The sequence below is a fragment of the Pogona vitticeps genome, chromosome 2, assembly GCF_051106095.1.
Source record: "Pogona vitticeps strain Pit_001003342236 chromosome 2, PviZW2.1, whole genome shotgun sequence".
NCBI classification, from domain to species: domain Eukaryota; kingdom Metazoa; phylum Chordata; class Lepidosauria; order Squamata; family Agamidae; genus Pogona; species Pogona vitticeps.
The window spans coordinates 195,407,467-195,472,186 of NC_135784.1; the positions used below are offsets into that span (position 1 = coordinate 195,407,467).

General features: G+C 44.8%; 3 protein-coding genes across 9 annotated transcripts in view; 2 read left to right on the top strand and 1 right to left on the bottom strand.

Annotated features, from left to right (window-relative positions):
- Positions 1-5,996, top strand: part of LOC144586481 (C-type lectin domain family 5 member A-like) — a 15,685-nt gene extending 9,689 nt beyond the window's left edge. For 2 of the 3 annotated variants that reach the window (XM_078384780.1, XM_078384781.1), the window contains one exon: positions 5,685-5,996. In XM_078384780.1, the coding sequence (XP_078240906.1) occupies positions 5,685-5,886 (202 nt within the window). In that variant the 3' untranslated portion in view covers positions 5,887-5,996. Of the gene's footprint in view, positions 1,820-5,684 lie in introns of those variants that run through there. The other variant, XM_078384782.1, reaches the window with a different exon arrangement.
- Positions 5,997-24,872: 18,876 nt separating this feature from the next.
- LOC110071272 (C-type lectin domain family 5 member A) lies at positions 24,873-54,010 on the top strand. 5 transcript variants are annotated; one of them, XR_012084190.2, is made up of 7 exons: positions 24,878-25,145; positions 26,453-26,602; positions 36,503-36,553; positions 36,652-36,788; positions 37,535-37,647; positions 38,515-38,811; positions 39,460-40,329. XR_012084190.2 is itself a non-coding variant. In XM_072991841.2 (6 exons), exons 2-6 carry the CDS (start codon positions 26,524-26,526, stop codon positions 52,720-52,722), a joined length of 582 nt encoding a protein of 193 aa, XP_072847942.2. In that variant the 5' UTR covers positions 24,991-25,145; positions 26,453-26,523; the 3' UTR covers positions 52,723-54,010. The 5 variants fall into 5 exon arrangements, 2 of the variants coding, with proteins under 2 accessions (XP_072847942.2, XP_072847943.2); XR_012084188.2 differs by having other exon boundaries at positions 24,873-25,145; positions 38,515-40,329; XM_072991841.2 differs by lacking the exons at positions 38,515-38,811; positions 39,460-40,329 and adding an exon at positions 52,521-54,010 and having other exon boundaries at positions 24,991-25,145.
- Positions 52,520-59,688, bottom strand: C2H2orf78 (chromosome 2 C2orf78 homolog). Its single transcript, XM_078384079.1, has 4 exons — positions 59,682-59,688; positions 56,943-57,110; positions 56,000-56,392; positions 52,520-55,861 (listed from the first exon to the last, which is right to left on the bottom strand). The coding sequence occupies exons 1-4, from the start codon at positions 59,686-59,688 to the stop codon at positions 54,228-54,230; spliced, it is 2,202 nt and encodes a 733-aa protein (XP_078240205.1). The 3' UTR covers positions 52,520-54,227.
- Between the last annotated feature and the right edge of the window lie 5,032 nt (positions 59,689-64,720).

The following is a 64,720-nucleotide window of genomic DNA, read 5'->3' on the forward strand; positions in this document are numbered from 1 at the left end:
GATTGTGGTGTGGTTGGGTTGAACACCCTAAGCTCAATGTCATGTTCTGTAACAAACTACTGGATTTGTGAGGAAATATAGGAACGTGCCTATGAACCAGAAATCCTCAGAACCTCAGTCATCTAGAATTAGAACACATTGCTCTGCGAAGAAAGTTTGGCTCTGAAGATGCGTCTTTTCCTTCGTACAACAAGTTGCATCAAGTTGTCGCCTTGACGCCCATCTGACTTTGGGCACTTTCAGCAGCTCATTGCCACCAGATGAGCCACAGGTAGAGTAGCCACGTCAGCCCTTTCCCATTCCCGGAGATTTCAGGACCACAAACGGAGACCAGCAGATTGGACCTTATGAGGTCATGAGGGCAGGCTCTTGTTTTACGATTGCAAAAATAACATGTGTGTGCAACCACGCATGTGTGTGACAATATACGGGAGATGGTGCTGATTTCTTGTACTACTCTCTCCTATACGTGTAAAAAACAGATAAGCAATTTTGCTATCAACCTGTGGGTCCTGCCACCAGCTGGAAGTGGAGGAAGGTGGCCAACCCACTCGTTAAAGCCTCTTTGATAAATAAATTCAAACAAAGATGTGGAAAGAGAATCATAAAATGATTAAGCCAGTGAACATTAGAGAAAATATCCTTAAAATGTTTCATAGATGGCATTTCACCCCTGTAAGATTGGCAAAAATATCAGAAGGTAACAGCAACCTGTGTTGGAAGTGTAAAAGAAAACCCAGGGACTTACCATCATACGTGGTCATGTGAAAAAGCAAAAAAAATGGATACAGGTTTGGAATATGGCAAAAGAAACCGTTCAACAAAAAATTAATTTTAAACCTGAAATGTTATTATCGAATATAATGCCAGAAATTAATAAGAATTTAAAACATAGTCTACTGTATATATTTACAGCAGCTAGGTTACTCTGGGCCCAAAAGTGGAAGAATGAAGAAACACCAACAATGGAAGAACTTTTAAAGAAGCTGCTGGACGTTGCAGAACTAGACACGCTTTCAGAGGCGCTAGAAGAACAACCAAGAGATTTTGTAAAGCAAAGTTGGAAGCTGATATACATTTGGGCCCAGAAAAAGACAGGAACTTAGGGGGAAATTGAGTATACAGTGGTGCCTCGCAAGACAAATTTAATTTGTTCTGTGGTTAATGTTGTCTTGCGAAAAACTTGTCTTGCGAAATGCATTTTCCCATAGGAATGCGTTGAAATCTAATTAATGCATTGAATGCATTGAAATCTAATTAATGCATTCCTATGGGCAAAAAAAGTCAGAACAAAGTCAAATTTCGTTTACAAAGGGTTTATTAAGTGCTCTTTAAATCCATACACCTTGTGCAGATGATTTTTAAAAATTCAATCAAAAAACTAACCTTTTAAACATCACAGAAATTTAAAAATCAGCAAACATGAGGCATGAACAAAAAACAGAAAACATTTGTTTTGCGAAGCACGGCCATAGGAACATTTGTCTTGCAAGTCATCCACCCCCCATTGCCAAAACCATTTGTCTTGCGAGTTTTTTGTCCTGCGAGGCGTTTGTCTTGCGAGGCACCGCTGTATAGCAAAGTCAGTGCCCACCAGAATCCTCTTGAGGATATTTGAGGTCCAGATGACGATGAAATCTTCTGATCCATAAGGGTAGGAAGGATGGTTTGGGTTAGCAGTTTTTCCCTGGTTGTTTGTTTAGTAGTTTTTATATTTTATCTTTTTGTCTTGTTGATTATATGTTAGATTGTTAATATTTTTGAGTTTGTATGTTATAATTTTTAAAAAGTGCAAAAATAAATAAATAAATTCAAACCAGCTTTTCCATCAATGTCACTCAACTGAAGGTTTGACTCCCCACCTGAAGAAGGATACCAAAGCCACAAGACTTCGAGTCACTGCCCCAAGACTTGGTAACTCTGTGCGTGCCTGTTTGTGCCCTCAGAGCTTATTTCTTAGACACTGGATGGAAGCTCTGCTTCTGCTTGGAGGTCACCAGTGCCCATCCCAACCAGGTTTAACAAAAGTAGTTGGTATGAGGGGAAGCCTTTCGGCTTTCATGGGAAATAACTAGTGTTTTCCTTTTTCCCCCTAGGCTTGGAGACGTGGAATGTATTTTTTTCAGTTGTATATTATCTGTTCTGGGAGTGGCTTGGGATTGAGATGCAAATGTTTTAAATAAACAATTAAATTAAAAAATGTTGACAGTTGAGCTTCCTTTGGCTTTGAACAGCTCTCCCCTGATCTATATATCATATAGAAAAGAAAGGTACTGTATTTTTAATACAAACAGGGATTCTAACTCAGGGAGGTTTTCAACATTTACAAGATAAAACTGTGGGAAACAATAATTGTTCTCTGTGTGAAAAGAAGTGATCATCCATCACTTGTAAAATCAGCAGCAGTCCTGGAGGAGAGCAGCTGATGGGGTCATTGGGTAATATAGACTTCCTTCTCCACATGCTTTCTTTCCTGTCTGCCCTAGCCCCCAAATGGGGTATGTATCAGAGGAGTTTGAGTATCCTCAGAATCTATAAATCCTTCATTTCTGAGACACCCCTCCCACCCAAAGGCTGAAGACAGGTAGACTGATTAGTCCCTAATCTGAAATTTACTTTCAAACTTTTCAGTTAAAGCAATTAGTTCAGATAACTGGAGAGACTAATTCAACATCATGAGTCAACATGGAGAGTGGAGATCCAAATCAGACACAATATTCTCCCTCACCATTAAAATCTCAGATTTTTCACATTATTAAATTGGAAAATCCTTTCCTAGGTGCTACATATAATGCACAGAAGCACCCGGTCAAACTATTGGCCTCCTCCTCTCTTTGTCCATTCCTGAATCATCCACAATTCTATTCTGAAGAGAAGATCAACCAATACAAAACCTGGAGACCTAGTGTCTTTAGAACGTGAGCTATTTTTGAAAATAGATCACCAATCTGTAGTGATGCCCTCCAGATACACTTCAAGGTGGCAATTCTATTTGGTGTCTACAGTTCAAGGTGCAAAGTTTTCTGAAGCAAGTTATGCACATCTGGGGACCACTAAGGCCACTAATGCCATATGAAGAACTTTGTGTTTCATCTGCCAATACAACTAGGGGACAGGCATTACAAAATATATGAATGGCTATTGGAATACATGCATAGAGAAATAAAGGGATTAAAAATGATGTGGGAAAAGGATCTTAATTCTTCAGTCTTGGATTCTGATTGGGAAAATATTTGGTCAGTGTTCCCTTTTCAATCAGCTTCTGCCTAGTTCTGTGAAAATGCATTAAAGATAATAAACCAGTGGTATTTAACCCCTGTTAAATTACGCAGATTTAATAGTACTCGGCCAGCAACATGCTGGAGAGGATGTGGGTGGTGTGGCTCATTTAATCATCTATGGTTGGAGTGGCTTTTTAGAATCCAGCTTGAACATCAGGCATTTTTCGAACCATATAAGGTAGAAGGTAAAAGCCTTTGTTGCAACACCTTGAGCATCTCTTTGTTTGCATGGGAAATTAGAGCAATGGTTCTGTAGTTACTGAACTCCTTGGCATTTCCATTCTAGGGGACTGGAATGTGTATTCAACGTTTCCAGTCTTTAGGGCATTGTTTTGTTTTTCATATTTTGTTGGCATATTCTTGATAGGATTTTCCAGTTTCAGTCTCTGTGGCTAGAAGTAGTTCTATTGGTATCTCATCTACTCCTGCTGATTTATTTCTTCCCAGTGCTTTCAGAGCAGCTATCACTTCACTTTCTAGAACAGCAGGGTTTTCTTCTTCTTTTATTCATATCAGAGTGTTGCACTATTTAATGAACACACTGTCTGAATTGATGCAAAAGAATTCAATTGCAAAAAAAGTAAAAGTACAAGTAGCAGAGGAAAAAAAGTATGGATTGGGGAGTGTGTGTGCTGAGCTGATTCCCACTGGCTTATATACAATATGAATCTAACTATCCCAGTCCTGGACCATTTCCCATATTATTCGTCAAACTACATGGTTTAACATAGTACAAAGTACAACGGAAACCAAAGGTCTGTAACCAGAGGGAGCCAACTTATCAGTAAGGGTTAACACCAGGGACCTTTTTCCTAGGCTGTCTCTGGCAGACTAACAGTCCATTTTTCGTTGCCACACAATTCCATGTCCCACAAGAGCCTTACAAGGTACCACAGAGAGAAACTGCAACTTCACATTATTCTAGGGGCAAATTAGATATAGTGAGAACAAAGCTTGCTGTTCATAAACATTACCATTTTCTTATTTTGTTTCCCTCATTATACTCCTTCACTACAAAGGTTTTTCTTCCTAGGCTAGAAAAAGTTTTTTTAGTGGTAACTGGGCTGGAATTCAATTATAGAAGACAAAGGGAAGTATTCCATCTCCATATCATTTATATATATACAAAATGATCATCTGGACCTTATGCAGGAACTGCAGTTGCCCTGTTAGAGTCCAGTTTGTCCCCTCACCCCGTGTGGTCTTCATTTTGGTGGAACCAGTCTTTGCACACTCAGATCTCTTTCGCCGCATTTGGGGCGATCAAGAAATGAGAAACGGACACATAGCTGGTCTAACAGGATTTTTGCTCTCGCTGTGGTCAACGTCTCACCCTCATCCACGTTATATAATGTGATGAACTTCTTGTTCACAACCTAGTAAGCTTTTGTGCCTCTACTGGCAGCTGCAATTAACCATGATGGACGGGTGGGTGGGGAGACTTCTAAGGCAGGTTTCTAAGCAGCGAGCAAGTAATTCAGCCAGGAGGTGAGTGGGAACTAAACACTAGGTCCTGACTTTATTTTTAATTATTATTTTTATTATTTGGATAACTTTGGTTGGAGTATGGGATACAGAAGGTAAAAGGGAAGAGGATTTCTTGCATGCAAGAATGCAAGAAGTTACTTTTTCAGCATTACGAATAACAACAGTGGATTACTTCAAATAGTGGAACACTTTTAGACAGCAATGTTCCCCTTGCTCCGCCCCCCCCCCTCAGCCATTGTTTTGAGGACTTCACAACTCTCTGCAATCTTTTGGGGGAGTGGGTGTGATGGAAAGTGTTGGGTTGAGAATTTACAGTGATTGCCTTTCTGTCTTCCATCAATGGATTCCTCATTATCTCACAAACATCCTACAAATTGGAAGAGGCCGTCTGTGCATGAAAGTCTTATGCTGGATTATTTGTCCGCCCCCTCTTTCAATCTGCAGTGCAGAAGAATGAAGTGGTAGAGTCCCGAGGGGATAAGACTGGCTTGTACCACTTTAAGCTATGCAGAGTGGATCACATTTTCCATTTTAAAAAGGAGGAACCTCTTCTTGCACACAGAAAAAAAGCTACAGGGATCAGTGGACATGACAAGAACCTTTCTGCCTAATATGCTGGCTTTGTTTACTTCCAGGAGGTTTTCTTTTTTTAAAGGTGGCTATTCAAAAACCACCTGCCCACTTTCAGTTGAAGTTGGTACAGTCCACCTTGCACACATATACCCACTCTCCTCAGGTATTCCTTGACCTGATTCTGCAGCATCCCACACCTCACTTTCTCCCCGCCCCCCCCTCCCCGTGCATGTAGCCTTCTCAGCAACTCCCCCTTGGTGACGTTTGTCTGCCCTTGTGTGCATTGTGCCAGGCGACTCAGTTTCTCCCTATCCACCTGCTGGTTTCTTCTTTCTGTCCCAGAAATGGTTCAAGAAGCGCCTGGCTGAACGGAGGAAATCAGAAGGACTCCCTTCGGAGAGCGGGTCGGTCAGAGACTGAGGCCTTGAACTTTCCTTCTGGAAACAGCCCTGGAAAACTGGCAGACGCTCAGAGATTGCTTCTGCTGTGGAACACCATGAGAATTCGTTCTTTTTCCTGCTATTTAACCTGCTGCCTTATTTAACCTGCTGTACATAACCTGAGAGGAAAATTTACTGTATCAAACCATATGTGCCATTTAATGTATTATATGATAGAAATGATAAAAGAGAAGCAATGCGTCTCACTGGTTACAACTGCTCTGGAGTGGTTCATATAGCAACAGTCCCATTAATTCCTGAGGAACCTAATCAGAATGGGCAGACTGAGTGAATAAACTTTTCTTCCTCTGTGGTCTGAAAAAATGAGCTCACCAGCACAGTGCAGAAGAAGAACACCCTCCAGAAAACTGAATGCAATAATGTCTAAGAAGAATGAATATTGCAGCACAGGGGGCAGCTTCCTCTCTCCTGAATGTTAAGAAACATTGCCGCCTCCTAGTGACTGAAGATGGTATTGCAGTCTATCGGCAGATATTAAATTAATACACCTAGGTTTCCAAAACCAAATTAAGACTGACTGGCAAGCTCCAAAGTATTCTTACTCCTCCTCCACTCTTCAGGTGACCAGTTATCCCAGTTTTGGTGCTGTGGTAGAGATAGACATAAACAGTTGTATGGTTATAGCTAGCCCACTATAGAGAGACTCCTCGCACCAGTTTCTGAATGCTTGTCCTCCTCACCTCTGCCAGGCACAGAAAAATTAACAGACCTGGTAATGTATATGTCACCAGTGTTGTATGGAACCATATATATAAGAAGTAACAGGTCACTTCCCTTTGCAAACTTTGAATTTAAATTTAGAAAGGAGGCAACCCAGAAGAATGGGATGGGAAGAGTCCAGAATAAAAACACTGAATGTGAACAAATGATCATCAAATTTATTTCAACTAGAAATTGAGACTAAAACTTTAAACTTGAATATGGATAGAAGAGGTTGCCATTGAAAATTAACACATATGACTGATGGACGTTCGTGTGATCAGAGACATAGAGACCTTGATGCAAGCAGCCAGGAGTAAAAGAAGTCTTCAGACCAATGGATTCAATGGTCCTCTTTGATCTTTATGAATGTGAAATTAGACCTTTCAAAGAAGCATCTGAAGTTTGCAATGATAGTTTTTTGAATACTGGAAGCAGGTTTTTGTATTATTCTAGATGGTTCTTCAGATTTAGCTTATTTCATGAACCATCACAGTTCCAGGAGAGTCAGGCTGATGGTTGCCTAGCTGCAGGGGTTTCTTGCCCCATTGGCACAGGGATGGTTTAGGATAAATACAAACAAGGTGGGTGCAGGTTGCAGGTTGGAATTGTAGACACCGCTAGACGACCCAAGGAGAGGGTGGCCAGCCCAGTGTCTTAAAGCACAAACCATTTATGTCAAGAACAATTAAAAAATCTAAATGATCAACTCGCGGACACACCCTAAGATCGTATCACTGCCTGCCAGTTAGAATTCCTCTGTTTCTTGAGAGAGCACGCCAGCCCATCAGCAATAACGGACCACGGTTTGGACTGTCAGTCCTGGCCTTCCCCCAGACAAAGTGTATTTTGGCAATTACTTTCCAGGCTCCTGAACTTGCCCGGCTTCTTATGAGCGCCATGGGTACCCATAGGCGATAGAGAGGTCCATTTCTTTTTCCCGCTCCACAAAGTACTTCGACCGCCCCACTGCGGTCCAGTTGGCGGCCTCCTCCCTCTCCCGCTGGGCCCGAAGTTTCATCATTTCCCGAATGGGTCGTTGCTCTTCCGTGATGGGCTTTGATTCTTCCAGGTCAGGAGGGGGCGTTCTCCACGGGATGAAAGTGTCCCCTTTGAATGTGGAAGAATCAGGGGGCTCCGTGGGACGCCGCACAACGACCAAGGGTGCCTGGGTGTTGGTGGCCATCCTCCAGTGACTTTGCCCAGACATGGGGGGATGAGGACGGGGAGCGCTGGTCTTCATGGAGGTGTTGGCCGACATGGGGGGATGAGGAAGGGGAGCGCTGGTCTTCATGGAGGTGATTGCCGACATGGGGGGATGAGGAAGGGGAGCGCTGGGCTTCATGGAGGTGTTGGCCGACATGGGGTGATGAGGAAGGGGAGCGCTGGTCTTCATGGAGGTCCTGGCCGACATGGGGGGATGAGGAAGGGGAGCGCTGGTCTTCATGGAGGTGTTGGCCGACATGGGGTGATGAGGAAGGGGAGCGCTGGTCTTCATGGAGGTGTTGGCCGATGTGGGGTGATGAGGAAGGGGAGCGCTGGTCTTCATGGAGGTGCTCGCCGGCCGTCTCCACCCAGGGGGCTCGTATAGGTGGGATGATGAGGACTTTGGTTTGAAGGGGTGGGATAAGATTGCAGGCTTGGCCACTGCTCTGTGGGCTACAGCCGGAATGGAGGATGCCACAGATTTTGATGGTGGCTGTGAGAGTGGCTGAGGGCCTGAGTGGGATGCCGAAATTTTGGGGATCCTTGGCAGGGAAGGCAGGGGTCTTGCCCATCCTCCTGCCGATGGGAATGGCTTTTCTGGAGCGGAGGGAGCCAGAGGGAGCTGTTTCTTCACTGGCGCCAGCTGGGGTTTGCCCTTGCCCAGTGGGTAGAGGACATTCAGGGACTCCATCATCTGCATGACCAGATGGCTCCTAGGAACAGGCTTCGGGGGCTCCTGAATGGACACTTGCTTAGGTCCCACCCCTGCTGTCACTGAGGTTGTCGCGTTCTTTTTCGCGGCTTTCGATGCCTTGCTCGGGGCAAGATCTTTTGCAGACTCTGCACTCTGCTTCGTGAGACTGACCTCTCGTTTTGCAGGGCCCTTTTCTGCCTTTCTTGGTGCATCTCTGTCACCTTTTTTACCACTGGCAAGGGAACTGCAAGGCTTCTTATGTGCTCCCAAAGTCATTCCTTCCTCAGAAGCATTTGGAGCTGTGGTGGGATCTGAGCTTTTCTTTGTTTTCCTCACCTTCTTGCTTGGTTCCCCTTCACTTGCTGGGCTTTTTGTCCTCTTTGTCTTGGTGTCAAGTTTAGGCTTGTTGGGTGCCTCGGATGGTTTCCCTTGGGTGGGTCTTGGGATGGGCACATCTTTCTTCGCTTGGGGCTCCTGAGACTTGACTCCAATGTCGTCAAAAGAGGTGGCACCTCCACCACCTTTTTTGCCACTGACGAGGGAACTGCAAGCCTTCTTATGTGCCCCCAAAGCCGTTCCCTCCCCAGAAACATTTGGAGCTGTGGTGGAATCTGAGGTTTTCTTTGTCTTTTTCACTTTCTTGCTCGGTTCCCCTTCACTTGCTGGGCTTCTTGCCCTCTTTGCCTTGGTGTCGAGCTTAGGCTTGTTGGGTGCCTCAGATGGTTTCCCTTGGGAGGGTCTTGGGATGGCCACGTCTTTCTTGGTTTGGGGCTCCTGAGACTTGACTCCAATGTCATCACAGGGCCGAGGAGGGGTTGCCAACAGTTCCTGGGCCCGCCCGGAGTCCCTGGGCTCTGTTGGATCCAGAGAAGGAAAGATGCTGTCCGGAAGGAGGGGCTCCATGGAAGAGACGAGGTCCTCAAAATCTGGGAACTCGGTGAGGAGATTCTCCGGCAGCTGGATATCATCTCTGGAGCTCATGAGGAGACTTCCCTCTTGGGCAGGAGGCAGCAGCTGAGACTCCAACATTGGGTTTATTTGACCATCCCCTCCTGGAAGAGATGGAACAAAACCAGGACCCTCAGTTAGAAGGCACGGACTCTTCCCTTGATTGCCAGGACAACGCCTGAGCAGCTTTATGGATCCAACCCTGGGGGTGGAGCTCCTTCACACACACACCCAATCCAGTGGAGCTGCCCGCTTAACAGAAAGAGAAAAGCAGGAGTCTCCCTTTCCTACCACTTCCTTGCGTTTCTCCAGAGAAACCCTGGTACACCACCTGCCCTCTGCTGCAACCTGGGCTTAGCCGGGTCTGAGGTTTGCCAGTAACATCTGCTTGCCGGCCTTGGTGGCACTTGGGAAATGCTAGTCCTTCATGTTTCCAGGGAAGGATGTGGGACGTGCTGTATGTAAGTGACTGGCTCTCTCCTTTTTGGGCTGAATGGGCAAAGCGAGAAAGTGAAGGTGGATTGGCCCACATCTAATAAAGACGTTCCAGCTCCCGGGACAGCTTCCTTGGGAGGACAGAACAAAAACCAAGTCGCCTCTACGGGTTACGTATGCGCTTGTTTCCCTTCTGCACTCACCGTGGGATCCTTCATGGAGTGTCTTGATATTCTCCGCAGATGTTGTGGCAGAGGAAACGGAGGGGCAGGCAGAAGAGGACTGGGAGCAGATGCTGCTCCGGCTGTTGGTCTCCACAGGGTCTCCCGGAGGGTTGGTGAGTCCTTTGGCAAGAGAGGAGGCGCTTGATCCTGAAAGAGAGAAGAGAGGACACCTGAGCCTCTGTTCTAAGCTCGCCTGGTCCTGCCCTCTGGTAGAAGGAAGTCCCTGGGCCAACGTTGGGGGACCTTCTCCACTGGAAGTCCCATGAAGAAGTCTGGAGCTGGATGGGGAACAGGCATAGCCTCCAGAAGCAGGGCTGCGAGAGACGCCTAGAACAGACAGCTGTGGATCTCAGCATGCCTTTCCGAGTCCTGCCTGCACCCCCTCTCCCAATGGATGGAAGCCAGGGCCCTTGTGCAGGTCAGCCACCTAGTGCCGATCTTACCCGTGTCTCCTTGGTTACTTTGTGTGTTTTTTGTTTCTTAACTCTTGTCCTAAAGGGATGTCACAAAACATACAATCATCGAAAGGCCCCTCAAACCAACCTGGTTTCATTTCTAAAGCCCCGGCTTTTGGACCGGTTGCAGAAGGCCTGCTGGTGGGAGCAGATGCCCTGACGCTTGGATGGTCAATTTCTTTGAGAACCAAAACCATGGGGTTTCCTGAGGCTCCCGGTCCTGGAATGGCTTGTGCCGTGGCACCGCTTCCGGCCAACTGGATGGGGGCCAAAGAACCATGGCTGTAGAACTGGAGGCGGGTCCCCTGCTGGAAGGGGAGCTGAGGCCTTTGGCCTGGAACAGGCGGACAGAGCTGTACCAGATGTAACCCAGCCACCGCTGGTGAGGGCAGGTTTCCGTACATTTGTCCCATAGTTGGAAGAGGAAGCCTTCCATAAGGCAAGGCCATAGCTGTGGGTAGAGGAGGCCGATGGCCACGTCCCTCTCCAGGGAGGGAATAGGGAACTGTAGAGTGGAATGACAGCATCCGGCCTCGGTTTCTGAAGACCCCGTGTGAATCTGTTGTTACTGGGATCAGGTGGACTACGGGGACGATGGGCTGCGTGGAGTGACAGGCGTTTGGAGGGACTGGCCAAGATGACGCCTGAGATGGCGTGACCGTCACTGCTGGGTTGCTGCTTTGCGGAAGCGCTAGGCCTTCTCTTGGATGTGCTTCGTGTGGCGGGTCTGTAAGAGAAATGAATGAGAAAGGGCGATAAATGCTGCTCAGCCTTACTAGTATCAACCAGCTTCAGCCCAATGCTATTATAAAAGGTACAATTTTACTCAGTTTCAGAAGCAGGAAGCCTGGATATGTTCTTTTGTTTCTCTCTTGCAGCCTTTCTGCATTCCTGCTGCCTTTTTGTTTTTCCTCTTATTCTGCAACATCTCATAAAAAAAGGGGGGGGAGAACTCTTCCCTTTCTTCACCTCAACCTGTAGCAGGTCTATATTTTTGGAGTTTTTAAAAAAAATTTTTTTTTTAAATTTTCCGTTTCTATATTCTCTGTATCTGTAGGACCTGATTATCTGAGGTTTAATAACCTTCTGTCCCATCCCCTATAATAAAAGAAAAAAAAGGTCCCCTGGAGTCGGGACCTTCTTCTTCCCACAGAGCTCTCCCATTGAGCTCCATCCCTCCAGGTGGGGGTGTGGGAGGGGTTTGCTTCTGAAAGCAATCACATGCCCTCAAGGACTAACAGACCAGGCTAGCCCTCAATGGTGCTTGAAGCTGTTGAGTCCCAGATCAGCCTGCAGAGAATTTGCACTGCCAAACACAGCTTTTGGGGGGAACTAGTTCTGAGGGGTTGGCTTAAAGTTAAGCTGCAGGGAAGGGGGAACGTTTGGGACCAGGAGTGTAGGAGCAGGCTTGCTGCTGTTGCCTCGGGAACCCCGGAATTCTGAGTGTGTTTGGGTCCGAAAGGGATTCTAGAATGGAGGGCAGTTGGCTTGAGCTGGGAGGCTGAGTGTCCGTTAAGAGCCAACGCCTAAGTCCAACCGAAACAAGCAAACCAAAATAATCGACAAGGGCTTATTTTGGTTTCCTTGTTTCGGTTGGACTTAGGCGAATTGTACAATCATCTGCCGGGTGAAGCGTCCTCCAAAGTCAAGATTATTCTGAAGGTTTGGTGCAGAGGCAAGCACTGGCCTGACGGAGCCCTAAGCCATGGGTCAGACCCTTTAAGGGGGTCAGGACTCCCTTTAGGACCTTCAGAGGCCTCTTCGTCCCCTTCCCTCTCCCAGAACGAAGCTCACGGACCCGCACAGAGCATGTAGACCTCCCTGTAGGCAGGCCTGACCGGGAAGCGGTGCCTCTCCTTCCCCTCCCCCTTTTCAGAGGTGTTACTTCCTTTCAGTCCCTTGCCCAGGGCCTTCTGGCTCAAACCCAAGTCCCATGGAGGGTCAGGTAACAGGCCTTAGGCTTGGCCCACCTAAACCCCATTAGCATGACTGGGAAGTTCCCATGTAACTGAAGTGGCTGGCTTGTGCCTTGTGCCTGTGCAGCTGTAAAGTCCTTTCCCTTCCTGCCAAGTCATCCCTCTCTGTTTCCATCTCCACTTTCATGTGTTCTACCTAGTCTAATCTAACATAAGGCCCTTTGCTTTTTCTAGCTAAGCATCCATATCTTCATGGTTGGCTTTTCTGGGAGCGTCTTGGGAAAACCTAGAAAGAAAATAAAATAAAAGATCCATTTGAACCTTGAAATGACATCATGACCTACCTGCCATGGTGAAGAAGCTGATTGGGGAAGTATATTTTCCTAATCACAGGAGACCACTTCCAACACTCCTAACGGATGAAGCGTCCGGTACGGAGTAGGCAGTGGAATGGTGATGATGCAGAATTGTTTATGGCTGTTCCTATGGTAACCTGGGGGCAGGGGCAGGGAGCATAACCGCCATAGAATATGATGATGTCAGATGATGTCATTACCCAAGATCAACCAGGGCAACCAGGAAGAGCTAAGGCAGGAAGGAAAGACATGGACCCATTCATGTTTCTGATGAACAAGCCATCTTCACAAGTTTCTTATCCCTGTTAGTCTTTTTCTCCATCCATCTATCCATCCATTCCCCATCATCTTGGCCTTGACTTTGGCAAGGGAGACTTAGCATTAGATGGCAACCTTCATCAAACATAGGTGATTGTGACAAATTCACTTTGTGATTTCTTTTGATGGGAGACCAACACACCATGCTTTCTACTTTCCTAAAAGCCATGATGATGTACGTATGTGAATGACAGGTACAGGCTACTGCACAATCAAGTCTTCTTGCTGATACTCTTTCTGTCTTTTGCTTCATGAAGTTACAGCCGCTTGATGGAGCCATTGGCGTGACAGTGTGCAGGCAAGGAAGTGCCTTAAACTGGAATGTTCCAGTGTCCCAAGTGGAAGCCATTTGTTCCAGTTGAGCACGCTTTCCAAAACATTATGGAGGTGAAATTGAAGAAGAGGTAGGAGGCCTGGCAAGGTCAAGGAGCCTGCAGTCCCTTCCATCTTTCGATTTCTGCCATGCCTGAACTTGGATGGTACCCTCTGGAGAACTGGTATGCTGTCACGGAGGTGCCATGAATTGGAAACCTGCATGTTGAAAGGTCCTAATTTCGCCACAGGTTCATTTCCATCCCCGTCCATACCATGGGTTTTCTCATTCTGACCTCCCAAAGTAGATCTAACTGCAGAGAAGAATGGCCTTCGTCTGGTTTCAATAGTCTTCTCCTCCCAGAAATAAATAGTGGTGGATTTAGCCCCCCACCTTGCCCACCAGTATTTGTGGATTGTACAACTCTGTCTCTTTGTCCTTCACTTACTAAAAGCAGATCGTCTCTGTTTGCATCTTTTATCTGAATTGAGAATGCACAGCAGAAAATCTGGGATGGAACTATGGTTTTCCAACGTCCTCCTTTACGTAGGACAAGTTTGGTGGATCTAATCCTGGAGGGTGTTACAAAAGGAAAAATGTGGGGAAATGGGCATAGGGGTTCCTTCTGTGTTTATTTTAACTCTAGCTCAACACACATCAGCCTCTAACACAAACACTCAGGGACCCTCACCTGTTTACAGCACAGCGTGGACGAAGCATGGTTGCCCCTTTGCCTATGTGGGCTGCTCTCACCTCTGATCCTCTAGCGAATATTTTGAGAGGAGATCCATACTTACAATGTGATGTAATAAAAGGACAGAATTGTATTGTTGAACTTCTATGCCATTGGTCGTGATGTTGCACTGTAACTGCTTCTAACCCTACATCGTTCATAGCTTCCAGCTGTTGACTGTATGCCATCCATGAATTGGCAAAACAAGACAAATACAAGAGCAGGCAATGCCTTTATTTTAAAAAATCAATCAAACAGGTAGTAATGATTTATAATTCATTGTAAGGTTATAATTTCTTTAAAAAAACATTCACAAGGTAACATGGGAAGTCAATTTCAGTAAGGAAATACGTATCAACATGTAGACTTCTGTATTTAGAAGGACATGTTCTACAGTTGGGTTGATATGCCTTTTTATGGTATTAGAAAGCCAAAACTCATAGGTATTTTCAAAACCATTATATTAGAAACTCCCTGTATATAATATGGGAAAAAATAAAAATGAAAATGTACACGAAAATACCAGGATGGGTTTCACCCATAGAAGCATTTGTTCATCCCAACCTTTTGAATGTGAGAAAAATTTTGACTTATACAGATATTTTAGACAAAGATAGGAGATTAAAGCCAAAACAAGATCTTATAGACCAGGGGTTAGATGCATCGTGGTGGTCTATAATGCAAATACAATCAAGATATGAACGGGATCTAAAAATGTATGATTTTTATAAAGAACAGACAACTTTTGACCAAATAATGTTAACATCAAATGATAAATTAATTAGGAAAGTATATAAATACCTTCTAAATTGGAAAATGGAGGATGAACAGGTCAAAGAAACGATGGTTCAATGGGCAAAAAACATTTGGGTACAATATTGACGTAGAAAAATGGCAAGAGCTGTGGTCTAGAAACTATAAGATGACAATGGCAACATCTTATAAAGAGAATCTATATAAAATGTTTTATAGATGGCATTTACCTTCTGATAGATTGGCTAAGATGTACTCTAACAGGTCAAGTAAATGTTGGAAATGTCATAAAAAAACTGGAACCTATTATCATCTCTGGTGGACTTGTGATAAAGCAAAAAATTTTTGGAACAAAATACATACATGGCTTGTTAAAATAATCAAAAAACATGTAGACTTTAGGCCACAGCTCTTTCTGTTAGGTATAATACCAGAAAGTGTTGATAGACAAAATGTATATTTAATACTGCATATTCTAACAGCGGCGAGGATTATTTATGCACAGTACTGGAAAAATGAAGGAACACCTACGGATCAAGAAATAATTAAAAAGATATTGGACTGCGCCGAAATGGACAGACTAACACTGAAAATCAAAGGAAAAGAAGATACAAAATATTATCAAACATGGGACTTATTCTATCAATGGTTAGAAGGATGTTGTATAGATTAGGAGTGTAATGTGTGTAGTAGTTGTTGTACAAATGATTATAAGCTGTACCCTGGTGACACGATGTTAAATCAGTATGGATAGATTCATATAATTAAAAAAAATGTAAAAAAACCATGTAGTATAGTATATGGAGAAAAGGAATTTTAAAATCGGCACAAGTTAGAATTAAAGGCAATAATGTGATTTGGTACCCATGAGTTGTTGGTGTGCATGATTTGGTTTGATGTTATTTGATTTTTAAGGCTACAGGAAGGCCAAAAATATGCATCGGTGACAGACAGGGATGAAAAGAGCCTCTCAACCTGAGAGTCCACCTAGTTTTCCTCTCACTGCATAAAGAAACTAACATCCTAGGCTTGTGCACATCAGTGCGGGGAGAGAGAGAGAAACCGCTCATGTGGCTCATGCTGACTACTCATGAAGGCATCTCAGCCTTCCCCTTGGCTGTGTCAGACTTGCTTATCTCTTGTTCCCACACCACATTTCACAGGAGACGGCTGCTTCCTCCTTTTCCTCAGAGATTTGCCTTTGGGCTCAAAATAGAGGGCCTTCTCCTACCTGCAGTTCTTCACCATTCACAGCATCGGACTATGTTCCTGTCAGTTTGCCTCTTGTGGCCCTCTGCTAAAGACAAAACATCCTGGGCAACACATACAGAGCACTTCAGAAACTGTTTCTAGCCTCCCACTGGGAAGGGATCTGGGATCCTCATGATGCTGTTGTGCTCATGTCCCATTTAGGGGCATCCCATGGAGGCATCTTGTTGACCAACCGAGAGACCTTCCCTTTGATCCAGCAGAGCTCATGTTCTTAAAAGCCACTGGATTCCTCCAAGGCTCCTGGGAAGGTTACAAGGCATTAGGAAGAAGAGGACATGATGATGTCCAAGGAGGAGGATGCCCCAAAGTGCCCTTCCTGTCAGGACTGGTGAATCCTATTCAGTTCCCACACAGTTCTAAAGGAGACCAAGCCTTCCCCAGAAGCTATTAGGAAGTCTCTTCAAGGGACGCCTTTCCGGCCATGCTTTTTTGGGGACCAAGCATCAGACTGTCCTGTCCAGTTTATAGTGGCTGGAGGCAGGGCGGATGGTGGTTGTTTTTTCAGGAGTCATAGCTGGGGAGAGGGCTGTGATTGTTCTGCTTTCAGTCTCAAACCACTTAGACTTGGAGTACAGGGATCGCTGTGCACATAGTGCTCATTACACACACACACACACACACACACACACACACACACACACACACACACACACACACACACACACACACACACACACACACAAGGATCTCTCTGACACACACGACACATGGACATGTAAATACGTCCCATGTTCTGCAGGAGCTACCCTAGTGCTACCAGAAGCCGGTTTTCAGATTATTCTATACTGTTGTTTAAAATTAGTTTATATCATGAAACATCACAGTTCCAGGAGAGTCAGGCTGATGGTCGCCTAGCTGCAGGAGTTCATTACCCCATTGGCACAGGGATGGTTTAGGGTAAAGACAAACATATTGTGATGTCACAGATGTTGCCACAAGGATAATCTTCTTGTCTTGAATGACATCACTGGGAATAACCTCATTTTTTTTTTGCAAGCTGAGACAAGCAGTCAGTCAGACCGAGGCGTCACCTGGTCCAGGTGAGTCTCCCTGAGAGGCCACAAGAAGAGGTCTACAAAGGACAGACAGCCCTACCATCAAGCCAAGTGAGGCCTCTGCCTCTGGCAACAGGGACCAGGGTCAGGAAAGGGCAGCATAATGTTAGTTATTCAATTGATGGTTAGGAGGAGGGGCCTGTGGGACTTTCTGTTTCACGTAGCAAAGTGACTGCAAGTAGAGCAGGCAGTGCCAGGCAGCAGCCTGGAGGAGACCCAGTGCACAATCCCAACTGGGGGAATTCAGCTCCACGGTTTTGTGTGTCTTTCTGGATGGAGCAAAACTGCTGATGGTTGGTTTGCCCTGAGGTTGCTCAAGGCCACCTGGGAGCCTCCAGGGCAGGGAATCTCGCAGCTAGAAGGAGCCCCGCCCCCCGTTCTCCACCACTGCCACTTGTCAAAACAAGGTTAGTTAGGGGTGGCAGGCAGTGGGCAATTGTTTGGGGGGGGTAAGGGGGAGGGGGAAGCGGACAAAAGAGAAAGAGAAAGGAGTGAAAAGAAAAAGAGAGGTCATTGTGAGTGTGGGAATGCTGGGGGGCGAAGGTGACTTGGTGGGCAAGCCAGAAATTGTTTCGAATTTATATTTTCCTTTAAAAGAAATCCCGCTTTCTGGAATTGCACTGTATCAGCAGGAATTCTTTTTAAAAGCATCAGGGGCATTCACCTACGTGGAACTGATTCTTTGGCATTCCAAAGAATCGATTCCACATTCGCCCCAAAATAAACAGACCTCTGGCGAGGGATTCGGCCCTTGGTTTCTGGTGTCGGCAACGTGCGGGATGAGAAGAAAGAAGAAAGAAGCTTAATTTGAAAGGAAACTAAGGATTCAGACTGTGTTTGATAGAAACAAACAGATTCATGGGTCTGCTTCTATCGCATAAGTAATACAGAGGAAGCAAAACCCACCTCCTTACACTGTTACCTGTCTATGTGTCCTAAGCATCAGAAAACGGTCAAAGTCTTGATAAAGAGATGCCAGCTCTCTCTATAGGATTATCACCCTGTACTACTGTTTTCAAATTTTTCATTTCATCTACAGGAGCAGTCAGTACTGGTTCTAAACGCTAAAGCCGCAAACAGCCTGTTGCCTGGCTATCCAAAGGACTCCGAGTTATGAAACTGACTGGATGTTAAAAGTTTCAGGAGAGGTTCTCTTAAGAAGACGAAAAGATACACAGACTTGCGTGATGGGAGAGGGTTTTCTCAGGCTGAGGAATTCACCCCTGCCTGCATTTTCTGCTCTTGCTTTTAGGGAGGATGTGAGAAGACATCTTTTTGAATGGAATTATAATAGTAATAGTAATTTTGTGCTGTCAAGTCATGCCAACTTAGGGTGACCCCTTCTGTGTTTTTCTTGGTAGGAAGTAATCCCAGCTGATTTACCACTCCTTTCTTCTCCTCAGGGTTCTCTGGGACGGTGCAGCTTGTGGAATAGATCCTAGGAACTGCTGTCCCCTGATGTCACAGCCGGATGCTGAACTATGTTATCTAGTCAGCAAGGGTGTATAATATTGTTTAATGAATTAAAAAAGTAGAGATGGGGGTATTCGTATTCATATACAAATATGAATACCCCAGTAAAGGTGGAGATAATGAAGGTCTGGCCCCAGGGGGTTGAACGGTCCACTCACCCTTCTGCTGCTGCTGTAGGCTCTGCACTCCTTTCCTATCGCTCCAGAGCGCCCGGTCTGCAAACCACTCTTTGACCTAGCACAGAGGCTCATCGTCCCGCCTCCTGCCAGGAGTAGCTAATTGACTGCGAGCTCCGGAGCTGTGGAAGGTGAGTGGACAGTCCGGCCACCCTCATTATCTCCACCTCTCGGGGGGGATTCGTATACGAATACCCCCATTTCCAATCGGGAGAGCTTACACGTCTTAGAGGAATAAGCAGTGGGTCTCCTAGGATCTGAAGTAAAAGCTGTATCTGTTCATAGAACCTCACAGAACCTGATCTGGACAAGTAACTTCTGCTAAAAGAAGGCAGCAAGAACAAGGCGCGAGTGACAGCCACATCCCGGCACTGACAGGTTGGCTGCAAGTTTGCCGGGTGGTCCTCAAAGCCTGACTCTATCTCACTTGGCCCTCCACTATACAGTGGTGCCTCACTTAACGATTGCCTCGTTTAGCGATGTTTTCGCTTAATGATGGTTTTTTTAAAAGAATTCTATGCATCATTTAACGATGTTTCCTATGGGCGATTTTCACTTAGCGATTTCGGGACCATGCTTCACATAGCGAATGCATTTTTAGGTCCCCTGTTTCGCTTAACGATGTCCGTTTTTTCAATTTTAAAAGTGTCTTAAAATGTTCAAAAATGTTTTAAATGCTTGGAATCGTTAGTGCACCTTCTAAAACGTGTGCAAACTTAATTTGGCTTTGATCTGACTTTTCGTAAATTTTTGCTGAATTTTTCTCTCCCCCATAGGAAAGCATTGAAACCAACTTTTGACAGCTGTCAAAAGTTGGGCTCCATTGTTTCCTATGGGGGAGAAAGAAATTCACAAAAAATTAACGAAGACTCAGAACAAAGCCAAACTAAGTTTGCACATGATTCAGAAGGTGCTCTAACGAACCCAAACATTTAAAACAGTTGCTGACCTTTCGTTAATTTTTTGTGAATTTTTTCCTCCGCCATAGGAAACAATGGAGCCCAACTTTTGACAGCTCCCTCGTTTCCTATGGGGGAGAAATAAATTCACAATAAATTAACGAAGATTCAGAAACTGTTTTAAATGCTTGGATTCGTTAGAGCACCTTGCAAAACCTGTGCAAACCTTGTTTGGCTTCGTTCTGAGACTTCGTTAATTTTTTGTGAATTTTTTTCTCCCCCATAGGAAAGCACGGAGCTGTCAAATTTTGACAGTTGTCAAAAGTTGGTGGGGGAAAAAAATTCAGCAAAAATTAACGAAAAGTCAGATCAAAGCCAAATTAAGTTTGCACCCGTTTTATAAGGTGCACTAACGATTCCAAGCATTTAAAACAGTTTTTGAACCTTGTAAGACACACTTAAATTTGCAAAAATGGACATCGCAAAACCATCGAAATGCATTGAATAGGCTTCAATGCATTCCAGTGGAGGAAACATTGTATCACTTAGCGATGTTTCCTATGGGTTTTTTCGCTTAAGGACGGCAATCCGTGCCTATTGGAACAGATTAACCGGTTTTCAATGCATCTCTATGGGAAAACACGTTTCGCTTAACGATGTTTACCCATAGCAATGGTTTTTTTGGAACCAATTAACATTGTTAAGCGAGGCACCACTGTACGTTACTCTTTTTGCAGAGAAGGTCCTTTAGCAGCAGTCCTTTCCCTTGGTCCATTATGGAGGCTGACAAGACTATCCAGATGGATGGCTTGTGCAGCCCCCGTCTGCCTCCATCCGTAAGACATGCTGATTTGTGACTGATCCACAGTAGCTTTTGTAACTTTTCAAATCGGCAGCCATCTTGAGAGGGAATCCAGATCTGCTTACCTGGGAGATGGGCCCGTTGTGGAAGATGGGCCCGTTGTGGAATCATTAGAAAAATTATTTCAGAGATGGCAAAGGGATGATGGAGACAATCAAGAAGGAGAGAAGGGTTGCTAGAATATGAGGAGATGCAAGTCCGGGCTTAAGAATGGCCTGCTTCATGGCAGAACATATCTTGGAAATGTATTGTTTAAAATTTAAAATTAATTGTAATAATGGTATTTTATATATGTTATCTTGTTGTGTTTTAACCTATGTAAGCTGCCCCGAGTAGACGTTATCTAGAGGGGTGGGGTAAAAATTGAATAAATAAATAAATAAATAAATAAATAAATAAATAAATAAATAAATAAATAAATAAATAAATAAATAAATAAATAAATAAATAAATAAATAAATAAATAAATAAAGATATGTCTCTGATTTTACCCAGCTGGTGGGAAGTTATGGTCCTTGTTGAGATGCCCAGCACTGATTACCACATCTAGGTTCAGGGTTTTTCTTCCAACGAATATATTGGCTGGAAATACTAGAGGTGTTCTATCTTCCTCTGGGCATCCAGCAGAGGTCACATGTTAGCTTTGTCTGGTACATTAAACAAATATAGCAAAATGTGTGAAAAATGGGATTGAGCAGAAACGTACCAACCACCACATACAGTGGTGCCTCGCATTGCAACGTTAATTCATTCCAGCTAAATCGCTGCTGAACGAAAACGTCGCAATGCGAAAATAAAAAGCCAATAGAAACGCATTAAAACATGATTAATGTGTCCCTATGGGCTTAAAACTCACTGTTCAGCAAAGATCCTCCATAGCGCCGCCATTTTCGCTGCCTCTAAAGTGAGGAATCCGTCCCAGAAAACAGCAGGCGGCCATGTTTTTTCCCAGTGGCCATTTTGAAACCGCCGATCAGCTGTGTGGAAAGGGTTGCTTTGCGATGATCGCAGGGAACTAATCACCACAAAGTGAAAATACCCCGTAGGGAACATCGCAAAGCGATTGCTTTTGCGATCGCAAAAATAGCATCGCTAAGCGGTTTCGTCGCTAAACAGAGAGATTGCTAAGCGAGGCACCACTGTACAGTGGTGCCTCGCTTAACGAGTGTCCCGTTTAACGAAAAAATCGCATAGCGATGGCTTTGTTGCCATCGCTTTTGCGATCGCACAACGATCTTGCCTATGGGGAAGGTGTCCGAGAAAGGGCTGGGTAGACGGCGCAAGGAGGCTTTAAGCGGCGGGGACAGGCTGGGGGGTGGATCGGGAAGCTTGAAGCCTCCCAGCGCCGCTTACCCAGGTCGTTCCCGGACTTCCAGAAGTCCGGGAACGACCTGGGTAGGCGGCGCGGAGAGGCTTCAAGCTCCCCGGTCCACCCCCCAGCCTGTCCCCGATGCCGGTAGCCTCCCCCACCGCTTACCCAGCCCGTTCTCGGACACCTAGGTGTCCGAGAAAGGGCTGGGTAGGCGGCGCAAGGAGGCTTTAAGTGGCGGGGACAGGCTGGGGGGTGGATCGGGAAGCTTGAAGCCTCCCAGCGCTGCTTACCCAGGTCGTTCCCGGACTTCCAGAAGTCCGGGAACGACCTGGGTAGGCGGCGCGGAGAGGCTTCAAGCTCCCCGGTCCACCCCCCCAGCCTGTCCCCGATGCCGGTAGCCTCCCCCGCCGCCTACCCAGCCCGTTCTCGGACACCTAGGTGTCCGAGAAAGGGCTGGGTAGGCGGCGCAAGGTGCTTTAAGCGGCGGGGACAGGCTGGGGGGTGGATCGGGAAGCTTGAAGCCTCCCAGCGCTGCTTACCCAGGTTGTTCCCGGACTTCCAGAAGTCCGGGAACGACCTGGGTAGGCGGCGCAGAGAGGCTTCAAGCTCCCCGATCCACCCCCCAGCCTGTCTCCGCCGCTTAAAGGGTAACCGCAGCGGCTACCCCAGCCATGGCCAGACTCTAGGGAGTCCAGCCATGGCTGAGGTAGCCGCCATGGGTCAGATCCAAGCCGCGGGGGGGAGGGAAAAAACCGGATAATCCGTTCCAGTTGGAACGGATTAACCGGTTTTCAATGCATTCCTATGGGAAATGGTGCTTCCCATAACGATGTTTTCACATAACATTTTTTTTTCTGGAACCAATTAACATCGTTATGCGAGGCACCACTGTATATGGAAATTGTAAACAAGACGCCCAGTGTCAGAAGATGAAAAGAGATTCCTCAGCAATCCAGAAAGGAAAAGGTATGGAAGGGTATTTGACATTCAGATGTGCCAAATGATGCTCGTTGCAAAAAATAAAACCTCAGGAGCTGCATGTTTACTTCTCTGATTGTTATGCTGCGCATTAATACAAAACTATTAGACTTCCGTGCATAACCAAATCCACAGAGGTGACTGACTGAACAAGCAAGACTCCATTAAGAGCCCGGTGAGTGAGAGGGCAGGAGGAAGGAGATCTCTTGCTTATGGTTCCTCCTCACATGCCCATAGTAGTACTGAGTGCAGCTTTTGGGGGTCAGGAAGGAAGTTTTCCTCCATGACAGATTGACCAGAGGCCCTGGAGGTTTTCTGCTTTCCTCTGGGCATCCAGCAAAGGTCACACATATTAGCCTACAGTATATGGTAACTGAAGCAAGTGCTATGATAATAATAAGAAAACACTGGAAAGTGGAACTCAACAAGGGAAGAAGGCAGTACTAATGGGAAATAGATAAAGGCCAGAAATATGGAATCTGACTTTATCTTTTCTTTTATGTATTCCCTTCACTCCTGTTATCTGTGTGTACCACAGCTGCAAGGACCTTACAGGAATAAGAGCATTCCTCTGTCCTTTGCTGGAACTGCATGTAAGTGCAAACAGGGCCCCCAGTCTTGTCTACTGAATAAAGGTACATTTGTAAAGGAGTCATTCTTGAGGGAGAAGTAGCAGATGGGAGCACCTGGTGATTTTTTTGGGTGCAGTTCTCAGAATCTTCCAGACCGCATACTCTCTGTGCTGCATATTGGGTTCTGGGAATTATTGTCCAAACTCTGGCTGGTTGAAGCCTGTTGAATCCTTCCTATCTTCACTTCCTCCCTGAGGACATTTGACCTCCAGCCTGGTTGCAAGATCAGAAAATAAACATGTCAAGAGAGGAATAATTGTGGAGGAGGAACAGCAGATGGAAGTTGTCAAGAAAGAATTAAGAACCCACATTCACAGTGGGTGCTGCAAATGCATTCCAAAATATCTCCTAATTAGAGAAGGGCACAAACCGCTGTTTCATTGCTTCCTTTACTGGCTGAACAGGTGTTCAGCGGTTCCCAGCCCTGCCTCAGAGGCAATGCCCCATCTTAACCTCCCCACTTCCTCTGAGCATCTGAGTGGCTGCCTGCCAGAGGAGGCGGGGCAGGGAAGACAGGGCGCTGCCTCTGAATGGCCACCGGCAGGCAGAGGTGGGGCTGGGAACTTCTGAGCACCTGCTCAGCCAGTAAATGAACTGGAATGAACTGCCGAACTGGCGGTTCCTGCCCATCTCTACTCCTAATGTAACTGCCAATTCTGTCTTTCAACCCTTGCTTTGTCCTAGGCAAAGTCACTTCACTTAAGAGTTTGGTTAGGAAAGCTACAGCACATTGCTGGCACTGCATAACAAGATAAGCTCCCTGGTCCTGTAGCTTTGTGCTTGATGCTTGAGTGAGAGAGAGCATAGTTTGTTTCTCACACTGGACAACCTTCTCTTTGTTAGTGTGCACTTCTACTGAACAAGGGCCATGGGCATTCCTTTCTTGTTTTGCGGTGAGGAAGCAGTGGCCATGTTCTGAGCTGCAAAGAAGGCTTAGAAGTAAACAAGGTGTGCTTATTTTCTCAACGCTGCTGCTGCTGCTAGTGGCATTTGCTGAAGGCACACTATCAGTGCATCCGAAGTTTTTCTGCAAGGGAAGTCAACAGGAAGCAAGCAAACGTGTAATTAGAGTAGGCCCATTAAATCAATGAAACATACAGATGAGTTGACTCACTAATTTCCTACTCTAGTTGTGACTTAACTACTGGATTTCAATCACTGTGTCCTTTGAAAAAAAGTCGATTCTTCCCTCACCTCCACAGATGTTAGCAAATAACATCTTGGATCAAAAAATAAGTTGCACTGTAGTAAAGAAGTAAAATAAAATTAAAATTAAAATGTTATACTATTTTTAACCAGAGCCAGGCTACTTTAATAGTGCTATCTCAGCCATTTCATATACTTTCATAATTTTAAATTATGCAATACTCTGATATGAATAAAGAAAAAAAGTACATGTAGCAGACAGTGGGAGCATCCGGTCCTAAAAGGGGAAGCTTGGAATATGTATTTGTTAAGATAGACTACTTAGAAGTCGCACACCACCACGTCAGCACAGCCTGGAAAGCAACGGAAAGGAGGAAGTGGTGTTGCAATGTGAAAAGTCAGACAGTTAAAAAACTACAGCACTCTGCCCTGCTCGTAGGCAGATTTCCAGGAAGGACAATGCAGAGACGAATGTGTTTTAATTCAGGTAAGTGTCCTTCTTTTCTCCGCTTACCCAGGAGGTTACACCTGGAGTAACTTCATGAAATGGCAGCCATGACTAATTGAAATCCGACGAATTTCAAAGCAACATCTTTGAGCAACATCCAGCTGAGGCTGGATTCAATCTAGAGCGTGGAAATGTTACAGGTTTGGACTATAAAGGGCTTCTAGAATCCTCTGCTTCCTATCCTGGCCTGGTTTGGTTCAGTGTAAGAAGCAAACGTAGTACACAACTTGCCAACATTTAGAAATGCTGTCCTCTGAAGTAGCCGGCCACAGAGACTGGTGAAACGTTAGGAAGAACAATCTTCAGGACATGGCCAAAGAGCCCAAAAAACTCACAACAACCATTTAGAAATATCTTTGTGCATTCATTTGAAATATCCAAGTACAGACTCAAAACTGACAGATTAATCCACCCAAGGCCAAAAGGCTTGGGGTGTTTAGAAGCTTCGTGCTCAATCCGAATCATTTTGTATTCAATCCTGTTGTTGTTTGGAGCTTCTACCATTTTGTTTTGTTTTAAAGCAAAATGGCCACCAGTTTAAATATGGCCCTCTCTATGCTGGGAATAGCAGTAGCTCCTGAATTTTGAGATTAAGATGGCCAAGAATTCCATTCTGGAGGTTCCTCCCCCCCTTTTTTTTAAAATGAATTTGCCAATCTGCTTTATATACTTGAGAGGGAGAGTACTTCAGAGTGCTTTGCTTTGCAATGAATGGAGAAAAGAAAGCAGAGATCTGTCTTGTTTCAGAGGCTCTATTTCACACATCCATACCTGCAGCTATGTGCTGTAACCTGACAGGACTGGGTGGGCCTTACCTATGGAAGGTGGTGGCTCTGATGTCAGTAGTGCAGTGCACCTACTCTGGGTTAGATGTAATCTTGTTACAAGAACAAGGTGAAGGACCCTATCTCCAAAATAGGCTCAGCTCCTTTGAAAGTTTAGGGTTTGACCAAATGTGGATGTGCTGCCTTGTTGACATCAAAGTTAGCACCTTCACTTAGGCTTCATCTTCAAAATAAAGTGGATAGATAGAATAAGCTCACTCACTTTTGTGGGAAGCAGCTCATGGCCAAATGATTCCATTAACTGCTACATACTGCTAAGTTGCAGGCCAGGTTTTGGTATTTTCATCTCTGAACAGAACCTTCTTATTGTTGTTAGATCTAAAGACAGATAACAATCCATAATTATCATTTGCCCAGGACTGAAGAGTTTACCTCACTAGAGGAAGTTTATTAATAGAAAGAGGGTGCAAACATATGTGCTGGCTGTTATTTACATTTTAGATCCAACCGGCCACAAAGACTTATCCGAAGATTTCACACGGAGAGGTTTATAGCTAATCTGCAAGATTAATATGAACTGGAACCTCCTGAGTCAAATTGCAGCAATCTTGATTATTAAGCTAATCAGCAGTTCCTTGTTTCTTTTTTATTGTGAGTATCACACTGAATTTTATTTCTTTTTTCCCGGTGCAATCCTCTGTCTTTGGCGAACAACCTCGCCTTTTGTATTTCAGATCATTCATTTTCTACATTTCTTCCATCTAGATGTTTTCCTTGGAAACCACCAGGCGAAGTTCAGTACAGTTTCCAAAAGGATCAGTTGATTTTTTTAAAAAATTAAAAATCATTACAATTTTTTAATTCAGGATTTTAAAAACAAAAATAAAAAATCATTACAATTTTTTAATTCAGGATTCTAAAAGCAAAAACATGATTTTCAATTGGACAGATATTGAAGATGAAGGCCAGGTTCTGATTATTTCAAATTGCTCATGTTATGGATTGTAACTGGGCTCCCACACAGAGGCATCTGACCTGATTAGGCAAACCAAACTTTGTGTTTTTCCAGCACAACCAAAGTTGTGTTTTTCCAGCAGTGATCACCATTAGCACAAGGGCTGCAGTGGTCGATCCTGCACAACTGTGCCGGTGTGGCCTTCTGTTCCATTTGTGCCGAACAGGATCAGCAACTGGAAGGTTAGTAAGCTTTAAAATCGAAAGCTTTACAATGTAATTACCTTTACATTGAAAAGAGGGTGTTTAAATTGCAGCTGAAATCTACCTTACATTATATTTACAATGCAGTACAGGTAGTCTCAAGTCTTGGGATCAGGGTAGGAGCTTTTTAATTAGCAGCACTCTGACCCCCTTCTCCGAGGTGACAGAAGCAGCAACATCTTGCCCTTGATTAAGGAGTCTCTGTTTTAATCCTGGGGCTTGTCCAACTCTTCCTCAGTAAATCTGATTGTTGGTAAGATGCATAGGACTGAAACAGGGTCTCTTTAATCTCTCCCTGGCAGTGATGTCATCATCCCCACCCAGGCATGCTTTGTTTGATAGAGTTTTAGTCTACAAAGGGGAGAAATCTTGCCCATGAATTGACTCCTCCCCCTTTGCCCCTACTTTGAATGGGAGGAATAGCAGGGTTTTTAATTATGTAGTTAATGGATGATCCTATTGCCTGACAACAGGGATACATACACACACATTTTCCCTACCTGATTAATTTATCGCTGGATAAATTCTGATGTAAAAACCCCAGGTTAAGTTTTTGTCGTTTAAACACCAGTTAAACTGTATATTTCCGTCAGAAAATGTGCATCTTAATTGTTTTTTGTAATTGATTGTTCTACATTAGTGGCCAATCTCTGGACAGGATCTTGGCCAAACAGCCATAATAGATTGTAATTTGGAAGACACATTATGTTTGAAAACTGAAATCACCGTGTGTGCAATCGAGCTACAGTATTACTCCAAAGTGAGATATAAGGATCTAATGCATATGTTCTCTCCTTCTCACATATAGATCCAACCCATTCTCATTCATAAATGAGTTGTTTATATGGCCCTAGTTAACATTGGTCCAAATGAATTTACTTTTAGGAAAAGCACAATTCTCTGGTACAGAGTATACTCTGAAGATCCTATATTCAGCCACGTGCATTACATATTAAAGGATCTCACATGACAAGATTAGCAATGATCTTGGTCTGATGTTCTTTTCTCTGTAGAACCAACAGTACTAGATTAGAAACACAGCTTCGTATTTTAGTGAAGGAACTGATTTGACTCCCTTCTGGAACCTGGGTTCAATTAGATGCCATTCTGAAGATGTTTAGGGTGAAATACTGAACACATTTCCTATGGACTGAATGATATGGATCATAGTTCCTACAGTCCAACTAGACATGATGTTCAACTCACATTTCAAAGAAGAGTTCCTCTAACTGGTAAAAGTTGTGTATCTGTCATACCAGAAGTTTTCCTTTCTCCTGTTACTTGTAAATGATCTTTATTTGTTTTGTGATTGGTCATCAAGGGGTGAATATGGGCTTAAGGTGCAAGTTTAACTGCTCAGGCATGAAGGTTTGAGATGTTCCCTCATTGGAGGATAAATATGCTACCAGCTTCTAAAACATGAGCTCAGCGTCTTAATTAGTTTGACCCAGAATAGCATACATAGGATTGCACTGCTCAGCAATCAGAATGTGACTCCTGGTAGTTCATACATCTTTTCAAAATTTACAGGCTTCCCTACGGGCGATCTTCGCTGGATGATGACTGTTTTCCCCATTGGAACGCATTAAACGGGTTTCAATGCATTCCAATGCGGAATCGCAATTCACATGACGATGATTTCGCTAAAAAGCGATTTCTATGGAACGGATTATCATCGTCATGTGGGGCACCACTGTACTTACCTTGAAAGCCCTGTTAGGGTCACTATAAGTCAGTTCCAATTTGACAGCACAGAACATACGGACAAATTTACAACCCCCTGATGTTTTATAGTAGGTTAATAATGGGCCAAGGAGGTTTAGGATGGAATATTGTCCAGACTACTGTATAGTCCTTTCTACAGACAGTTTTTCCCAATTAAATACACACTTGCAAATATGCACTGTTCAGCTGCTATTTGTCTCATTGTGGAAAACATATAAGTATTGAATCTTGGAGAGAGAGAGAGAGAGACTGAACTTTTAGGTTCTTTCAGCTCTCAATAGTTTTTGCCTAAATAAAAGAGGAATTCTAATCATGTGCCCTGACCAATGATAATACCAAGCAAATAAGTCTAAACACCTTTGATGGCTTATTTTAATGACTGAGATTAAAATCTGAAATGAGAAAATGTTCTGGTCAGCTCTTGATCATTTCAGACAAAGCTAGCGTATTGATGCATAGTTAAGCCACCGGTGGGGTGATAACTCAAGATACAGTACCTAGAAACCCAATGTCCTGTCATTGCCTTTAAGTTTTAACTGATTGCTGGCTGGGTAGCTCAGTGAGAGATGTATTTGGCTGTGGAGCCAGAGGTTGGTTGGGAGCTCAGTTCCCCCACTGTGCCTCCTGTGGGTAGAGCCATCCTGTGTCGCCTTGGACAAGCTGCACTGGTCCAGGGTGGGCCCCCCCCAGAATAAGGGAATGGGAAACCACTTCTAAATACTCTCTGTTACATACAGCACTGATGTTACCTGTCTGTCATGGGTTTGGAGGGAAAGTTCCATCCTATGGGGAGTGGAAGGCGGGACATCAGGAGGAGGGGCTGTACTGTATATATAGGTGGAGCGTGTGTGAGGGAGGTAGGAGACGCTGGAGAAGAGCTGAGAGAAGAAGCTTGAGTGGGAGTCTGTGTGTCAGACAGGGTACTACTGTGTGTCAGAGTACCAACCTGATAGGTTCAGGTGTCTGTTGGTTAGCCAGAACTGATAGGTTCAGGGTCTGTGCTTCAAGTTAAGGGTTCTGTGTGAACCAAACTGTATGCATATATGAATGAGACTAAGCCACGTTACTATATCTTATTCACCTGAGCATTTTATTTTCCCTGTGTGTTGTATTAAATAAACCTTATTCTTTTATTTGTTGAAAATCCATCCCTGGTCTGTGTGACTTCTTATAGGGAATGGTTGGTGGCAGCTTAGTTAACGTGTGGCAGATCCCAGTAGGTCTGGGTTTGTCACGTTGATTGGTGTCCAGCGTGTGGGATACGACTGGTCCAGTTGTCCAGTGGTCCAGCAAAGTCTTGGCAAGTGTGCCCAGAGCAAGGGGGGTCTAGTCAGGGACAATTTGAGGGCGCGTAGGTAATCTTCTAGGTGTACCTCACGGGGAGGTGCGCTAGTGGAAGAACGTGCCAACTGGGAAGACTAGATTAGGGAGCTCTGAGGCAGCCTGGTTTGGCGGGAAAAAAGCTGAGGCAAACCTGTAAAGTAGAAGTGATTTAGCCTGCCTGCTGAGAGGCCTAGCAGAGGGGGGTAGACTCTGGCTCGCAACTGTTGCAAGTTAGTGCTGAAGAACAGCAGTAATCTATAGAAAGCTGGTTCTGAGGCAAAAGAAAAAATAAAAGTGGTCGCTTTATTTTGAGGCTTGACTTTTGAAAGCAGCCTGTTCTGGGGGGGGGGGGATTATGCCCTTGACTCGAAGCCAAATGGCAGAGATGGGTGAAGTGAAAGACCCCCAAGTAGACCAAGGTTCTGAGGATGAATTTGGCTCAGTGCAGGGTGACAGCACGGGAGAACAGAACCCAGAACTCAGGAAAATGCTCATAGCCCAACAGCATGAACTGAGGATGAGGCAATTTGAAAAAGAAGAAAGATTAGAGAGACAGAGAATGGAAATGGAATTGCAGAGAGAGAAAATGGCGTTTGAGTTAAGAAAATTGGAACTGATGAATCAGAACAATAATAACAATAGGGATTCTGAGGGGGGCCAATTGTCTAAAACTGACCTGAAGAAATTCCCTGTATACCACAAGGGGGATTGCCCTGAGGTGTTCTTTTCCCTAGTGGAAAGAGCGTTTGTGGACTTCTCAGTAAGGGAAACTGAGAAGATGACCATTATGCGATCTTTAATCAGTGGCAGCCTGGCCGAAGTCTATTCAGAGATGCCAGAGGAACTGATGAAAGATTTTGCAGAGTTTAAAAAACTGGTGTTTGCCAGACATGGGATAAATGCGGAACAGCTGAGGCAAAGATTCAGGTCACTCACAAAGAAACCAGAGCAGACTTTTACCCAAGTGGGGGCCCAACTGGTGAGGCTGCTAGAGAAATGGCTATCTCAGGAGGGGACAGAGACCTTCCAGCAGCTCAAAGACCTGATAGCGCTGGAACAGTTCTATTCAGTCCTGCATGGGGAACTGAAATTCCAGGTGAGGGAAAGGAAACCGAAATCTGTGGCAGAGGCAGCCGAGATCGCAGATTTTATTTCCCAAATAAGAAAGCCCTTGGGTGAGGGGAAATCGATGGGGAAACCTAAAGAAACCTACAGCAAGTACTCTCAGGGACCAGGGAAAAGCCAGCAAGGGGGAGGGGCCCATGGTGAAGGGAAGCCCTCAGACGTGAAACCAAGACCTCAGATTTTGGAGGGAAAACCAAAACAAGATGAGAAAGACTCAAAATATAGCAGAAAATGTTATTTCTGTCAGGGAAAGGGCCATCTAATCTCAGAGTGTGAGAAATTAAAGCAGCTAAAAGGAATTGTGCCTCAGGATTCGAGTGGAACCAAGCCAAAAGCTGTGTTCTGTGTCCAGAAAGAGCAAAGCTCCTTGTCACTGAGGGAGCCTGTTGCCATGGCTACTCAATCTGGAACAGTTACATCTGCTGATCAGGCTGAGGAAAATGGTCCTCTTGTGGAGGTCAAGCGCTGCTTGCTCGTGAGAACAGATTCTCAGTTGTTTGAAACAGCAGGGGTGGACGTAGGAATACTTGACCATCAGTATCGGGGGCTGAGGGACACTTGTTCCCAGGTGACCCTGTGCCATCCAGATATTATTCCTAGGGAATATATAATCCCAAATGAGAGCATGAAAGTGGCAGGGATTGAGGGGCAGGTGATCTCACTGCCAGTAGCGGAGGTACCTGTGAACTTTCAAGGCTGGAGGGGAGTTTGGCGGCTAGCGATTTCATCGACTCTGCCAGCAGCCGTGCTCGTGGGAAATGACCTGGCTGAACATGTGAAACGGGTGCTAGTGATTACACGCTCACAAGTCACCACGGGGACAGTTCAGGGGGGTACTGATGAGCCCGAGACGGAAGCAGAGGGGAGTTCCGAAGCTGTGGTGGAAACTTTAACCACAGACAGCCGATTTGGCCAAGAGCAAAAGGCAGACGCCACTCTCCAAAAGTGTTTTGAACAGGTGACAGACGCCCAGCTAACACCTGAAACCCCAGTGAGATTTCGAGAGGAAAAGGGAATTTTATATAGAGAGACCCTGAGGAATATCTCAAAAGGGGGAGATGGGATCAGAAGTCAGCTAGTGGTACCTGAAAAGTATCGCCCCATGATCTTACAGAGGGGGCACTCTGACATGTTTGCTGCGCACTTAGGGGTGAACAAAACACAGCAGAGAATCACACAGAATTTTTACTGGCCTGAAATAGGGAAGCAGATCAAGGAGTTCTGTAAACAATGTGATGTGTGTCAGAGGCAGGGGAATAACCGTGACAGGACCAAAGCAAAGTTGTGCCCTTTGCCTGTGATTGACACTCCGTTCAAATGCATAGGGGTGGATATTGTGGGACCTTTGCCCAAGGCCACAAAGAGGGGGAACAGGTTCATTCTCACCATTGTGGACCATGCCACGAGGTACCCTGAAGCCATTCCCTTGACCAACATTGAAACTAACACAGTGGCAGATGCCTTGGTGGGGTATATGTCCAGGATGGGATTCGCCTCAGAAATAATCACAGATTTGGGCGCATCGTTTACATCGAAGCTCATGAAACGGTTGTGGCAAATCTGTGGAATTAAACACAAGGAAACCACTGCCTATCACCCTGAAAGTAATGGGTTAACTGAGAAGTTCAATGGGACTCTAATGCGCATGATTAGGGCTTACTTGGCAGAGAATCCAAACAATTGGGACCAGAAGCTGCAATCCCTTTTGTTTGCTTATCGATCAGTGCCACAAGCCAGTACCGGGTTCAGTCCGTTTGAACTCTTGTTTGGGAGAAGGGTGAAAGGGCCCCTTGATTTAATCAAACAAAATTGGGAGCAGATCACCCAGGATGACCCACAAGATGTTGTGACATACCTAGACTCTTTAAGGAATGACCTAAAGAGAAACCTAGAGCTAGCAGCAGAGACCCTGCAAGCTCAAAAGGTCAGAAAGAAAGCTTGGGATGACCAGGAAGGCAGGGAGAGGCACTTTAACCCAGGGGAGGAAGTGCTTTGGCCTAGGCCCTGCAAGGAGAACAAACTGCAGCTGGGTAGCCCAGAAATAAAATATTTGGGTCACATGGTAGGGGGAGGAGTGATAAAACCCCTAGAGGCCAAAATAGAAGCCGTTCGTGATTGGCCTAGACCCAACACCAAGAGAAAAGTCAAATCATTTCTTCGGTTGGTGGGCTACTACAGAAAGTTCATCCCGAGGTTTAGCGAGATAGCGACTCCGCTGACCGATCTGACGCGGAAGAAGACTGATGACCGCATCCCGTGGACCAGCGACTGTGAGGAGGCGTTCCAGAGGTTGAAGGAGGCCCTCATCAACTATCTAGTGCTGCGTGCTCCAGACTTCGACCGGGAGATCATCATCTACACCGATGCGTCTAACAGCGGGGTAGGAGCAGTTCTTTGCCAGGAGGATGAAAATGGTGACCAGCATCCAGTGTCCTACCTGAGTAGGAAACTCCAGAAAGGTGAGAGACATTTGGCAACCGTGGAAAAGGAGTGCCTGGCCATAGTCTACGCGATCCAGAAGGCCAAGCCTTACATCTGGGGAAGACATTTTATTCTGTGCACTGACCATTCACCACTGCAATGGTTAAAGACAATGAAAACCCACAATAGTAAACTTATGAGGTGGGCTTTAAACCTGCAAGACTATGACTTTGAAGTGAAGGTGGTCAGGGGGTCAGTGAACTGTGTTGCTGACGCCTTGTCAAGAAGACCTGAAGAATGAAGACGGCGAAAGAAACATGGACTATGTATATATTTTGGTGACCAAAAGTCAAATGTGTCTGTTTATTAAACATGTTGGTTTGTATGAATAAAGGTAACTTGATGTATTGTTAATGGTAAATGTTTAAATGCCTAATAGAGTGTAAGTATAAGTAAGTATGGTATTGTATGTTATTATATGACTGGTTTTGTTTGTTTGGGTCCAGGTTGTTTTTTGGTGAAAAGCACCTTAGCTTTCCCCCTACAAAACAACTTATAAAGAGGGGAGGTGTTACATACAGCACTGATGTTACCTGTCTGTCATGGGTTTGGAGGGAAAGTTCCATCCTATGGGGAGTGGAAGGCGGGACATCAGGAGGAGGGGCTGTACTGTATATATAGGTTGGGCGTGTGTGAGGGAGGTAGGAGACGCTGGAGAAGAGCTGAGAGAAGAAGCTTGAGTGGGAGTCTGTGTGTCAGACAGGGTACTACTGTGTGTCAGAGTACCAACCTGATAGGTTCAGGTGTCTGTTGGTTAGCCAGAACTGATAGGTTCAGGGTCTGTGCTTCAAGTTAAGGGTTCTGTGTGAACCAAACTGTATGCATATATGAATGAGACTAAGCCACGTTACTATATCTTATTCACCTGAGCATTTTATTTTCCCTGTGTGTTGTATTAAATAAACCTTATTCTTTTATTTGTTGAAAATCCATCCCTGGTCTGTGTGACTTCTTATAGGGAATGGTTGGTGGCAGCTTAGTTAACGTGTGGCAGATCCCAGTAGGTCTGGGTTTGTCACACTCTCTACCTAGAAAACCCCGGAAAGGGTTGCCCTACGTCAGAATTGACTTGGTAGCACCCAGTTATTGTTGTCATTATCTCAAGTGGTCTCTAGTGAAACATGTTCTTGAAACCCTGTAAAAATATGACAAAACGACGTGTACAGTCACAACAGGGAAATGAAGATGCCCACTAGAAGTGCCTTTGGCCTTCAACACCTCGGGGCAGGGGGCAAGGTATTTATGTTTAATTTCAAGGCACAATTGTCCAAATGGAGAGGAGCTGGCACCTCTTATTTCGTCCTTTGTTTACACTTACGTTTACCCTTTGAAAGTAGCGCCTCTTCGCCAAAGGGAGAAGGGTATAAAGGACCCGCGTAGTTAGAGACACCCATGCCAATTACTTTTCTTCATCCCAAATTGCTCAACAAACACTTATGTGGGGTTTACGCTTCAATTTGTCAACTGCCCAGAGTAGCGCTTGTCGTATATCCAGCAAATAAATAAATAAATAAATAAATAAATAAATAAATAAATAAATAAATAAATAAATAAATAAATAAATAAATAAATAAATAAATAAATAAATAAATAAATAAATATCAAAAGCCAGGGGTTATGGTGACTGCGGAATCCTGCTTCCTTAAAAACTGGCAATTGTGCAAGCAGAAAAGACGTGTTCAGAGTTTCCACAGGACAGACAGCTGTAGCCATGGCACAATCACGCGGTGCCTTGTGACACCGTTTGCTGCAACGTTAACTGTACTACTTACTAACTCCTTTACACCTACACTACGAGTAAATGTTACTGACAAGGCAGTCTTAAGACAAAAGCAGACAAAATGAAGGTATGGGAAGGGAGGTGTTTCCTTATATGCACATGCATGCAAACCCCATTGCAAACTTGGAGCATGAAGAGGCTTCTGCCGGTGTGTTTCAGCTGAGGTTTAGTGAACATCACAAGTTTCCTAAATGTGTTGCTCAAATTCTGCATTTTCTCACCTAAAACATTGTCTGCAATATACGGGAGTTCCATGACCAGCATAAAATATATCCCTTGAAAATAGCACATATGAAATATATTGCTCTAAACATGTGTTTTAAATTGATATCATAATTAGAGATGGGATATTCGTGTTTGCATCCCTGGGGATAGGAATATGAATATCATGGACACAGGTGGAAGGGGAAGTCCAGCTCCCCTCCCCCCACTGAACCAGCCCATCCACTTATGGGTGACAATGCACCATGTGTGGCCAGCAGCATCCCTGATGCACTAATTGTGGAGGTAGCCCAGCTGGCGCTTCCCCTCTCCCTGCACTGCTGACCAATCTGGCAAGTAGGGGGGATGATGACAAGTTTCCCCGTTCAGCTGCTGTGTAGTCAGTAGCGCAGAGAGGCGGGGAAGCACAAGCCGGGATGCTTTGGCGATTGGTGTGACGGGGATGCTGATGACCATGTGTATCGTGTGGTGACCCCTAAGTGGACAACTGATTCGGGGGGGCGAGGGATTGGACTTCCCTGCCACCTGTGCCTGCAATATTCATATTTGTCTCCCCAGGGATATGAATACAAAGATCCCATCTCTAATCATAGTCACAACAAGGTAATAATCACACACGGTGCCCTCTTGCTGTTTCAAATATTTATTCAACTCTATTAATGTGGGTTTTTCTTCAGCTTCACAGATCTTCCAGAAAGGTCCCGCAGTCGTCTACCGACACAAAAACTGTGAGTCAGCAACAAAAATAGCACAAAGAGAATGGGAAGTTCTGTTTCTTTATGTACGCTAAATATGGCCGCCTCTTGTTTCTTCTGTTGCCCCACAGCCTGCCGTCTGGGATGGGAACTGTATGAGGGCAACTGCTACTCTTTTTCTGTGGTAGAGAAAACATGGGATGAGAGCCAGCAGAGTTGTGCCTCATTAAACTCTTCTCTTGCAGTCGTCAACAACAGAGAAGAATTGGTGAGAAGCTACGTTGTTTGTTTTTGAAAAGGGAGTATTTAGTCAATTGTGGAAATAAGGTTTTTCAAAAATCAATCAATCATGGGGGTCTGATCCAGATTGACATCAAAGAGCTGACTCTCTTGTCTTTATCCTCTTCATTTGTGCCCCCAAAACCTTGTGTCTAAGCATCTCTTCTTGGCTTCTAATTGTTTTAAATCCATCTAAGTGATGAACTATCTCCTTAGTGCACATCATTGAGCTCCATATGTTTATCATATGTGTGCATGGATTTTTACCAAGACTTTTCACATGGCACTGAGGTAGAGAATGAGGGGAGGTTTGGTGTGAGTTTAACCTTGAAGGCCATAAAATTGGCTGAAGTGTAATGATTTCCATGTTGCATTCCGCAATAAAATGCTTCAGTTTTGCTTTCTGGAGTTCTCTTAACACCTACTGCCAAGACAGGAGTACTGTTATTAGTTGCGACTAATTACTTTTGGGAAAAGAGGATAATGAGAGCATTTTGTTTAGTCCTTTTGTATTTTGTAAGTATTTTTCATGGTGTAACATTGAAAAGAGGGAATCAAAAGAATATTTTGGTCATGTGTGTGAACCAAGACTATTCTCCTACGTTCCAAAATCCACCACCACTGGTAGCATGTTGATAGCATACAATGATAGAAAGAAAAAGAAAAAAGAGCAAGGATAATAGTAACCCATCTGGCATGAAATAATTATTCCTCCTGCACTTTGATTCTATTCAGATGTTTCTAAAGAAGAGAACAGAAGGTGTCAACTACTTCTTCATTGGTCTAACCAAGAAAGGCTCCAGTGGACAATGGAAATGGATTGACAACACAGTGTATGACCCTGACATGTAGGTTTATCTTCATTATGATGTGAAAGAAGACAAACCACTTTCCTGCATCCCACTTATCACTAGTCATGCTCACCCACCTTATACATTTGTAGTCAAGGGTAAGACAGTGAATCATGTGGCAGCCATGCCTGGTTTACATGGCTGACCGTTTAGGTGGCTGCCTAACATAGGGGAAGGGGGGATTCAGCAGCATGCCTTGGGGATCACCCCTCCTTGCATGAAGCTGCACACACTGTAAATTCTAGAGTGGAATAGATTAACCATTCCTCTTCAATACACTAGGAGGAACAGTCTGTCTACACATCCATTTGGGAGGGCAGTGCATCTGCTGAATACACTGGCAGTAACCTGTTGACTGTCAATGGATCATAATAATATGCTCCATTGACAGTCAATGACAGTCATTGACAGTTCTGCCAATAGCAGCTGTTCTGAATCTCCGCCCAACCTCAGCAAACGACAACAGTGGTGTGCACCCATTCACAATAACAGGCCTTCTGCCTGTGCAAGAAGGTGCTGAACCAGGAAGGGGACTCAAGTTGTGGGAACGCTGTCAAGTCTGACTGAAGTCACACCAGTGACTCAACTGAGGTTTCTTCAATGACTCTGACTCAACTTGCAACTTGGAATCCTCTGGGGATTCTGGGGGGAAAGGGCTTGTTTCTAATAGGGACTCGGGCTTGGGGCTTGGGATTCAGACCCAGAAACGTGCCGACATTCCTGGTACTGAGTGTCTCTTTGTGCAAGCTCCATAAATGCTCTGCATAACCCATCTGTCTAGTTAAGTTACGCTGTGTTTATTATTTGCCCTTCTGTTGCCAAAAGTAATGAGCTTTCTAAAGCTGACGATCCTTTCCTTCACAGGTTTCATATGTCAGTCCAAGATTTTGATTGTGGTGTGGTTGGGTTGAACACCCTAAGCTCAATGTCGTGTTCTGTAACAAACTACTGGATTTGTGAGGAAATATAGGAACGTGCCTATGAACCAGAAATCCTCAGAACCTCAGTCATCTAGAATTAGAACACATTGCTCTGCGAAGAAAGTTTGGCTCTGAAGATGCGTCTTTTTCCTTCGTACAACAAGTTGCATCAAGTTGTCACCTTGACGCCCATCTGACTTTGGGCACTTTCAGCAGCACATTGCCACCAGATGAGCCACAGGTAGAGTAGCCACGTCAGCCCTTTCCCATTCCCGGAGATTTCAGGGCCACAAACGGAGACCAGCAGATTGGACCTCATGAGGTCATGAGGGCAGGCTCTTGTTTTACGATTGCAAAAATAACATGTGTGTGCAAGCATGCATGTCTGTGACAATATACGGGAGATGGTGCTGATTTCTTGTACTACTCTCTCCTATACGTGTAAAACACAGATAAGCAATTTTGCAATCCACCTTTGGGTCCTGCCACCAGCTGGAAGTGGAGGAAGGTGGCCAACCCACTCGTTAAAGCCTCTTTCATAAATAAATTCAAACAAAAATGTGGAAAGAGAATCATAAAATTATTAAGCCAGTGAAGCTTAAAGAAAATATCCTTAAAATGTTTCATAGATGGCATTTCACCCCTGTAAGATTGGCAAAAATATCAGAAGGTAACAGCAATCTGTGTTGGAAGTGTAAAAGAAAACCCAGGGACTTACCATCATACGTGGTGGTCATGTGAAAAAGCAAAAAAAAAAGGATACAGGTTTGGAATATGGCAAAAGAAACCGTTCAACAAAAAATTAATTTTAAACCTGAAATGTTATTATCGAATATAATGCCAGAAATTAATAAGAATTTAAAATATAGTCTACTGTGTATATTTACAGCAGCTAGGTTACTCTGGGCCCAAAAGTGGAAGAATGAAGAAACACCAACAATGGAAGAACTTTTAAAGAAGCTACTGGACGTTGCAGAACTAGACACGCTTTCAGAGGCGCTAGAAGAACAACCAAGAGATTTTGTAAAGCAAAGTTGGAAGCTGATATATATTTGGGCCCAGAAAAAGACAGGAACTTAGGGGGAAATTGAGTATACAGTGGTGCCTCGCAAGACAAATTTAATTCGTTCTGTGGTTAATGTTGTCTTGCGAAAAACTTGTCTCGCGAAATGCATTTTCCCATGGGAATGCGTTGAAATCTAATTAATGCATTCCTATGGGCAAAAAAAGTCAGAACAAAGTCAAATTTCGTTTACAAAGGGTTTATTAAGTGCTCTTTAAATCCATACACATTGTGCAGATGATTTTTAAAAATTCAATCAAAAAACTAACTTTTTAAACATCACAGAAATTTAAAAATCAGCAAACAGGCATGAACAAAAAACAGAAAACATTTGTTTTGCGAAGCATGGCCATAGGAACATTTGTCTTGCAAGTCATCAATCCCCCATTGCCAAAACCATTTGTCTTGCGAGTTTTTTGTCCTGCGAGGCATTTGTCTTGCGAGGCACCGCTGTATAGTGAAGTCAGTGCCCACCGGAATCCTCTTGAGGACATTTGAGGTCCAGATAACAATGAAATCTTCTGATCCATAAGAGTAGGAAGGATGGTTTGGGTTAGTAGTTTTTCCCTGGTTGTTTGTTTAGTAGTTTTTATATTTTATCTTTTTGTCTTGTTGATTATATGTTAGATTGTTAATATTTTTGAGTTTGTATGTTATAATTTTTAAAAAGTGCAAAAATAAATAAATAAATTCAAACTAGCTTTTCCATCAATGTCGCTCAACTGAAGGTTTGACTCCCCACCTGAAGAAGGATACCAAAGCCACAAGACTTCAGTCACTGCCCCAAGACTTGGTAACTCTGTGCGTGCCTGTTTGTGCCCTCAGAGCTTATTTCTTAGACACTGGATGGAAGCTCTGCTTCTGCTTGGAGGTCACCAGTGCCCATTCCAACCAGCTTTAACAAAAGTACAGTGGTGCCTTGCTTAACGATTTTAATTGGTTCAAAAAAACACATCGCTATGGGAAAACATCACTAAGCGAAACGTGTTTGTTACAAACAGCTATGATGTCACCTGTCCTTCAAGGTTTAGGCTGGAGTGTTAACATCCAATGGTGGTCGGAAGGCGGGACATCAGGGGGAGGAGCTGGGATATATAGGGGTGTGAATGAGTGTGAGGGGAGATCAGGATCTGTGAGTGTTGAGATGAGATAGTGATCAGATTGTGTGGAGATATGAGTCTGTGTGAGCTAGAGCCTTTCTTTATGTGATTACCTGATTTATTTGTTATACCAATCTTAATGTACCAATCAATAAACTTTAGTTATTTTGTTTGAAATCCATTCCGGCCTGAAGATACTTATTGCAGGGGATGGTTGGTGGCAGACTACTAGAAGAGTAACAGTGGAGTGACGTAGCGACCTTCCTTGGTGAGGTAGAAGGAGGCCGTTACAAAATTTTGGTGCCAGCTTGTGGGATACGAAGAGATCCAGTGAAGCCTTGGCTGAATCGCGCCCAGAGCAAGGGTATTTTAGTCAGGGACGTCCGAGTGGACGCGTGGGTGACCTTCTAGGACTTGTCTCAAGGGGAGAAAGTCTAGTAGAGGGGCGCTGAAACTCAGACTGGGGCTAAGATAGGGAAGCTCTGAGGTGACCATCTTTGTGGGAAGAGTGACCCAAAAGGCAGAGGCTGTGGTGGGGCTGGCCTGTCCTGAGTTTAGTGGAACTCTGAGGGGACAGAGCGGAAGCCAAAAGACAGCAACGCTGAGGGAACTCTCCATTTAGACAGCAGAGCCTGAGGAGAGGCAGAGCTGCGTGAATTAAGATTGGTACCAGAGACAGAGTAAAGAGAATTCACTTTGTTTAGTAAGAGGCCTAGCGAAAGGGGCCGGAGCCCAGTTACTGTTTCTATCTGTCAGTGCTGGAAAGGACAGCGACAGTATATCTCACAGACTCAGAAGAGAGAGAAAAAATAGTGTTCTTTTAAACTGAGGCTTGAAAGTAGAAAACAACCTTTTGGGTGAAAGATTATGCCCTTGACAAGGGGAAAAATGACTGAACAAAGCCAGTTTGAGGAGGCAGTTGTCTCTGAGGAACAGTTTAGTGAGGAGGATGGAAGAATTCTCTCAGTTCAGGAGAAAGGGGCTTCAAGTGAAGAATTAGGAGACCTCAGAAGAATTGAGTTAGCGCAGGCTCATGAATTGAGAGCGAGGGAAATTAAGGCACAGATAGAAAGGGAAAGAATAGAAAAAGAGGCACAAATGGAGAAGGAAAGACTAGGAATAGAAAGAGAGAAAATGGAAATGGAAGAGAGATTACAGAGAGAGAAAATGGCGTTTGAGCTACGCAGACTTGAGTTGATGAATCAAAATAATAATAACAATATGAATTCAAGTACTGCTGAGGGTCAATTGTCAAAAGCTGACCTAAAGAAATTTCCAGTCTATAAGAAGGGAGATTGTCCCGAAATTTTCTTTTCCCTTTATGAGAGAACGTGTACAGATTTTTCTATAAAGGAGTCAGAAAAAATGACAATTTTGAGATCATTAATTAGTGGAAGCCTGGCTGAGGTGTACGCTGAAATGCCTATTGAGTTAATAAAGGATTATTCTGAGTATAAAAAGCTTGTATTTGCCCGTCATGGCATCAATGCTGAACAGCTTAGGCAAAGATTCAGATCACTCACCAAAAAACCAGATGAAACATTCACACAGTTAGGAGCAAATTTAGCTGGATATTTGGATAAATGGTTGGCACAGGAGGGAGTGCTGACATTTCAAGAATTGAAAGATATTATAGGGCTAGAGCAGTTTTATTCTCTTCTACAGGGGGAATTAAAATTTCAAGTCAAGGAAAGGCAGCCTAAAAACTTGAAAGAAGCCACAGAGATTGCAGATTTTATAAGACAGATCAGAAAACCAATATATTCTGAGGGGAAAAATGTGAGGAAGACAGGGGAAAATTATAATAGATTCTCTCAGGGACACGTTAGGAGCCAGCAGGGTGGAGGTAGCCATTTTGGAGGGAAGCCCTCAGAGCAGAAACAACAGAGAACTCAAAATTTGGAGGGAAAGGGAAAATTTGATGAGAAATACTCTTGGAATAGCAAAAAATGTTATTACTGCCAAGAAAAAGGACATTTGGTCTCAAATTGTGAAAAACTAAAACACAGGAAGGAAAATTTACCTCAGAATATGAGTGTAAACAAGCCAAAAGCTGTTTATTGTGTTCAGAAGGAACAGAGAACTCCCCCGCTGGAAGGGACCGTTGCCATAGCAACACCAGCACAACTTGATACAACAGCTGAGTGCTGTGATGAAAGTATCCCTCTGGCTGAAATAAAACACTGTCTTCTGGTTAGAACAAATTCTCAACTTTTTGAGGCAGCTGGAGATAATATTGGGATTTTTGATCACCACTATTTAGCCCTAAGGGACACTTGCTCACAGGTGACCTTGTGTCATCCTGATATCATACCCCAGGAGTACAGTGGTGCCTCGCATAACGTTTTTAATTGGTTCCAAAAAAAAAAACCTTATGCGAAAAAAACTTTATGCGAAACACCATTTCCCATAGAGATGCATTGGAAACCGGTTAATCGGTTCCAATAGGCACGGATTGCCGTCCTTAAGCGAAAAAACCCATAGGAAACATCGTTAAACGATACAATGTATCCTCCATTGGAATGTATTGTAGCTGACTCAATATGTTTCAATGGCTTTGCGAAGTCAATTTTTGCAAAATTAAGTGTGTCATAAAAGGGTCAAAAATGGTTTTAAATGCTTGGATTAGCTTCTGCACCCTCTAAAACGGATGCAAAAGTTAATTTGGCTTTGATCTGACTTTTTGTTAATTAATGGTGAATTTTTTTCCCCCAACTTTTGACAGCTGTCAAAATCTGACAGCTCCATTAATTCCTATGGGGGAAGAAAAAATTCACAAAAAATTAATGAAGACTCAGCAACTGTTCTAAATTCTTGGGTTCGTTAGAGGACCCCCTAAGTTGTGTGCAAACCTGATTTGGCTTTGATCTGAACTTTCGTTAATTTTTTGTAAATTGTTTTCTCCCCCATAGGAAAGCATGGAGCTGTCAGATTTTGACAGGTCCATTGGTTCCTATGGGCCAAAAAACAAAAATTCACAAAAAATTAACGAAACGTCAGATCAAAGCCAAATCAGGTTTGCACATGACTTAAGGGGTCCTCTAACGAATCCAAGCATTTAGAACTGTTTTGGACCCTTCTAAGACACTTTTTAAATTGAAAACAAAAAAAACGTTAAGCGAAGCAGGGGACCTAAAACAAAAAACGTTAAGCGAAGCATGGTCCCAAAAACGCTATGCGAAAATCGCCCATAGGGAAAAACGTTATACGAAGCACAATCTGCCTCTGAAAAAATAAACGTTAAGCGAAAAAAACGTTAAACGAAGCAAACGTTAAGCGAGGCACCACTGTATATATTACCTCAGGAAAGTCTGACAATCAAAGGAATAGGGGAAGAGTTAATCGTTTTGCCAGTAGCTGAAGTTTTTGTGCGTTATAAAGGATGGCAGGGAAATTGGAGAGTGGGGATTTCTTCGCAGCTGCCAGCCGCTGTTCTTGTGGGAACAGACTTGGCTGAACATGTTAAGAGGGTGTTAGTTCTTACACGTTCACAAGACCAAACAGAGACAGCTAAGGAAGTTACTGATGTTCAGGAGGTGAGAGAAAATGAGGGTAGACAAGAAGCAGAAGCAGTTACACTTGAGTTACCTAAAAGCAGTATATTTTCACAAGAACAAAAAGAAGATCTTACTTTAAAAAGTTGTTTTGAGAAAGTGACAGGAGTGCAGTTAACCCCTGAAACTCCAGAGAGGTTCCACATCAAGCAGGGAATATTATACAGAGAGACACTGACGAATATCTCAAAAGGGGGAGATGGGATTCGAAGTCAGATAGTGGTGCCTGTAAAATATCGCCAGATGATCTTAGAAAGGGGGCACTCTGACATATTTGCTGCACACTTAGGAGTAAACAAGACCAAGCAAAGGATCACACAAAACTTTTATTGGCCTGAGATAGGGAAACAAATAAAAAACTTCTGCCAAAGATGCGATGTTTGCCAGAGACAGGGTAACAACCATGACAGAACCAAAGCCAAGTTATGCCCATTACCCGTGATCTCTACTCCATTTAAATGCATAGGTGTGGACATTGTAGGGCCATTGCCTAAGGTCACAAAGAGGGGAAACAGATTTATTCTCACTATTGTGGACCATGCCACTAGATATCCTGAGGCTATTCCCTTAAGTAACATAGAGACCAACACGGTAGCTGATGCCTTAGTAAGTTATATGTCTCGGATGGGCTTTGCTTCAGAAATAATAACAGATTTAGGAGCATCTTTTACTTCTAAGCTCATGAAACGATTATGGCAAATCTGTGGGATTAAACATTTAGAAACTACCGCCTATCATCCTCAGAGCAATGGGTTAACTGAAAAGTTCAATGGGACCCTAATGAGAATGATCAGAGCTTACTTGGCAGAAAATCCAAACAACTGGGATCAGAAATTGCAATCACTATTATTCGCTTATAGATCAGTGCCACAAGCCAGTACAGGTTTTAGCCCATTTGAACTTTTATTTGGGAGGAAAGTGAAGGGACCACTTGAGTTAATTAAACAGAATTGGGAACAGATCACAGAAGATGATCCACAAGATGTAGTTACCTACATAGACATGCTAATGAATGACCTGAAAAGGAATTTAAAGTTAGCTTCAGAAAATCTACATGCACAGAAAACTAGACAGAAAACCTGGTACGATAAAAAGGCGAGGGAAAGACAGTTTAGCCCTGGAGATGAGGTATTTTGGTTAAAACCTTTCAAAGGGAACAAGCTACAATTAAATTGGGCAGGACCATATAGGATTATTTCAAAAATGAATGACCTAAACTACATTATTGAGGAAGAAGAACACCAAGGCAGGAGGGTAGTTCATGTTAACGCTCTGAAACCTTACTATAGGGAGGAATAGATAGGGAGGAACATGACTGATAGGGAGGAACATGACTTGCCTTATTGGGAAGGTAGGGGTGAAGTTAGGTACAATCCAGAGGAGGTGAGAATCAACCCTGCACTCACCCTAGATCAGCAGAGAAAACTGAAATCGCTAGTTACCAAATATTATAAGGTCTTTTCAAACAAGCCTGGGTTAGCTAAGGGAGTGATGCATAGGATCCATACTGGAGATGCACCCCCGCAGGCAGTAACCCCATACAGAGTAACAGGACCATATAAGGACAAGGTGCGCAAGGAGTTGGATGAAATGCTCAAGGAGAATATCATTGTACCATCTTCTAGCCCTTGGTCCACTCCGATAATTCTGGTTGATAAGCCAGATGGAAGTGTTAGGTTCTGTGTTGACTATAGGAAACTAAACCTTGTGACCAAACCTGATGCTTACCCTATGCCCAGACTGGACAACCTGATTGAAACTATAGGGGGTTGTCAATACATCTCTTCATTAGACCTAGTTAAGGGTTTTTGGCAGGTGAGGATTGATCCTAGAGATCAAGAGAAGACCGCTTTTTGTAGCCCTTTCGGTTTATTTGAGTTTCGAGTCCTCAGTTTCGGCCTAAGGAATTCGCCAGCCACGTTCCAAAGGCTGATGGACCAGACTTTACAAGGGCTCAGTGATTTTACAGTAGCCTACATAGATGACATAGGTATCTTCAGTAACACCTGGGAAGATCACCTAAGACACCTAGAAGTAGTACTGCAGAGGTTAAGTGCGGTAGGGCTAACCGTGAAAGCAAGCAAATGCCAGCTGGGTAGCCCAGAAATAAAGTATTTGGGTCATGTTGTAGGGGGAGGAGTAATCAAGCCCCTGGAAGCAAAGGTAGAGGCAGTACGTGATTGGCCTAGACCCAATACCAAGAAAAGAGTAAGATCATTTCTTGGTCTGATAGGCTACTATAGGAAATTTATTCCTAGGTTCAGCGAGATGGCAGCGCTGCTGACCGAGCTGATGAGGAAGAAGACTGATGACCACATCCCATGGACCAGTGACTGCGAGGAGGCGTTCCAGAAGTTGAAGGAGGCGCTAATCCACTATCCAGTGTTGCGTGCCCCAGACTTCGACCGAGAGTTTATCGTGTACACAGATGCATCCAACGCCGGGGTAGGAGCTGTCTTGTGTCAAGCTGATGACAACGGAGATCAGCATCCAGTGTCCTACCTTAGTAAAAAGCTTCAGAAAGGAGAGAGACACTTAGCTACCGTGGAGAAAGAGTGTCTTGCCATTGTTTATGCGGTTCAGAAGTTATCACCATACATCTGGGGGAGACATTTTATCCTTTGTACGGACCACTCCCCACTGAGGTGGTTAAAGACTATGAAAACCTACAATAGTAAACTGATGAGGTGGGCCTTGCTGTTACAGGATTTCGACTTCGAGGTTAAGGTAGTCAAAGGGACGATGAACTGTGTGGCTGACGCCTTATCCCGAAGACCAGAAGAGTGAAGACGACCAGATGGACTTTGTAAATTGGCTAAAGTGGTTTAACTGTTTATGAATATGGGTTTGTTGAAATGTTGTTCTGTATATGTATATGGAAATGAGTTATTGTGTGTAAGTATTTTTTTGATGAACAGAACAATTTAAGTGTATGTTGAATATTGACGATAAGTATTTGAAATGGAAGAAATGCTGTAATGTGTTGTGATGTTCTAGAGTGAAAAGATGATTAATGTGGTAAGTATTTGGGTAATGTAATTTTATGGAAATGTGTTGACACTACTCCTAGTTGTTTTGGGAGAAAAGCAATCTAGCTTTCCCCCACAAAACAACTTATAAAGGGGGAGGTATGTTACAAACAGCTATGATGTCACCTGTCCTTCAAGGTTTAGGCTGGAGTGTTAACATCCAATGGTGGTCGGAAGGCGGGACATCAGGGGGAGGAGCTGGGATATATAGGGGTGTGAATGAGTGTGAGGGGAGATGAGGATCTGTGAGTGTTGAGATGAGATAGTGATCAGATTGTGTGGAGATATGAGTCTGTGTGAGCTAGAGCCTTTCTTTATGTGATTACCTGATTTATTTGTTATACCAATCTTAATGTACCAATCAATAAACTTTAGTTATTTTGTTTGAAATCCATTCCGGCCTGAGGATACTTATTGCAGGGGATGGTTGGTGGCAGACTACTAGAAGAGTAACAGTGGAGTGACGTAGCGACCTTCCTTGGTGAGGTAGAAGGAGGCCGTTACAGTGTTTTCCCATAGAGATGCATAGAAAACCGGATAATCCGTTCCAATAGGAATGGATTATCCAGTTTTCTCCCCCACCATCGGGCGCAGCTCTTTCGGAGAAGCCTCCCGGTGGGGAGGGGGAGAAGATCAGATGGGCTTCAGCCTTCGTTCCCCACAGCCCAGCTCCTCCCAAAGGGCTGCCCCGATTGTGCTTCCAGCAGCGGAGGAGGTGCCTGGTGGCGGAGAAATGCCAGATCGGCTCCTGCCTTCTCCCCCACCGGGCACCTCCTCCGCTGCTGTAAGCACAATCGGGGCAGCCCTTTGGGAGCAGCCAGGCTGTGGGGAACGAAGGCTGAAGCTGATACACTCTTCCCCCCCACCATCGGGCACAGCGCTTTCGGAGAAGCCTCCCGGTGGGGGGGAAAGATCGGATCGGCTTCAGCCTTCCTTCCCCGCAGCCCGGCTGCTCCCAACATCACTAAGAGAAAATCGCCCATAGGGAACATCATTAAACGGAGTGCAGGATCGCTCCGAAAAAGCCATCGCTAAGCGAATTCTTCATTAAAGGAAGCAATCATTAAGCGAGGCACCACTGTAGTTGGTATGGGCGGAAGCCCTTCGGCTTTCATGGGAAATAACTAGTGCTTTCCTTTTTTCCCTCCCTGGCCCTGTTTCCTCTTATGTCGTGTCTTTTGGGATTCTAGGCTTGGAGACATGGAATGTATTTTTTTTTCAGTTGTATATTATCTGTTCTGGGAGTGGCTTGGGATTGAGATGCAAATGTTTTTTTAAAAAACAATTAAATTAAAAAAATGTTGACAGTTGAGTTTCCTTTGGCTTTGACCATCTCTCCCCGATCTATATACAGTGGTGCCCTGCATAGCGATCACTCCGTTTTACGACAAAATCACTTTGCAACAAACTTTTTGCGATTGCAAAAGCAATCGCTTTCTGATGTTCCCTATGGGGGAATTTCCCTTTGCGATGATCGGTTTCCTGCTTCGGGCACCGATCATCGCAAAGCGACGATTTTAAAACAGCTGATCGGCGGTTTCAAAATGGTCGCCGGGTAAACAAAATGGCCGTCCGCTGTTTTCTGGGGTGGATTTCTAACTTAAGAGGCACCAAAAATGGCAGCGCGATGGAGGATCTTCGCTGAACACTGAGTTTTAAGCCCATAGTTATGCATTAATCGTGTTTTAATGCGTTTCTATGAGCTTTTTAATATCGCATTGCGACATTTTCGTTCTGAAGCGATTTTTGCAGAACGAATTAATGTCGCAATGCGAGGCACCACTGTATCATATAGAAAAGAGAGGTATTTTTAATACAAATAGGGATTCTAACTCAGGGAGGTTTTTAACATTTACAAGATAAAACTGTGGGAAACAATAATTGTTCTCTGTGTGAAAAGAAGTGATCATCTATCACTTGTAAAATCAGCAGCACTCAAGGAGGAGAGCAGCTGATGGGGTCACTGGGTAATATAGACTTCCTTCTCCACATGCTTTCTTTCCTGTCTGTCCTAGCCCCCAAATGGGGTGTGTATCAGAGGAGTTTGTGTATCCCCAGAATCTATAAATCCTTCATTTCTCAGACACCCCTCTCACCCAAAGGCTGAAGACCAGTAGACTGATTAATCCCTAATCTGAAATTTACTTTCAAACTTTTCAGTTAAAGCAATTAGTTCAGATAACTGGAGAGGCTAATTCAACATCATGAGTCAATATGGAGAGTGGAGATCCAAATCAGACACAATATTCTCCCTCACCATTTAAATCTCAGATTTTTCACATTATTAAATTGGAAAATCCTTTCCTAGGTGCTACATATAATGCACAGAAGCACCCGGTCAAACTATTGGCCTCCTCCTCTCTTTGTCCATTCCTGAATCATCCACAATTCTATTCTGAAGAGAAGATCAACCAATACAAAACCTGGAGACCTAGTGTCTTTAGAACGTGAGCTATTTTTGAAAATAGATCACCAATCTGTAGTGATGCCCTCCAGATACACTTCAAGGTGGCAATTCTATTTGGTGTCTACAGTTCAAGGTGCAAAGTTTTCTGAAGCAAGTTATGCACATCTGGGGACCACTAAGGCCCCTAATGCCATATGAAGAACTTTGTGTTTCATCTGCCAATACAACTAGGGGACAGGCATTACAAAATATATGAATGGCTATTGGAATACATACATAGAGAAATAAAGGGATTAAAATGATATGGGAAAAGGATCTTAATTCTTCAGTATTGGACTGATTGGGAAAATATTTAGTCAGTGTTCCCTTTTCAATCAACTTCTGCCTAGTTTTGTGAAAATGCATTAAAGAGAATATACCAATGATATTTAACCCCTGTTAAATTACGCAGATTTAATAGTACTCAGCCAGCAAAATGCTGGAAAGGATGTGGTTCTGGCTCATTTAATCATCTATGGTTGGAGTGGCTTTTTAGAATCCAGCTTGAACATCAGGCATTTTTCGAACCATATAAGGTAGAAGGTAGAAACCTTTGTTGCAACACCTTGAGCATCTCTTTGCTTGCATGGGAAATTAGAGCAATGGTTCTGTAGTTACTGAACTCCTTGGCATTTCCATTCTAGGGGACTGGAATGTGTATTGAACATTTACAGTCTTTAGGGCATTGTTTTGTTTTTCATATTTTGTTGGCATATTCTTGATAGGATTTTCCAGTTTCAGTCTCTGTGGCTAGAAGTAGTTCTATTGGTATCTCATCTACTCCTGCTGACTTATTTCTTCCCAGTGCTTTCAGAGCAGCTATCACTTCATTTACTAGAATAGCAGGATTTTCTTCTTCTTTTATTCATACCTGAGCATTGCACTATTTAATGAACACACTGTCTGAATTGATGCAAAAGAATTCAATTGCAAAAAAAGTAGAAGTGCAAGTAGCAGAGGGAAAAAAGTATGGATTGGGGAGTGTGTGTGCTGAGCTGATTCCCATTGGGTTGTATACAATATGAATCTAACTATCCCAGTCCTGGACCATTTCCCATATTATTCCTCAAACTGCATGGTTTAACATAGTACAAAGTACAACGGAAACCAAAGGTCTGTAACCAGAGGGAGCCAACTTATCAGTAAGGGTTAACACCAGGGACCTTTTTCCTAGGCTGTCTCTGGCAGACTAACAGTCCATTTTTCGTTGCCACACAATTCCATGTCCCACAAGAGCCTTACAAGGTACCACAGAGAGAAACTGCAACTTCACATTATTCTAGGGGCAAACTAGATATAGTGAGAACAAAGCTTGCTTTTCATAAACATTACCATTTTCGTATTTTGTTTCCCTCATTATACTCCTTCACTACAAAGGTTTTTCTTCCTAGGCTAGAAAAAGTTTTTTTAGTGGTAACTGGGCTGGAATTCAATTATAGAAGACAAGGGGAAGTATTCCATCTCCATATCATTTATATATATACAAAATGATCATCTGGACCTTATGCAGGAACCGCAGTTGCCCTGTTAGAGTCCAGTTTGTCCCCTAACCCCGTGTGGTCTTCATTTTGGTGGAACCAGTCTTTGCACACTCAGATCTCTTTCGCCGCATTTGGGGCGATCAAGAAATGAGAAACGGACACATAGCTGGTCTAACAGGATTTTTGCTCTTGCTGTGGTGAACGTCTCACCCTCATCCACGTTATATAATGTGATGAACTTCTTGTTCACAACCTAGTAAGCTTTTGTGCCTCTGCTGGCAGCTGCAATTAACCATAATGGACGGGTGGGTGGGGAGACTTCTAAGGCAGGTTTCTAAGCAGCGAGCAAGTAATTCAGCCAGGAGGTGAGTGGGAACTAAACACTAGGTCCTGACTTTATTTTTAATTATTATTTTTATTATTTGGATAACTTTGGTTGGAGTATGGGATACAGAAGGTAAAAGGGAAGAGGATTTCTTGCATGAAAGAATGCAAGAAGTTACTTTTTCAGCATTATGAATAACAACAGTGGATTACTTCAAATAGTGGAACACTTTTAGACAGCAATGTTCCCCTTGCTCCGCCCCCCCCCTCGGCCATTGTTTTGAGGACTTCACAACTCTCTGCAATCTTTTGGGGGAGTGGGTGTGATGGAATGTGTTGGGTTGAGAATTTACAGTGATTGCCTTTCTATCTTCCATCAATGGGTTCCTCATTATCTCACAAACATCCTACAAATCGGAAGAGGCCGTCTGTGCATGAAAGTCTTATGCTGGATTATTTGTCCTCCCCCTCTTTCAATCTGCAGTGCAGAAGAATGAAGTGGTAGAGTCCCGAGGGAATAAGACTGGCTTGTACCACTTTAAGCTATGCAGAGTGGATCACATTTTCCATTTTAAAAAGGAGGAACCTCTTCTTGCACACAGAAAAAAAGCAACAGGGATCAGTGGACATGACAAGAACCTTTCTGCCTAATATGCTGGCTTTGTTTACTTGCAGGAGGTTTTCTTTCTTAAAGGTGGCTATTCAAAAACCACCTGCCCACTTTCAGTTGAAGGTGGTACAGTCCACTTTGCACACATATACCCACTCTCCTCAGGTATTCGTTGACCTGATTCTGCAGCATCCCACACCTCACTTTCTCCCCGCCCCCCCTCCCCGTGCATGTAGCCTTCTCAGCAACTCCCCCTTGGTGACGTTTGTCTGCCCTTGTGTGCATTGTGCCAGGCGACTCAGTTTCTCCCTATCCACCTGCTGGTTTCTTCTTTCTGTCCCAGAAATGGTTCAAGAAGCGCCTGGCTGAATGGAGGAAATCAGAAGGACTCCCTTCGGAGAGCGGGTCGGTCAGAGACTGAGGCCTTGAACTTTCCTTCTGGAAACAGCCCTGGAAAACTGGCAGACGCTCAGAGATTGCTTCTGCTGTGGAACACCATGAGGGTTCGTTCCTTTTCCTACTATTTAACCTGCCGCCTTGTTTAACCTGCTGTACATAACCTGAGAGGAAATTTTACTGTATCAAACCATATATGCCATTTAATGTATTATATGATAGAAATGATAAAAGAGAAGCAATGCGTCTCACTGGTTACAACTGCTCTGGAGTGGTTCATATAGCAACAGTCCCATTAATTCCTGAGGAACCTAATCAGAATGGGCAGACTGAGTGCATAAACTTTTCTTCCTCTGTGTTCTGGAAAAATGAGCTCACCAGCACAGTGCAGAAGAAGAACACCCTCCAGAAAACCAAATGCAATAATGTATAAGAGGAATGAATATTGCAGCACAGGGGGCAGCTTCCTCTCTCCTGAATGTTAAGAAACACTGCTGCCTCCTAGTGACTGAAGATGGTATTGCAGTCTATCGTAAGATATTAAATTAATACACCTAGGTTTCCAAAACCAAATTAAGACTGACTGGCAAGCTCCAAAGTATTCTTACTCCTCCTCCACTCTTCAGGTGACCAGGTTTCCCAGTTTTGGTGCTATGGTAGAGATAGACATAAACATTTGTATGGTTATAGCTAGCTCACTATAGAGAGACTCCTCTCACCAGTTTCTGAATGTTTGTCCTCCTCACCTCTGCCAGGCACAGAAAAATTAACAGACCTGGTAATGTATATGTCACCAGTGTTGTATGGAACCATATATATAAGAAGTAACAGGTCACTTCCCTTTGCAAACTTTGAATTTAAATTTAGAAAGGAGGCAACCCAGAAGAATGGGATGGGAAGAGTCCAGAATAAAAACACTGAATGTGAACAAATGATCATCAAATTTATTTCAACTAGAAATTGAGACTAAAACTTTAACCTTGAATATGGATAGAAGAGATTGCCATTGAAAATTAACACATATGACTGATGGACGTTCGTATGATCAGAGACATAGAGACCTTGATGCAAGCAGCCAGGAGTAAAAGAAGTCTTCAGACCAATGGATTCAATGGTCCTGTTTGATCTTTATGAATGTGAAATTAGACCTTTCAAAGAAGCATCTGAAGTTTGCAATGATAGTTTTTTGAATACTGGAAGCAGGTTTTTGTATTATTCTAGATGGTTCTTCAGATTTAGCTTATTTCATGAACCATCACAGTTCCAGGAGAGTCAGGCTGATGGTTGCCTAGCTGCAGGGGTTTCTTGCCACATTGGCGCAGGGATGGTTTAGGATAAATACAAACAAGGTGGGTGCAGGTTGCAGGTTGGAATTGTAGACACCGCTAGACGACCCAAGGAAAGGGTGGTCAGCCCAGTGTCTTAAAGCACAAACCATTTATTACAAGAACAATTAAAAAATCTAAATGATCAACTCGCGGACACACCCTAAGATCGTATCACTGCTTGCCAGTTAGAATTCCTCTGTTTCTTGAGAGAGCACGCCAGCCCATCAGCAATAACGGACCACTGTTTGGACTGTCAGTCCTGGCCTTCCCCCAGACAAAGTGTATTTCAACAATTACTTTCCAGGTTCCTGAACTTGCCCGGCTTCTTATGAACGCCATGGGTACCCATAGGCGATAGAGAGGTCCATTTCTTTTTCCCGCTCCACAAAGTACTTCGACCGCCCCACTGCGGTCCAGTTGGCGGCCTCCTCCCTCTCCCGCTGGGCCCGAAGTTTCATCATTTCCCGAATGGGTCGTTGCTCTTCCGTGATGGGCTTTGATTCTTCCAGGTCAGGAGGGGGTGTTCTCCACGGGATGAAAGTGTCCCCTTTGAATGTGGAAGAATCAGGGGGCTCCGTGGGACGCCGCACAACGACCAAGGGTGCCTGGGTGTTGGTGGCCATCCTCCAGTGACTTTGCCCAGACATGGGGGGATAAGGAAGGGGAGCGCTGGTCTTCATGGAGGTGTTGGCCGACATGGGGGGATGAGGACGGTGAGCGCTGGTCTTCATGGAGGTGTTGGCCGACATGGGGGGATGAGGAAGGGGAGCGCTGGTCTTCATGGAGGTGTTGGCCAACATGGGGTGATGAGGAAGGGGAGCGCTGGTCTTCATGGAGGTCCTGGCCGACATGGGGGGATGAGGAAGGGGAGCGCTGGTCTTCATGGAGGTGTTGGCCGACATGGGGTGATGAGGAAGGGGAGCGCTGGTCTTCATGGAGGTGTTGGCCCACATGGGGGGATGAGGAAGGGGAGCGCTGGTCTTCATGGAGGTGTTGGCCGACATGGGGTGATGAGGAAGGGGAGCGCTGGTCTTCATGGAGGTGTTGGCCGATGTGGGGTGATGAGGAAGGGGAGCGCTGGTCTTCATGGAGGTGCTCGCCGGCCGTCTCCACCCAGGGGGCTCGTATAGGTGGGATGATGAGGCCTTTGGTTTCAAGGGGTGGGATAAGATTGCAGGCTTGGCCACTGCTCTGTGGGCTACAGCCGGAATGGAGGATGCCACAGATTTTGATGGTGCCTGTGAGGGTGGCTGAAGGCCTGAGTGGGATGCCGAAATTTTGGGGATCCTTGGCAGGGAAGGCAGGGGTCTTGCCCATCCTCCTGCCGGTGGGAATGGCTTTTCTGGAGCGGAGGGAGCCGGAGGGAGCTGTTTCTTCACTGGCGCCAGCTGGGGTTTGCCCTTCCCCAGTGGGTAGAGGACATTCAGGGACTCCATCATCTGCATGACCAGATGGCTCCTAGGAACAGGCTTCGGGGGCTCCTGAATGGACACTTGCTTAGGTCCCACCCCTGCTGTCACTGAGGTTGTCGTCTTCTTTTTCGCGGCTTTCGATGCCTTGCTCGGGGCAAGATCTTTTGCAGACTCTGCACTCTGCTTCGTGAGACTGACCTCTCGTTTTGCAGGGCCCTTTTCTGCCTTTCTTGGTGCATCTCTGTCACCTTTTTTGCCACTGGCGAGGGAACTGCAAGGCTTCTTATGTGCCTCCAAAGCCGTTCCCTCCCCAGAAGCATTTGGAGCTGTGGTGGGATCTGAGCTTTTCTTTGTCTTCCTCACTTTCTTGCTCGGTTCCCCTTCACTTGATGGGCTTTTTGTCCTCTTTGCCTTGGTGTCGAGTTTAGGCTTGTCGGGTGCCTCAGATGGTTTCCCTTGGGAGGGTCTTGGGATGGCCACGTCTTTCTTGGCTTGGGGCTCCTGAGACTTGACTCCAATGTTGTCAAAAGAGGTGGCACCTCCACCATCTTTTTTGCCACTGGCGAGGGAACTGCAAGGCTTCTTATGTGCCCCCAAAGCCGTTCCCTCCCCAGAAGCATTTGGAGCTGTGGTGGGATCTGAGGTTTTCTTTGTCTTTTTCACTTTCTTGCCCGGTTCCCCTTTACTTGCTGGGCTTCTTGCCCTCTTTGCCTTGGTGTCGAGTTTAGGCTTGTTGGGTGCCTCAGATGGTTTCCCTTCAGAGGGTCTTGGGATGGGCACATCTTTCTTGACTTGGGGCTCCTGAGACTGGCCTCCGATGTCATCACAGGGCCGAGGAGGGGTTGCCAACAGTTCCTGGGCCTGCCCGGAGTCCCTGGGCTCTGTTGGATCCAGAGAAGGAAAGATGCTGTCCGGAAGGAGGGGCTCCATGGAAGAGACGAGGTCCTCAAAATCTGGGAACTCGGTGAGGAGATTCTCCGGCAGCTGGATATCATCTCTGGAGCTCATGAGGAGACTTCTCTCTTGGGCAGGAGGCAGCAGCTGAGACTCCAACACTGGGTTTATTTGACCATCCCCTCCTGGAAGAGACGGAACAAAACCAAGACCCTCAGTTAGAAGGCACGGACTCTTCCCTTGATTGCCAGGACAAAGCCTGAGCAGCTTTATGGATCCAACCCTAGGGGTGGAGCTCCTTCTCCACCCCCACCACACCGATCCATTGGAGCTGCCCTCCCCTTGCCTGCTTAACAGAAAGAGAAAAGCAGGAGTCTCCCTTTCCTACCACTTCCTTGCATTTCTCCAGAGAAACCCTGGTACACCACCTGCCCTCTGCTGCAACCTGGGGTTAGCTGGGTCTGAGGTTTGCCAGGAAGATCTGCTTGCCGGCCTTGGTGGCACTTCGGAAATGCTAGTCCTTCATGTTTCCAGGGAAGGATGTGGGATGTGTTGCATGTAAGTGACTGGCTCTCTCCTTTTTGGGCTGAACGGGCAAAGTGAGAAAGTGAAGGTGGATTGGCCCACGTCTAATAAAGGCTTTCCAGCTCCCGGGACAGCTTCCTTGGGAAGACAGAACAAAAACCCAGTCGCCTCTACGGTTTCTGTGTGCGCTTGTTTCCCTTCTGCACTCACCGTGGGATCCTTCATGGAGTGTCTTGATATTCTCCGCAGATGCCGTGGCAGAGGAAATGGAGGGGCAGGCAGAAGAGGACTGGGAGCAGATGCTGCTCCGGCTGTTGGTCTCCACAGGCTCTCCCGGAGGGTTGGCGAGTCCTTTGGCAAAAGAGGAGGCGCTTGAACCTGAAAGAGAGGAGAGAGGACGCCTGAGCCTCTGTTCTAAGCTCGCCTGGTCCTGCCCTCTGGTAGAAGCAGGTCCCTGGGCCAACGTTGGGCGAACCTTCTCCACTGGAAGTCCCATGAAGAAGTCTGGAAGCTGGATGGGGAGCAGGCATAGCCTCCAGAAGCAGGGCTGCGAGAGACGCCTAGAACAGACAGCTGTGGATCTCAGCATGCTTTTCCGAGTCCTGCCTGCACCCCCCTCCCCCAATGGATGGAAGCCAGGGCCCTTGTGCAGGTCAGCCACCCAGTGCCGATCTTACCCGTGTCTCCTTGGTTACTTTGTGTGTTTTTTGTTTCTTAACTCTTGTCCTAAAGGGATGTCACAAAACATACAATCATCAAAAGGCCCCTCAAACCAACCTGGTTTCATTTCTAAAGCCCCGGCTTTTGGACCGGTTGCAGAAGGCCTGCTGGTGGGAGCAGATGCCCTGACGCTTGGATGGTCAATTTCTTTGAGAACCCAAACCATGGGGTTTCCTGAGGCTCCCGGTCCTGGAATGGCTTGTGCCGTGGCACCGCTTTCTGCCAACTGGATGGGGGCCAAAGAACCATGGCTGTAGAACTGGAGGTGGGTCCCATGCTGGAAGGGGAGCTGAGGCCTTTGGCCTGGAACAGGCGGACAGAGCTGTACCAGATGTAACCCAGCCACCGCTGGTGAGGGCAGGTTTCCATACATTTGCCCCATGGCTGGAAGAGGAAGCCTTCCATAAGGCAAGGCCATAGCTGCGGGTAGAGGAGGCCGATGGCCACGTCCCTCTCCAGGGAGGGAATAGGGAGCTGTAGAGTGGAATGACAGCATCCGGCCTCGGTTTCTGAAGACCCCGTGTGAATCTGTTGTTACTGGGATCAGGTGGACTACGGGGACGATGGGCTGCGTGGAGTGACAGGCGTTTGGAGGGACTGGCCAAGATGACGCCTGAGATGGCGCGACCGTCACTGCTGGGTTGCTGCTTTGCGGAAGCGCTAGGCCTTCTCTTGGATGTGCTTCGCGTGGCGGGTCTGTAAGAGAAATGAATGAGAAAGGGCGATAAATGCCGCTCAGCCTTACCAGTATCCATCTGTTTTAGCCCAATGGTATTATAAAAGGTACAATTTTACTCAGTTTCAGAAGCAGAAAGCCTGGATATGGTCTATTGTTTCTCTCTTGCAGCCTCTCTGAATTCCTGCTGCCTTTTTGTTTTTCCTCTTATTCTGCAACATCTCATAAAAAAAGGGGGGGGAGAACTCTTCCCTTTCTTCACCTCAACCTGTAGCAGGTCTATATTTTTGGAGTTTTAAAAAAAAATTAATTTTTTTAAATTTTCCATTACTATATTCTCTGTACTGTAGGACCTGATTATCTGAGGTTTAATAACCTTCTGTCCCGTCCCCTATAATAAAAGAAAAAAAAGGTCCCCTGGAGTTGGGACCTTCTTCTTCCTACAGAGCTCTCCCATTGAGCTCCAGCCCTCCAGGTGGGGGTGTGGGAGGGGTTTTCTTCTGAAAGCAATCAGATGCCCTCAAGGACCAACAGACCAGGCTAGCCCTCAATGGTGCTTGAAGCTGCCGAGTCCCAGGTCAGCCTACAGAGAATTTGCACTGCCAAACACAGCTTTTGGGGGAAACTAGTTCTGAGGGGTTGGCTTAAAATTAAGCTGCAGGGAACAGGGAATGTTTGGGACCAGGAGTGTAGGAGCAGGCTTGCTGCTGTTGCCTCGGAAACCCCGGAATTCTGAGAGTGTTTGGGTCCGAAAGGGATTCTAGAATGGAGGGCAGTTGGCTTGAGCTGGGAGGCTGAGTGTCCGTTAAGAGCCAACGCCCAAGTCCAACCGAAACAAGCAAACCAAAATAATCGACAAGGGCTTATTTTGGTTTCCTTGTTTCGGTTGGACTTAGGCGAATTGTACAATCATCTGCTGGGTGAAGAGTCCTCCAAAGTCAAGATTATTCTGAAGGTTTGGTGCAGAGGCAAGCACTGGCCTGATGGAGCCCTAAGCCATGGGTCAGACCCTTTAAGGGGGTCAGGACTCCCCTTAGGACCTTCAGAGGCCTCTTCGTCCCCTTCTCTCTCCCAGAACGAAGCTCAGGGACCTGCACAGAGCATGTAGACCTCACGGTAGACAGGCCTGACCGGAAAGCGGTGCCTCTCCTTCCCCTCCCCCTTTTCAGAGGTGTTACTTTCTTTCAGTCCCTTGCCCAGGGCCTTCTGGCTCAAACCCAAGTCCCATGGAGGGTCAGGTAACAAACCTTAGGCTTGGCCCACCTAAACCCCATTAGCATGACTGGGAAGTCCCCATGTAACTGAAGTGGCTGGCTTGTGCCTTGTGCCTGTGCAGCTGTAAAGTCATTTCCCTTCCTGCCAAGTCATCCCCCTCTGTTTCCACCTCCACTTTCATGTGTTCTACCTAGTCTAATCTAACCTAAGGCCCTTTCCTTTTCCCAGCTAAGCATCCATAGCTTCATGGTTGGCTTTTCTGGGAGCGTCTTGGGAAAACCTAGAAAGAAAATAAAATAAAAGATCCATTTGAACCTTGAAATGACATCATGACCTACCTGCCATGGTGAAGAAGCTGATTGGGGAAGAAGTGTATTTTCCTAATAACAGGAGACCACTTCCAACACTCCTAACCAATGAAGCGTCCGGTACGGAGTAGGCAGCGGAATGGTGATGATGCAGAATTGTTTATGGCTGTTCCTATGGTAACCTGGGGGCAGGGGCAGGGAGCATAACCGCCATAGAATATGATGATGTCAGATGATGTCATTACCCAAGATCAACTAGGGCAATCAGGAAGAGCTAAGGCAGGAAGGCAAGACATGGACCCATTCATGTTTCTGATGGACAAGCCATCTTCACAAGTTCCTTATCCCTGTTAGTCTATTTCTCCATCCATCTATCCATCCATTCCCCATCATCTTGGCCTTGACTTTGGCAAGGGAGACTTAGCATTAGATGGCAACCTTCATCAAACATTGGTGATCATGACAAATGCTCTTTGTGATTTCTTTTGATGGGAGACCAACACACCATGCTTTCTACTTCGCTAACAGCCATGATGATGTATGTATGTGAATGACAGGTACAGGCTACTGCACGATCAAGTCTTCTTGCTGATACTCTTTCTGTCTTTTGCTTCATGAAGTTACAGCCGCTTGATGGAGCCATTGGCGTGACAGTGTGCAGGCAAGGAAGTGCCTTAAACTGGAATGTTCCAGTGTCCCAAGTGGAAGCCATTTGTTCCAGTTGAGCACGCTTTCCAAAACATCATGGAGGTGAAATTGAAGAAGAGGTAGGAGGCCTGTCAAGGTCAAGGAGCCTGCAGTCCCTTGCATCTTTCGATTTCTGTCATGCCTGAACTTGGATGGTACCCTCTGGAGAACTGGTATGCTGTCACGGAGGTGCCAGGAATTGGAAACCTTCATGTTGAAAGGTCCCAGTTTTGCCACAGGTTCATTCCCATCCCCGTCCGTAACATGGGTTTTCTCATTCTGACCTCCCAAAGTAGATCTAACTGCAGAGAAGAATGGCTTTTGTCTGGTTTCAGTAGTCTTCTCCTCCCAGAAATAAATAGTGGTGGATTTAGCCCCCCACCCTGCCCACCAGTATTTGTGGATTGTACAACTCTGTCTCTTTGTCCTTCACTTACTAAAAGCAGATGGTCTCTACTTGCATCTTTTATCTGAATTGAGAATGCACAGCAGAAAATCTGGGATGGAACTGTGGTTTTCTAACTTACTCCCTTACGTAGGACAAGTTTGGTGGATCTAATCCTGGAGGATGTTTCAAAAGGAAAAATGTGGGGAAATGGGCATAGGGGCTTCTTCTGTGTTTATTTTAACTCTAGCTCAACACACTTCAGGCTCTAACACAAACACTCAGGGACCCTCACCTGTTTACAGCACAGCGTGGACGAAGTATGGTTGCCCCTTTGCCTATGTGGGCTGCTCTCACCTCTGATCCTCTAGCGAATATTTTGAGAGGAGATCCATACTTACAATGTGATGTAATAAAAGGACAGAATTGTATTGTTGAACTTCTATGCCATTGGTCGTGATGTTGCACTGTAACTGCTTCTAACCCTACATTGTTCATAGCTTCCAGCTGTTGACTGTATGCCGTCCATGAATTGGCAAAACAAGACAAATACAAGAGCAGGCAATGCCTTTATTTTAAAAAATCAATCAAACAGGTAGTAATGATTTATAATTCATTGTAAGGTTATAATTTCTTTAAAAAAACATTCACAAGGTAACATGGGAAGTCAATTTCAGTAAGGAAATACGTATCAACATGTAGACTTCTGTATTTAGAAGGACATGTTCTACAGTTGGGTTGATATGCCTTTTTATGGTATTAGAAAGCCAAAACTCATAGGTATTTTCAAAACCATTATATTAGAAACTCCCTGTATATAATATGGGAAAAAATAAAAATGAAAATGTACACGAAAATACCAGGATGGGTTTCACCCATAGAAGCATTTGTTCATCCCAACCTTTTGAATGTTAGAAAAATTTTGATTTATACAGATATTTTAGACAAAGATAGGAGATTAAAGCCAAAACAAGATCTTATAGACCAGGGGTTATTGCATCGTGGTGGTCTATAATGCAAATACAATCAAGATATGAACGGGACCTAAAAATGTATGATTTTTATAAAGAACAGACAACTTTTGACCAAATAATGTTAACATCAGATGATAAATTAATTAGGAAAGTATATAAATACCTTCTAAATTGGAAAATGGAGGATGAACAGGTCAAAGAAACGATGGTTCAATGGGCAAAAATTTTTGGGTACAATATTGACTTAGAAAAATGGCAAGGGCTGTGGTCTAGAAACTATAAGATGACAATGGCAACATCTTATAAAGAGAATCTATATAAAATGTTTTATAGATGGCATTTACCTTCTGATAGATTGGCTAAGATGTACTCTAACAGGTCAAGTAAATGTTGGAAATGTCATAAAAAAAACTAGAACCTATTATCATCTCTGGTGGACTTGTGATAAAGAAAAAAAAATTGGAACAAAATACATACATGGCTTGTTAAAATAATCAAAAAACATGTAGATTTTAGGCCACAGCTCTTTCTGTTAGGTATAATACCAGAAAGTGTTGATAGACAAAATGTATATTTAATACTGCATATTCTAACAGCGGCGAGGATTATTTATGCACAGTACTGGAAAAATGAAGGAACACCTACGGATCAAGAAATAATTAAAAAGATATTGGACTGTGCCGAAATGGACAGACTAACTCTGAAAATCAAAGGAAAAGAAGATACAAAATATTATCAAACATGGGACTTATTCTATCAATGGTTAGAAGGATGTTGTATAGATTAGGAGTGTAATGTGTGTAGTAGTTGTTGTACAAATGATTATAAGCTGTACCCTGGTGACATGATGTTAAATCAGTATGGATAGATTCATATAATAAAAAAATGTAAAAAAAACCATGTATTATAGTATATGGAGAAAAGGAATTTTAAAATCGGCACAAGTTAGAATTAAAGGCAACAATGTGATTTGGTACCCATGAGTGGTTGGACACCATTGCCCCCCAAAATAGTCAAGATGTGAGGAAGAAAGTGTGCATGATTTGGTTTGATGTTATTTGATTTTTAAGGCTACAGGAAGGCCAAAAATATGCATCGGTGACAGACAGGGATGAAAAGAGCCCCTCAGCCTGAGAGTCCACCTAGTTCTCCCCTCGCTGCATTAAGAAACAAACATCCTAGGCTTGTGCACATCAGTGCGGGGAGAGAGAGAAATGGCTCATGTGGATCATGCTGTCTACTCAGGAAGGCATCCCAGCCTTCCCCTTGGCTGTGTCAGACTTGCTTATCTCTTGTTCCCACACCACATTTCACAGGAGACGGCTGCTTCCTCCTTTTCCTCTGAGATTAGCCTTTGGACTCAAAATGGAGGGCCTTCTCCTACCTGCAGTTCTTCACCATTCACAGCATCTGACTATGTTCCTGTCAGTTCGTCTCTTGAGGCCCTCTGATAAAGACAAAACACCCTGAGCAACTCATACAAAGCACTTCAGAAACTGTTTCTAGCCTCCCACCATGACGGGATCTGAGATCTTCATGATACTGCTGTGCTCATGTCCCATTTAGGGGCATCCCATGGAGGCATCTTGTTGACCAACCAATAGACCTTCCCTTTGATCCAGCAGAGCTCATATTCTTAAAAGCCACTGGATTCCTCCAAGGCTCCTGGGAAGATTACAAGGCATTAGGAAGGACATGATGATGTCCGAGGAGGAGGAGGCCCCAAAGTGCCCTTCCAGTCAGGACTGGTGAATCCTAATCAGTTCCCACACAGTTCTAAAGGAGACCAAGCCTTCCCCAGAAGCTATTAGGAAGTCTTTTCAAGGGACACCTTTCCGGCCATGCTTTTTTTTGGGGGGGGGGGACCAAGCATCAGACGGTCCTGTCCAGTTTATAGTGGCTGGAGGTAGAGCGGATGGTGGTTGTTTTTTTCAGGAGTCATAGCTGGGGAGAGGGCTGCGATTGTTCTGCTTTCTGTCTCAAACCACTTAGGCTTGGAGTACAGGGATCGCTGTGCACATAGTGTACATTACACACACACACACACACACACACACAAAAGGATCTCTCTGACACACACGACACATGGACATGTAAATAAGTCCCATGTTCCGCAGGAGCTACCCTAGTGCTACCGGAAGCCAGTTTTCAGATTATCATATACTGTTCTTCAAAATTAGTTTATATCATGAAACATCACAGTTCCAGGAGAGTCAGGCTGATGGTCGCCTAGCTGCAGGAGTTCATTACCCCATTGGGACAGGGATGGTTTAGGGTAAATACAAACATATTGTGATGTCACCGATGTTGCCACAAGGATAATCTTCTTGTCTTGAATGACATCACTGGGAATAACCTCATTTTTTTTGCAAGCTGAGACAAGCAGTCAGTCAGACCAAGGCGTCACCTGGTCCAGGTGAGTCTCCCTGAGAGGCCACAAGAAGAGGTCTACAAAGGACAGCCAGCCCTACCATCAAGCCAAGTGAGGCCGCTGCCTCTGGCAACAGGGACCATGGTCATGAAAGGGCAGCATAATGTTAGTTATTCCATTGGTGGTTGGGAGGAGGGGCCTTGGGATTATCTTTTTCGCCTAGCAAAGTGACAGAGAGCAGAGCAGGCAGTGCCAGGCAGCAGCCGGGAGGAGACCCAGTGCACAATCCCAACTGGGGGATTCAGCTCCACGGTTTTGCGTGTCTTCCTGGACGGAGCAAAACTGCCAATGGTTGGTTTGCCCTGAGGTTGCTCGAGGCCACTCAGCCTTCCATCCTTCCGAGGTCGGTAAAATGAGTACCCAGCTTGCTGGGGGGGGGGGGGCAATGTGTAGCCTGTATAATTAAAAATTGTAAACCGCCCGGAGAGTGCTTGTAGCGCTATGGGGCGGTATATAAGTCCAATAAATAAATAAATAAATAGAAGGAGCCCCCTCCCCGCCCTCCACCACTGCCACTTGTCAAAACAAGGGTAGTTAGGGGTGGCAGGCAGAGGGCAATTGTTTGGGGGGGGTAAGGGGGAGGGGGAAGAGG

Excerpts from the sequence above, each read along its gene's own strand:
- LOC110071272 (XM_072991841.2), top strand. The coding sequence starts at position 26,524 with ATGAACTGGAACCTCCTGAGTCAAATTGCAGCAATCTTGATTATTAAG. Across the intron at positions 26,603-36,502 it reads TTCCTTGTTTCTTTTTTATT|CTTCACAGATCTTCCAGAAA; the intron begins GTGAGTATCACA and ends GTTTTTCTTCAG. Across the intron at positions 36,554-36,651 it reads CGTCTACCGACACAAAAACT|CCTGCCGTCTGGGATGGGAA; the intron begins GTGAGTCAGCAA and ends GTTGCCCCACAG.
- C2H2orf78 (XM_078384079.1), bottom strand. Across the intron at positions 56,393-56,942 it reads ACTCCATGAAGGATCCCACG|GAGGGGATGGTCAAATAAAC; the intron begins GTGAGTGCAGAA and ends CGTCTCTTCCAG. Across the intron at positions 55,862-55,999 it reads GAGGGCAAGAAGCCCAGCAA|ATGGTGGAGGTGCCACCTCT; the intron begins GTAAAGGGGAAC and ends GTGGCAAAAAAG.